Genomic DNA, 70,000 nt, shown 5'->3' on the forward strand with positions numbered 1-70,000 from the left:
CTGCTGGCCCTGGACACCTGTAGGCCAACAGTGATTAGGTTTAAAACAAACTGTGTAACTTTTGTTGTCACCAGTGCCATTAATATTCTGTGTAAATGCTGAATATTTAGCCCAACCTCATACATTTCAACTCTGCTGAAATATCACAATTCCAAAGATGGCATTTAACTCTTTAGAACCAAACCTGTGTTCCTCAGAACAGTGTCTTAGCGAACCTGGATTGTCATTAGACAAATTTGAAACTTTCAGAGGAAACAAAACCTTTAAGGCCAAGAAAAATAAATTCGTTTCTCATCTGGATTTTCAAAAAAAAGAGGAAGGAGCACCTTACTATTTGATATTTTCCAGATTTTTTATTTTCTTTGCAAGATGGCCACCACATGATGAAGTCTACGAAGACCAAAGATGAGCCCTATAACCAACACACATCCCACATACCATTAAAAATGACGTTGGTCATATACCCGATGCATAAAAATATACTGCAGCAGTGGTACTGTCTGCAGTAATCGACACTTGTATGTATTGAACCGGAACTAGATAAATGCGGACTTGCACTACTGACCTGAGCTGTCTGGTAGTTGTCGTCAATGGGCGATCCCTAGTTGAACTCCCTATTTGAAAATTAGTTGAAAATATCCCTGTCTGGGTTTCATCGGACACCAAACGAGCATATCATGGCTTCAAAAACTTTCTGCCAGCCTTCCGGATACATACACAAATGAAAACCTTTTTTTCTTTTTTGTTTTAGATCTGAAGAGAAAATAGTAAATATTGAAAAAAAGGAGGCGGCCATCAAAAAGGAAGCCTGTGGGGATGATAAATGAATAATTTATTACAGCGCGTGCGCTGTATACAATTGCACCGAGTTTGAAATGTCCCCGGCGTCGTTGACCACGTCTCTGGTGGGTCCGGTGTCCCCCCGTCCCCCCCACATGCCTCAAGACAGCCAATGACGGCCGTCCGGTAGATGCAGTGCGTAACCTCGACGGAAATGGCGACAATTGACGGAAATACCCGAGTATTTCAATGGAAATTTGTGAAACTAATGTGTTATATATGTGAAAAACATTTAATGTATTGCTTGACGGAAAAAAAATGAAGAAACGCTCCCCTCATGTACGAACAAACGAACGAAAGACGTCATTTCCGTCCACCATGGCATTTCGCGCCGAACGCAGAAAGCTAAGTTCTTCTTATACCATCATTCTCTTTAATATTAGCCATAAACAAGTGTTTCGTCATGCATTAGTAGTTGAAATTTACTTACAACAAGAATGAAAAAATAATCTCCTCAGATTCAACAAGAACGAAAAAAAACCCGAAAACATCACGTGCAGGACAAGACCATTCGAGCTGAAGGAAACGATACTGTAACTGCACTGCTCCTGATTGGTCAAAGGACACCACGTGTGTTGTGTGGGTGGTGTTATGCATGAGGATTCCAGGCTAAGTTCTCCTTATGCCATCATTCTATTTAATATTAGCCATAAACAAGTGTTTCGTCATGCATTAGTAGTTGAAATTTACTTACAATCATTCTTTTCCGGCCTCCTGCCACGCTGTATTGAACGATTTCATTCCTTCTGTTATATATATATAGAGGTGCTTATCACAATAATAAGATTTTTACATTTCAAATATTAAGTACGCTTTTTTATTATTTTTCAACTGAAAAAGCAAAAATTGCATCTTTTAACATTAGTGTACTCATTTGATTCACCACACGTGCTGTATTGAAGGATTTCACTTGTTTTACTTGGCCTTACCTGTAACTTCACCAGAAACCAATCAGGTATGTAATCAAAGGTAAAAAGGACAAATTAGTGACAGTAAACTTTATGTGAGGTCCGTGGTCTCTGTCTTCTTCCGCCTCCTTTCTAGTCTTGCAGCCTCTGCCCTCTCTCTGTGCTTTGTCCTCCCCCAGATATCTGCAAGATGCACATGGTTGACTTGCATCCCCCTCCTCTTGAAACTCCGAAAATCCAGAACCACTGCTCACATCCACTCATTTATTCCTCTTTTTTCTCACCTGTGGAACAACCTTCCATAATGTCTTCAATCTCATTCTTCCCTCCAGGTCTTCAACATAGCTGTTCACCACCATCTCAAGTCATCCCCCATCCAAAACCATGACCTTTTCAACACCCATTAAATCACCTCCACACTCTCATAATTTTGCTTCTGTATCCATCTTGTCCACCCAATACATTCATTCTCCCCTACCCCATCATCATTGCCCACATCCCTTGTTTGTCAGTCTCCATCTGTTTTCTCCCTCAGCCCTGCTGTTGGCATTTCCCCCTTCTGCTTTTGCTGTTTCTTTTCTTATGTTGCGTCCTGATCTGTTCTGTGTTTTAGCTCTTCGTCATCCCATGCCTTCTTATGATAAACTGTTATCTTGTGATAAACATTGCAGATTTAGCATATGAGAAACCATTTCGGTGCAGCTTCAATGGCAAATCCACAGGGGAGGTTAAAATTGGTTATGTTCTCTACAAAGAGATCAACGGAATTAACAAGTCTAACCACCTACTCCAGCAGGGGTCAGTAAACACACACAACGCCACATGCTACGTGTAAGAGGGAAAGTTGCAAGTCGTCATCAACAAATGAGTTTTAAAATATTGATTGAAATTGAATTTATAACACTTGTCCCTGTGCCTGCCACACTTTTCTAATCCACAGTCCCCCCATCCCCTCCCTCCCCACCAATGAAACCGAGTCGAGAGCGTTATGCATTTATTGAAATGTAATGGTGGTGTAGTACAGGCACAATGTGCCAAATGGCTTCCTTCATCAAATCTCCTTGTTTAGATTTCTTGGCGTCATATCGAAGTGGTCACCAAACTGTCACGACCAACAGATATTATCAGGTTTTCTATCAGAATCGAGTTTTCACTTCATGCAATTTCACGACAGCACCAGTATTTTCCATGAAGTTCACAGGATCGGTCGTTCAAACATCAGAGCTTTGTGATATTTACGACGGATAACTTTAACCATTCGATTCTCATTTTCCTGGGTAGAGTCGAGGTTCATCTATCAGTCATGAAACCTCTTTCAAGACTTTATCAGAGAAGGAAATGAAGGCCTTTTCTTAACTTCTGATACTCAAACCAAGACATTTTCAGTTGAGCTGCTCAAAATGCATCTTGAACATCCACCCGCACTCAACTGCATCAACCACGTAATCATTGGGCTGAATACTGCCCCTCACCTCCATGGGCAGTGATAAATATATGACTCCTGACATTACTGGGTTCGAATTTTGTTGACATTGCCATCTTTTTGATAAAGGTGGGTAGGCCCGTGGACGTAGGAAGGCTCCCTTAGTTTCTCTGAAGAGCATTCAAAAAGTTCCCCAAACGAAATACAATAGTTGAAGACAAGCCAATGTTCTATTTTAAATTTCTAAATATACTTGTTCAAGTATATTTTATTGGCAGGAAAATATTGTTGCGGCCATGGGTACCGAGACACCAGCTTGTCACTCAGGGGGATTAATCTCCGGTTGTCCTCGGTAGATCCAGACCTGGGACCACCGCTCACAATTAACGTTGTGGTACGGTGGGTTATTTTAGAACCACGAACGCCACCCAGTTATCCACGAGTTCCAGTATCCACCTTCTAATTATTCCGTTTAACTAGAGGTCACGTGGTTACCTGAGCGGGGAGCGTGCCCTCGACAAAGCACCAATGTTATCTGATTAGATTTTAATTTGGGCGGCCGAGCGTTTTAACCGCTGGTGCGTGCCGACTATTTTTGGTCAGATCTGTGGTAATTACCCCCCATTCTATCTCGGTTCAGACAATGTTCGACCAATGGAAGGAAAGGACAAACACGGTAAGGTTGGAAATTGACAGATAATTTATTAATAATAAAATAAATAAATAAAAAGAACTTTTATTCTCTGAGGTAAATAAAGAACGAATTTCAAATCAAAATCAATCAAAATGCCAGGAAAGAGAAAGAGCAGATGCTTATCGGGGGGCGGGGGGGTCGACTTACAGCTAAACTCAGACATAGGTACCCAACGGATCATTCAGGGGGAGGGGGGGGAGGAATCGTCTCGCTCACCAGAAAGTCCTCCGTGAAGCGAAAACGTCCTGAAATGCGTGCGTGGATGCGTGTCACGTCCGTCGCCAGCAACCAGCTTTGCCGTGCACCCTCTCGCAGGGCAGCCTTGAATGCCAGTCAAAGTCTGGAGGGCACCGAGATTGTCTGTCGCGGGTTTAGACCCTGGTATTGTTGGTGACCGACCCGTGCCTCACTTGTTGGCGTCACTGCTCACACCCACACGAGCACCACATGCTCGCTTGCCGAAGCACTGGGAAGGACGAATTGTCTCGTCGGTGCTGGTCCGATACTCGCTTCTCTCACCATCTGCTTTTTCCTCTTTCCTTTCACTTTTTCTTTTTCCACTTTCACTTTTTATCCTCACGCTTTTCTCTCCTCACGCTTTTCTCTTCAGAACGTACCTCTCGCTCGTTTTTATAACTCCGGGCCGTCTCCGCGGGGTGCCGTCCGCCCCAAGCTCACCCCGCCCCACTGGCGCACTGTTACCATGACGAGCCGTGCGCTCTCAAAAAAAGGCATGCGTCGGAGCTCATGAAAGATTGCCGCTGAGGAAGAATGGGGGGCAGGCTTCAGAGCTCGTGAAAGAAATGTGTGTAAACGTCTGTCGTAAAGAAAAAAAAGCTTCCCATAAGAGAGGGGATCTATCCTTTACCCTTCTCAATGAATCACATTTAAGATTAGGCATGGGGATGGGGCTAATCTGAACATGCATTTAAGGAAATAATTGTTTGAGTACCAGGATGTGTGGATGCATTCACCAGACCGGATTCTGAAATCCGTAACACTATATACAAGTATTTCTTTTTTTATAAAAAATTGAGACCATTGGAAGTTTTGTTCCTGTCATATCACCCAACTCAGAAATCCATTGCTTGAATATAATTGAGTAGCCAATAGTGCTGTGTTGGGTTTGTAATTGGCTTGCTCTTTAGTCTTGACTTAAACATTTCTTCATTTACAAAATTTATATACTGAAATTTTGACTTGGCATTATGCACAGGCTCTACCCCTCTGCAGTAAAAAACACATTAATTGAGACTTAATAACTTATTCTCCTTCATCTGATGAGAATCCAGGAACTCTGCCTGATATTTATTTGTTCTCGTAAGTGACAAGGAATTGCTTTATCATTTGTGTTTGTAGAACAAGATATTGACAGTCTTTTCCGTATTTTCCAATGGCTAACAATTATCCATAAAACGAGGATTGCAATTGCCCACTTATGTTGCTTTGGCCATGTAATCTAGATGCCTCTTGAATCAGATCACCAAATGTTTACACCACTTTGATAGAGTTTGAATGGTATCGTTATATTTCAAGAAAAGAGTATCATAATATTCACATGGAATGAACCTACATTGCAATCTTTTAAAAAGGTTTTGGAGGGGGAAGTGTGGGTGGAGTGGGCGAATGGGTGGAGGGGGTCCTTCAATAACCATTTCTAGCTGAAGTTATGCAAGGAATGCATTCAAATGTTTGTAATATGGGAATGAATTAATGTTCCACTCTTTTTCAGAAAGGCATTTGGACATGTCAATGTTTTTGTCCTTGTTTCAAAATCTGCTATAACCCTGGTCTTCAGGTAAGTAATGAAAGAAAAATAAATGGTTAATTAAATTCAAGTGAATGCAGACAGTGTCATTGCATAAGATGCTCAGTAATTATATAATCCAGACATTGGTTTATTTGAAGTGGCATTTGGCATGTAAATGGATTGAAAATGTAATACATGGCTGAAGAAATGCTCTTCCCAAGGTCACGAGAACAGCGCAAGGTCTGCAGGTTGTGGTGAGCAGTCTGTAAAGAAAGCAATGTATTAAGGATGCCAAACAAAATATTTTTTAAATCTCCATCGAGGCTAAAAGATGACAAATACAACCACATAATGAAATGAAAATAGCAAACAACCATATAATACAATGAAATTAACAAAATTCACAACCACATAATGTAATGTCAAGAAGAAACGAAATTATATTTAATACAAGTAAAACAAGAAAAAGAGCAATCAGAGATTGCAGACTCTCACCAGGACTTGTTTTGTGTGGTGTTTGTGTACTGGTATGTTACATAATAAATAAGAGACATAACTGGAACTGCCACTTTATAACTGTTGGCAGTGATGACCGGGTACCAAGACGTCCTGCTTTGATGCAACCTCACTTTGATTGGACACCTGACCCTGACCCATGACGTTTATTATTCAATTGAATTTAGAATGGGATAAAAATAAATTCAATTCAAATCAAATGGGAGACTAAACCAGAACAGTCCTGCATTGGAGTCATCAAAAGGAACCCAAACAAGTAAAAAGCAAAGATGAAGTCATCAGGAGGAACCAGGATAGGATTCCAGTTTCATCTGCGACTTCTCTATGCTCAAACCCATCGAGGCACAACCAATGAACTTAATTTTTTTTTAAACTAGAAAGAGCAACCAGAACACCAGACCCTCACCAGAAAAAAGAAAAAAAAGGAATTAAAGTCCAACCAAATAAATGGGGGTATTTAAAAAGATAAAAAAAAATAAATGAGTAAAACCACCACACCTAAAACCCCAAGAAAAAAAGAAACTTCAAAATGATGTTAATGTGGGATTTTGTTCTTCCCACAACCGAAGCCAGCATACTAATGGCATTTCCCTGCTGGATGGCCAAGTTCAGTCACTGCTTGAACCAGACCAGTTTCTTTATATCGCCAGTGGATGCAACGAGCCTTCTTCCGATATTACTAATGATGTTGGACGTAGATCGGCCATACACTCCGGTTGTTTCAATGGTGATTGGTTCAAATAAATAAGTTTGGCTGAGGCCAGTGTATTTATTGCGTTTCAGAACTTCCGCATCGGTGGCAGTCTCTCCAGCAGTTAAGGCTGTATTATAAATGTGTAATTTGGCAAAAGTGTCGACACAAGTGCAATCCCAGGTTAGGCTTTTCTCATTCTTGTATGGGACAATGGTCAAGCCATCCGGGCGGATGTTTTTGCCAAGATCCACACCAAGGGGTTCCAGGACAGATGGTATCCCTGCCCCATAAAAGGACACGTTTCATCACATCGTTGAAGGCCGAATGCCTAAAAGATCGACCAGCACTGAAACGGCATGACAGACAATGGTGTCCAAGTGTATCCATCATACTGCTGCATCGACATTTATGCCGCTCACAGACTGATGCTCCAACTCGTAGTGCAACCGCAAACCATAAAGACTCAGGGTCAAGCTGTGTTCCCAAACAGGGAACAGGGACTGCATGAAGCCATATCCTGCTTTCTTTAGTGGCTGCGGCCAAAAGACGGGCTCTGATGACCTGATCTGCACTATTCAACAGGCTGACAAAAGACACTCTTGCCGCCTCAGCATCCCATGCTTTTTGGCTGAGCCAATCAAGTTGAAATTTAAAAGATTTATTTCCCATCACTACTAGATCATAATTGTGAAGTTTTATGCTGATGGTTAAGCAGTTCCAGAGAAAACATTATTTAATATTTTCTTCAATTCAATATGGCTGTCAAACCATGTGACCTATCAATGATTCCTTCACAAACTTGTACACCCATGGCTTGGGGAACATTTATATGAAGTTTCCGCTCGATCTGTCTAGCCGTTCTGGAGGAGAAGAAGATTTTTTATAGGTTTAAGAGTAAATCCAACATGGCTGCTAAAAAAATGTGACCTATGATGTCATATGTGTGAACCTTTTGTTCCTCATTGATAGGTGGTCATATGTGTAAAGTTTTGCCTTGATCTGTTCAGCCACTTCAGAGAAGATTTTTGAAGGTTTTTTTTTTTTTTAAACAACATGGCTGCCGAATCATGTGACCGACAATATCATCAAATTTTTTTCTGTGGACCATTCTGTGGACCGAGATGACCCTCAAAAATGTTCATGGATGTGGCGTTCTATGTATGCAATTATGATGTCATAACAAAGGCACCTATGACATCATTAAAAATCACTTATTCCCCATGTGGAGTATTATATTGCCGTGTGCCAATTTCAATTTTTTCCTTGGTGGATTTCCAGAGATACAGAGGTCCAAATTTTTTCTGTTTTACCAATATGACTGCCACATCACGTGACCGATAACATCATAATTATCATTACAACACGGTATTTGAGATGAGTCGTTGCTCCAATGGTGAAAATCTTGTCTCAATCCGACAAGCGGTTGCGGAGAAAAACACTGAAGTTATGTGCAGACAAACAGCAGACAGATAAACAGACAAACAAATGGACCCAAATGCAATACCCTCTCCTCTGCCGAGGGTAATAAAAGCAATCACGTGATGTGAAGTAAAACAACAAAACCACAAACACATCCCGATAATAAAAGATAATAATAATAAAAATATATCAATAAATAAAACAGTAAACAATCATACTCAAATATGTAATTTGCTGTCAGTCTGTCTGACGTTTTTTTGACCACGATACATTCGGTCATTACTTGTCCAATCTCAACCAAGTTTGACAGAAGGACAAGGGATCACACGATGGAGGTTGAAGCGACTTAATTTGCTCACCTACCCAAGGGGGGGGGGGGTTGTGCCTTGTATGAACTCCATGTTGAGGTGTATAATGGGGTATCATGGATTTCATCGGGAACACCTTCTGGAAATAAAAAAATATTACAACCACAAACGTTTCAGTCAATCCTGTCCAACGTACAATTACATTTTTAAACAGTCGCTATGAAACTGAAACTGAAATAATTTTGTAGGAAACTCGACGTGATTAAGGCATTTTGTACTTATTGTTATGGGTGTTTGCTTGTTGTACAATACCGCCTCGTGGAGGACTATGACTAAGGTATATGGTGTACATGTACCTCAGCAGTCACCTCGGACCAGAGGATTCTGGGATGTGCAACGTGGCTTATTTGAAATCAACACTGGGTCAGTGTCCTTTAATAAAAGCATCTGAAACATGGTGTCAGAAGTGGCTCAATGCAGGTTACCTACCCCGTTCTTGAACGGATTCCTTCAAACACCACCGCGCATGCAAAATAGTAAATAACTGCAGACGGAGTAACGTGCTGTGCTGAAATGCCACGGGCATAGGCCTTGACCAACATGGCTGCCAACATTAGACCCCTGGACGTGATGAAAATGAGTGGTGATTGGAGCAGTAATTGGGACAATTTTAGAGCTGAATTGGAGGATTATTTACTAGCAACTGGCCTGAATGAGAAGTCATAGGAATTACAAATGGCAACATTGAGAAGGGTCATGGGCAGCGAATGTCGTCATGTTTATAAGCACAACTTCAATCTCACAGCTAAGCAGGAGAATGGCATGACGGTGATACTCGTTGCATTGGAGACATACTTCAAGCCGGCAAGAAATGTGATTTTTGAACGGTACATGTTCACTAGCTGTAATCAAGAAGAGGGCCAATCAATTGACAGTTTTGTTACATGCCTAAGAGAGAAAACTGCACCTTGTGAAAATGGACTATTGAAAGATGAGCTGATTAGAGAGAAAACAGTTATCTGCGTTACTAATCAAATACATGCCGTCACATCCTAAGGGAACGTGATCTCACTCTAAACGCGGCCATTGAGACGTGTCGGGCGGCCAAGCTCATGGACATGTGGATGAAAACAATGGACGTGATAAAACACCAACGTGCGGAATGACGTGTGATTTTGGTTATTGGAACCACATAGTTTAAAAGAGAGATGTGTTGTATCGTTTAATTGTTGTGTAATGATGGTTAGAATAGTTATGAATGGTTTGTCTTCCTGTTCGCACCATCCACTACTGGAATGATTATACCGGCAACTGGATTTGCCTGCCTGGGGAAGCCTTGGGACCTGCAGACACATCTCAAACTCTCATTGACCCACCTTTTCCTCCGAAGGCATCCTTAGGGAATCAGAGGGATTAATTTTGGAATTGGCACAGATTTAGTCAGAGGCAAGAGACAGACAGATAGTTAGAGACATAGGGATGATTTTGAAACTGGGGGGGGGGGGGCAGGAACAGATAGGGACTGGGGGGAGGGCATGGACCATGATGGGTTAGAGGGGTTTTTTAGGTGAAGGATGAGCCCATCCTTAGATTGGCAGGCACCACCACCACCTCTCTTAGGTATGAGTCCAACCATCAGAGGCCAGCCAGCATCACCAGTCATCCTGGTTTGCTACACCTTGTTGCATGATTGCCTTTGCCATGCCTTTTCTGTGCCTGTTTCCCTGCCTGGTGCTTGCTGCCCTGTTATGGCTCCCCAACAACCACTTGTTTTTGTGCCTGCATGCTGCTCGCCCTTTTGTTGTGTCTTTGTGGACTGTCACTGACAGCTACCAGGACCAATTGTTTTGCGGCTGTGCCAATTGCTTCTGGCCGGTATGGACTGTCATTAACAGCCACCATTACCATTTTAATTTTGGCCAGAGCCACACCCCTTGTACGGACTGTTCAAATGGCCCCACTTCCCCTTATGAAATGTTGCAAAGGAAGAACCGTCTCATTTCATATTATTTTCCAATGGCCACAGCCCTAGTATGGACTGTTTAAAAGTACCAGGACCATTTTCTTATGGCCGCTCCACTCCTGAAGCATGCTGTGGGAAGACCGAAGGGGGGAAATTGTCTGAAAATAACGTGAAATGTAAACCCAACTGGTATGTTTTAGAATTTAGTATGGAATTTAGAACTGTTAAGTACGTGCATCATATGAATGTGAAGGTACAGTAAATACACAATACATTAGGTTTTATTATTTTTGGTCTCCAAGTCCGTCTCCGGTTCGTCGCCGTCTCTTGTGTTGTATCGAAAAAAGTAGGATTGTAGAATGGGCGTCTTACATGCCAAGGCATAACTTATTTTTTCATGTTTCTTTATCTGCCTGTATTGTTTGACTATCATTTGACCATTGCTTTTGCACATTATTGCTTGTAAATATGTACTTGCTTTGGTAAACTATGCTTTCAAACCAAGCTGGTTCTTTTCCTTCATTGGTCTGACATAGTGTGTATGTATTAATTAAATGAGATGTTGTACCGCAGTGATTTGCTCCAGTAGGATAGCCAATGTTCACCCATGGTTCGCTCGGTCGTCTTTACCAATAAGTGTGTGTGTGTGTGTGTGTGTGTGTGTGTGTGTGTGTGTGTGTGTGTGTGTGTGTGTGTGTGTGTGTGTGTGTGTGTGTGTGTGTGTGTGTGTGTGTGTGTGTGTGTGTGTGTGTGTGTGTGTGTGTGTGTGTCTGTCCGCTCGCCTCCAGCTCAATCCGCTCAACGGATCGTTCTGAAATTTTCAGAGATTAATGTTACCGACCATGCGACGTTCCCGCGTTGAAGTTTCGTTAAATTCGGTCGACCAAAAAGTTCTACATCAGCCAATAGGCCAATTTGAGCCAAATTTTCTAAAATCCTCAAATTTCATCCGATTGACTTGAAATTTGAGGACAATTTGTGCATCAGGTCAGTGAATTCAAGCACTTATTACTGTTGAGGTTATCATTGGTCACAAGGTCAGCATAGGCATAAGGTCAACCCAAAATAGGCTGAATGTATAGGTTATTTCTGGAATTGTCAATTTTCATCCGATTCACTTGAAATTTGAAGACCATTTGCAAATGAGGTCAATCAACTCAACCACCTATTAATTTTGAGGTAAACATAGGACAAAAGGTTAACATAGGCCAATACACCAATTTGGGCCAAATTTTCTAAAATCCTCAATTTTAATCCAATTCAATGGAAATTTGAAGAGCATTTGCATATCAGGTCAAGTAATTCAACCACGTACTAATTTTGAGGTAAACATAGGCCAAAAGGTCAAAATGCCAATTTGGGCCAAATTTTCTAAATCCTCAATTTTCATCCGATTGAGATGAAATTTGAAAATGATATACATATCAGGTCAGTGAATTCAACCACCTATTAATTTTGAGGTCAACATAGGCCAAAATGTCAAAATAGGCCAAAAGGCCAATTTGGGCCAAATTTTCTGAAATCCTCAATTTTTATCTGATCGACTTGAAATTTGAAGAGCATTTTCATGTCAGGTCACTGAATTCAACTACCAATTAATTTTAAGGTCAAAAGGTCAACATAGGCCTAATTTCTAAAATTGAGATATAGGGCCAAAAACTAAATATATCACTATATCTCAAAAAGTTGGGGATAAGTTATGACAAAACAAGGTGGATGAGTTGGTTATGTGACAAGAACAAGTGGATTGGATTTTGGTTCAGATCCAGCCCATCAGTGGGATACAAAACGTGAACTGTTCCACCTGGTAGAGGTATGCGCTCTAACTTGTGCCATTCTACTTTGTGCTGTTTTGCCAAGTTCTCTCTATGATTGGTTTTTTTCATTTGTTTGTTTGTCTGTCTCTTTCTTTGTTCACACACAACTTTCGCGTTTTTATCCACAACCGCTTGTCGGATTGAGACCAAATTTTCACCATTGGTGCGACTACTCATGTAGAATGTTTTAATGATAATTATGACATCATAGGTCAAGTGGTGTGGCAGCTATATTGGAAAAAAACGGAAAAAACATTGGACATCTGTATCTCTGAAACCACACCAAGGGAAAAAATTGAAACTTGGCACATAGCAAATACTCCTCATGGGGAATAAGTGTGATTTTTTATGACATCATAGGTGCCCTCGTTATGACGTAATAATTGCATATGTAGAACGCCACATCCATCAACATTTTTGAGGGTTATCTCGGAATAAAATAATCCACAGGAAAAAAAAAATCATGACGTCATCGGTCACTTGATTCGGCAGCCATATTGTTTTTTTAAAAAAAACCTTCAAAAATCTTCTTCGCTGAAGTGGCTGAACAGATTGAGGTGAAACTTGACACGTCTAACCGCCTGTCCATGACGAACAAAAGGTTCACACATATGGTGTCATTGGTCACATGGTTTGGCAGCCATAATGGATTCACCCTAAAACCTATAAAAACACACCACTCAAAAGAAGTCCTGGTGAGGGTTTGCAATCTCTGATTGCTCTATTTCTTGTTCCCATTGTCATAATGCTTAAAACTGAGGATGTGTTCCTGGACAGTAATTTCTTTGGCCATCTCTAGCTAAATAAAGACATAGGAATGACATAAATTCATGCAGAACCTAACGATACGCATCAGTCAGTTAATACAAATTCTAGTAACTAATTAAGTAAATGGAGAACATAAATAAATGTTTATTTTAATAAATTACTGCACATAGATGCATTCTGTGCTTAGCAGAAACACTGATGTGCAATGCATGTCAATGCCTGATAAGTTTGGATGATGATTAAAGAGATTACTGAGACAATGAGGCAGAGCTTTCTTCCTCTTTGTCTGATATCTGGCTGGTTTCATACATGGTTGCAAGGTTCCTTTTCTTGTTGAAGGAGTTGATGGGGTTTCCTGATATTTGAAGAAGGGAAGAATAGCGGTCTGGATAGCTTTGTTCTTATTCTTCTGGTAAACTTTAGCTCCTTAAAATAATTGCACTCATTATGAATGGTTTTGGAAAAGTTTGCCTAAATGTATTCTGAATAAAAGTCAATCACTCGATAACAGACCACATGTGACTGAAACTGAACTCAAACCTGGAACCGATAAATTTTGGAGGGACTGAACCCAGTTCTGGATATGCTAAAAAAAAAAAACAACCATAAAACATACGAATTTAATTCCACATCAGCACTGGCAGTGAGACACGGCCATGAGGGCGAGTGTGAGAGACTTGACTTTTATTACAAAAATATAAAAAGGAGTTATTACAGCAAACTCAAATAAAGCAGAACCAGCAGTTACATCCAGTTCACAAAGAAGGAAACATAAACCACAAAAGCATAGTTAAGCTAACAAAGTAAGCACAAGAAGAAAGTAAGTTCTAGAAAGTGAGTACCAAGCAGCCCTCAGATACTTTACAAAAATCATCATACATACACCGTAGCTTCTCAAAATGGTCCAACTGACTAGAATGAGAGCAACAGTAAAAATCAAGTTTTATTCGGCTTTCAGAAAGTACCTTAAAAATTACCACGGTACCCATGCTGTACAAATTATTCTTTAACTTGGATTTTCTGGTCTTATAAATTGCCAGCTTGGCTTGGGAAATGAGAAAATTAGGCAGAACTACCTTTGGAAGGCAAAAAGGACCACTTGGACAAAAAATAAATATTGCAAAGCTAAAACCAAGAGAAAGGCATGCAAATAGCGCTTTCAAAACCATAAATAGAGGTGTTAAGTGGTCGCATCGAATGTATGTATGTGACAATGTTTCAACTTGTCCACAAAAAGGACACTGCTCACATATTGCTTCTGAAAAGTGCTGAATAAGTGAGTTTGTGGGCAGTATCCAGTGTGCAATTCTCCATTGGAAATCACCAGCCTTTTTAGACACAGGTTTCTTCTAATACCATCCCCAAATAGGGCTGAAAGGAGGGGTACGTGGCAGGACTGTGGACCACTTGTAAGGTGCAGGGGTGGACAGGGAAGGAAAATGGGTTGTCAGACATGGTAAGTGCAGGATTTTGCAATTGTTGCTGGAAAAAGAAAGAGAGCAGCTGAAATCAAATGGTTCTAAGCTGGTAGAAACATAACTGTAGATTAGGGAAAGGGGAAATGCTCGGCTCGGAGGAGGTTACAGGACGATTCCACCGAGTTCGGGAAGTACAGTATGCACAAAGCACTGCTTTTAAACATCTGTCTACCTTGTGACAGGACCCAACGCTGGTCACTGAGGTGGGAGCAGCAATACTTAGCCATGCTCCATTCACATTACTTTTAAGGTGGCAAACCTTAGTGATTGAAGCATTGATAAATTTTGGAATGAAGGTCCTATTATTATCAAAACCTTCAAAGAGTATGCTGAGAAACAATGGCTCACTTAACAACATAGACTGCTCGTACGTAGTGAAGTCACGAGACCAGGTAAAGGATTGCCAGACGTTTAGTATACTTTGGTAAAAGGAAGGTAGTGTATATGAATCAACCCTGTCTTGGTCCACTTGGAAAGGTTCCTTAGTGTACCCGAAGTTCTCCACTTGACATAGTTAGCAAGGTCGCTCCAAGGCAACAAAGGCTCATGCAGGAACTGCCAAAATTGTCCGAAGTCGGAAGGCCATGATTTAGCATTTTATGTTGATTAGTCCTTGGCCACCCTCAGATACAGGGTAGGTTCAAACTTACCCTCTTTCTTGTACATAGCCTTGCCTTACCCCTCTTTCAATACAAAATTTCAATCCATCTCTTCTGGATCTGATTTTGACAAATTTCCCTGACAATATCTGCTGCTCTTCCTTCGCTCCAATTGGTTCTTCTGACCACGTCCTTGTTAAAGTGGACATCTCTCTGGCTGTCATCAGAGAACCACCTCACCGCCGTCGAGTCTGGCATTTCAATCAAGCCGACTGGCAGGGTCTCCGAGCAGCCATCAAACTTACAGACTGGTCTCCTATCACTACTTTCTCAAACATCAACTCATCCTGGGAATTCTTTCAAAGAAACTTGCTCTCCCTCATGCACAGATTTATCCCCTCTCGTGTTCAGTTGTCTTACCCTTCCTCCCGCCCTTGGTTTACTGAAGCTTGTGGTGAGGCAGTTGTCCTGAAACAACTTGCCTTTGCCTCATGGAAAGCAAACCCAACTGAGGGCAATCTCAGTTCTTTCCACAAAGCTCGGAACAAGTGTGTATCTACCCTCAGGAGAGCCAGAAAACAACATCTTTCTCATCTCAAGTCTGAACTCTCAAACCTCTCTCCCTCCTCAAAATCCTGGTGGCGTTTAATCAAATCTGTTTCTGGTGTATGTTCCCCCTCCATCCCCTCCCTTACCTCAAATGGCCGCACTGCTGATTCCACACGTGATAAAGCTGAATGTCTAAACTCGGTGTTTGCAGCTAAATCTTGTGTCCCAAACCCATCACTATCTCTACCCACTTTACCCAGTCGCACCCAACTGTCCCTGGACTCTGTATCCTTTTCTCCTGACAAGGTGGAGAGCTTGCTTTCAAACCTCGAGTCAGATTCTGCAACCGGTCCAGACGGCATCAGCCCACGTGTCCTCAAAGCCTGCTCTTCTGCTCTTGCTCACCCTCTCTCTGTTCTATTCACCCTCTCATTTTCCCAAGGTCATCTGCCATCTGCTTGGAAATCTGCTAACATCACTGCCCTGCATAAAAAAGGTGCAAAAACAGATCCCTGTAACTACAGACCAATCAGCCTTCTCCCAATCATCAGCAAGGTTATGGAATCCATCATTGCTTCAGACATGAAATCCTTCCTCTTCTCCAATGGCTTGATTTCCAATCATCAATTTGGTTTCAGACCAGGTCACTCTACCCTGGATATGCTGCTACTGCTCTCCCATCAATGGATGGAGGTCCTCAATGCCAGACAGGAAATCCGAGCCGTATCCCTGGACATATCACGTGCTTTTGACACAGTCTGGCACCCTGCCCTACTCACCAAACTCTCTTCCCATGGTATTCAAGGCCATCTCCACTCATGGCTCGCAGACTTCCTCTCCTGTCGCAGTCAACGTGTGGCCCTAAATGGAGTTCTTTCATCCCCTCTTCCTGTGCAGGCTGGAGTTCCTCAAGGTAGCGTTCTGGGCCCTGTTCTTTTTCTGGTTTTCATCAATGATCTCTCGGACTCTCTGGAAAATCCTCTATTTCTCTTTGCCGACGACTCCACCCTCTGCCGTACCATCTGTCATCCCTCAGACCGGCAAGCAGCAGCTTCTTCGCTCACTGCAGATCTGGATAAAATCACAAACTGGTCCAACACGTGGAACATGTCTTTCAATCCACACAAATCTCACACTCTCACTATGTCTCTTCGAAAGGACCGTTTACAAAACCCCCCATCCACTTTCTCAACAATCCTCTGGAAGAAGTCTTTTCTTTCAAGCTTCTGGGTCTCACTATCTGCCATGACCTTTCCTGGGAAAGTCACATTTCCAACCTCGCCTCAAAAGCCAGTCGCCGACTGGGAATCCTCCGTCGTGCAAAGTCCTTCCTCGGCCCTCTTGAGCTCCTGACTACTTACAAAGCTTTTGTCCGTAGCCTGATGGAGTACTGCTCTCCCCTCTGGGCTGGTGCTCCTGCCTCCCACCTTTCTCGACTTCACGCTGTCGAAACCAGGGCTTTTAAGATCATTGGCATCTCCCGCAATGAAGCTGAGTCTTTGGGCCTCTCACTCAATCACCGCAGGTTGGTCGGTGGTCTTTCTGTCTTCTACCGACTCCTCTCCAGCCTTGCCCCCCTGCTCTCTCTGCGATTTGTCCCAACCACATTTCCACAGGGCGCTCAAGGTCCGCCAACAACCCCATTCTGGTAAAACTACCAAAATCACGAATCACTGCTCATCTTCACTCTTTCATTCCTCTTTTTCCCGCCTTTGGAATAAACTTCCTCACTCTATTCTTTCCCATTCTTCCCTCCAGGCTTTCAAAACAGCTGTTCACCACCACCTCTTATCTTCCCCCATCCAAATCCTCGATCTTTTCTACCCCCGATAATCCACCCAAGCCCACTTCCTTCAATTCTCCTGCTTTCCTTCCTGAAAGTCCCTGTAATGTCCATCTTCTCCTCGCCATGTTCCCCGTCCCATCCCCATCCCTCTCCCTTCCACAGTTCACCTGTGTCTGTTCCTCAATGTTTTGTCCCTTCCACTCCCACCCCTCTTGTCTCATGCCTCCTTGCTGTGAGTTGTGTGTTAGCTCTCATACGAGCCTCGACCAAGGTATACAAAAAAAAAAAAAAAAAAAAAAAAAAAAAAAAAAAGGCGAGCACCAGTTCATTGTTAATGTTAAGGAGGTCAGATATGTTAGCACAGTGGTTCCCAACCTTTTTTCTGTCGTTTCCCCCTGCACCCAATTCAACCATCCAGATTTCCCCCTTCATGTGTATGAGAGAAAGAACAGTTAAAACACACTGAGACTATTTACTAATTTATTTTTCAAATGCACTAACACAGCTAACATTAAATTGTATTGAATAAGAACACAGCATTTTAGTGTGACTTCTGGCATTGTTTGCCGTTCACGAGTCCTTCAATGTCTGGGGGAGTTATGGAGAGCGCACAGCGAAGATCCGCCTCCACCTCCAACTTGTTGCGTGCCTTTGTTTTGAGGTGTACCAGTGCCGAAAATCCTGTCTCACACAGGTAGGTGGAAGAAAACTGGACCAATATCCGCAGAGCATTGATCGCAAGAAGCGGGTAGGTTCCTCGGACTTGGGTCCAAAACTCTTCCAGTTCCATATTCTGGAAGGCATCCTTCGCTGTAGAGTCGTTTTTCAAGTCAGGAACTCTTCCTGCCACGCTTCTGGCACATCATCAACGTTCCTCTGAAATGGGTCTCTGATAAGCTTGTTCTCATTGCTCTCATTTGTGATCCCCGGGAAGTAATACTTGAATTCTTCCTCCAAGCTTTCGAGGTGTTGTTTGATATCCTCGGCTATTGGATCAGGCAGACCTTCCTCCATATCCTCCACACATTCGTTCAGAGCGAGGAATGAGGAAAAACTTCCACTCCCCGCTCTTTTCTTCCACAGTTCCAGTTTAGCCACGAAAGCTCTGATCTTGTCCGACTTAAAAAGAATGTTGGTCCCTTTGCCCTGCAGTTTCCTGTTGAGCTCGTTCAATGCACTGAAAATATCAGACAAGTAGGACAGCCGCACACGGAAAAACTCACCCTTCAACGCCTCCAGAAGCACAACATTCTCTTGGGCCCGAAGGAAGGCTACCACCTCATCAAACAATTCCAGGACTCGCTGCAACATGTTTCCCTTTGAGAGCCACCTCACCTGAGTATGAAACAGCAGCGATTCGTGGTCGGCTTCCATGCCTTCACAGAGCCGACGGAACAGCCGAGTGTTCAGAGCGGAACCCTTGATAAAGTTGACGACTTTGATGACAGTCTCGAGATGCTGTTTGAAGTTCTTGGGGAGAGTTCTCGAAGCAAGCGCCTCTTTGTGGATCAGACAGTGTGATGATTCCACTGCCGGATTATTTTGCTTGACGAGCGTGACGAACCCCGATCGAGAGCCGAGCATAGCTGGGGCACCATCCGTGCACACCCCAACCAGAGACTCCCAGCTGATGTTGCTGTCTTCGAAAAAGTCATTGATAAGGTCCATCACATCCTGAGCTTTGGTCGTGGTCTGGAGAGGTTTGCAGAAGAGGAATTCTTCTGCAATTCCTTTTTCAGTGGTATAACGAACAAAGACCAACAGCTGGGACAGATTCGCAACATCTGTCGATTCATCGAGTTGAATCGAAAAAAAACTGTGACCCTCGAACCTTCTGAACAACTTGGTTCTTGATGCACTCAGCCATATCATTGATCCGTGACCGAATGGTGTTGTTTGAAAGGGAAATCTGGGTCATCTTGTTGTGGGCAGCCTCACCAAGGACCAACTTCACGCACTGCAGCATACAGGGCTTCACCAATGTTTCACCAATTGTGTGTGGTTTCTTCTCCCTCGCAATCTTGTACGAGACTTCGTATGATGCTTTCACAATAGCGTCCGTTTGCTGACGAAACGTTCCAGTTGAGTCCAGTCTCATCTTCAGATAATTTTGTTTCAGCTTGAAGTATTCACGATCCTTGTTCTGTAGTTCGGGATGGCATCCTTGAAGGTGTTGCTTCATCTGGAATGGCTTCATGCTACCATTCCCAAGGTCTTTGTGCAGATGACACATTGTGGCAGATGTTCCCCATTATTCACAACGAACGTAAAACCGAAGTCTAGATATGCTTCTGAATATATCCGTTTTTTCGACATGATCACTTGCGGACCTGAAAAGAACAAGAGAGATCATATTAAGACATGTAATAGAAAATAAAAAACTAAAAAAGAAGAAAGAAAATAAAACATAAGAATGAAAGCGGGTAAAGTTCAGGAAATGGGTACTTCTGAGAAGAGAAGAACAGAAGGCTATTACTGGAAATTATTTTCTAATTATTTTCTGATAATTTCCAGAATTTTAATTCCAGACTAGAACTTCCCCCTGAAACATCCAAATTTCCCCCCTGGGGGAAATTTCCCCCCGGTTGGGAACCCGTGTGCTAGAATAACACAGCTGTATACATGATAAAACAAAGGGTCCAAAACCAAACCATTTCAGTACTTCAAACAAATATCTATGATAAACATAATCAAATGCCTTTTGTTGATCCGAGAAAACAAGACCAACGCATTCATGATAAATTTGGGAAACCTCATTCACATCGCAAATGACAGAAATGTTGTCGTGGATATTACGACCAGGAACACAATAAGTTTGGTCCACGTTTACAATGTCCTTGCGCCTGGTGTTGGTTTAGTGGTTTGGGTGGCTGGCCTGGGTCCGTAGGGTCTTGAGTTTGAGCCCCTGTCGGCTGTTGAATTAACACCGGGTGGGGTTGACTCAGACCGTCATCCTTCTGAGTTTGGCAAAATGCGTACCAGCTTTCTGGGGTAATAACCATTCAGGGTAACCTGCGTTTGAGTGGTGACCTGTCCAGGACTGTATTCCTTGCTGATGAAACTGCCTTGGCAGCCCTATGTGCCTTATTGGTGTGAAAGGAATCGTATTATTGTTATTATTATATTATAATGTCCTTTAGGAGGGGTGAAAGGCTCAAAGCAATGGCTTTGGAAAAAATATTGTAGTCAGTGCCAAGTAACAAACCAGTGTCCAATGAGCTAGGGATCAGCTTTCTTGGGAAGCAAGGTAAGTACTGCTCTTCTGCAGCTCAGTGGGATGTCGGTCATTCGTTTTGAGACTTCTTGTAGGACTGAAAACAGTTCAGACCCAATGAAGTCCCAAAACATTTCAAAAAACTCTGACTGCAGTCTTTCAAGGCTGGTTGATTTCCTTTTTCCAAGGATCTTGAGATCAATAGAGATTTCCTCAAGTGTGATTGGTTTCTCCAGGCTCGATCTTTGTTCTGGGGTGAGGGTGCAAATACCACCAAACAACTAGGAGACACTATTTACGTCAACCTCCATTGCTTTGTAAAGATGGAGAAATAGAGTTTAGCTTCGGTGCTTAGAATTTAACAAATTAAATCATACATTTTTGAAGGCATGCCTAAATAAGGGGCTGTCCAAAATAGTGACATTAGGTTTCCAAAAATGAGTGGTGACTGGGGAACGGATGTGTGTGGTAGCTGACAGTAATCAGGTGGTGATCTGAGAAGCCAGAAAAATAAATTCCTGCAGTTAGGGAGAGGTTTAAGAAGGGTGAATTGACGTAGAACCAGACAAGCCAAGCTAGGACACCCTGTTATTGGCAGCCTTGCAGCAAGTGAATTTATGTATCCTGGGGTTCTGTTTCTGCCAAATATCATGGAGGCCAAAGTTCCTTGCTATCTCAGCTAGTAATTTAACCAGTCCAAGATGGGGTTCTGCACCATTACAGTCAAGATCGGGTTGCAGGGCGCAGTTAAAATCACCTCCCATTATAATGCACCTTTGTAAGTCGATTTGCCTCATGTAAGATCCAAATCTGGCATAAAACACCTGTTGGTCTGTTATTTGAAGGGGCATAAACATTTAGTCGGGTAAAATTGATATTGTTAGCAGAAAATTCCAAGGAAGGAAAATGTCCTGGAATTATATTTAGAAAAGATAGTTGCGATGGATAAAAATGGAGGTTCACAGAAATGCAACTCCTGCAGTAGAGGAATTTGAATTGCTAAAAAAAAAACCCTGTTCTTTTCATCATACAGCTCCATTCCGCATGAGCTGTTGGAGTAGAATGGATTTCTTGCAAAAACACATCTCAATTTTTTTTTTTTTTGTATTTCAAGGTTTACCACCTAAAGTTTGTGTAGCTGGCTGTATTATGAAGGCGTGTAAATCAGAAGAATGGTCTTTAATGTCAATGTGTCCTTTTCTGAAGGTGTGGTTGAGAAATTTAAGAATTTGAATTGGTGATACATCAGATTCAGTGGTTGGGGGAATTCTTCAATGACATAGGATTCCTCCTTCGACATGGCAGAAGCACTGGCTGGGAAACTTCTGATCGCTGGCTCCTGGGACACTGGAGTAATTGGTGGTGTGCAGGTGTCACCTTGCACTGTTTCTGTAGGAGCATGTTAAGAGGGAGGTTTTAACGAAACCTTGGGTAATGTAGGTGGAGGGGAGATTCTGCAACATGTTCGACAATTTGAGTTTCTTCCTCAGGACTATCATTGTGCTCAGGAATGCTTTCTAAGGCGGCCGGCACAGCGACTATTGGGGATGAAAGTTTTTCATTCAGTAAGTTGGGAAACTGAGATCGAATTTTGATTCTTTTCTCCCCCAGTTGAGTCTTGACTCAACTCGTCATCATTCACACAAAGATTTAAGGCAGTTTGGATTTTAATCTGTTCTGGAGATAGCGCTTGCGAATCCTCCATACTAATCTGAGGGTACGTGTCGGCTTCAGGCAGATAATATACATTGTCATTTACCATTAGCTCATATCGATTACTCATCAATATCTAATCAGTTAACGCTTGAACTGTATCCAATGCCTCAGACTCGAAAACCACCTTCTTCTCCTTATGAGATGAGGGCACATTTTTTTATTGTTTACCAAGTCGAGGCTCGTTTAAGTGCTAATACACAGAAACATATGACAAGGCAGGAAACAAGAGGGATGGGAGATGGAAGCACAAAATAGTGGGGAACAGACAATATGAGATCTGTGGAAGGGAGAGGGATGGGGTGGGTGACATGGCGTAAACAATATGGAACTACAGGGACTTTCAGGAAGGAAAACATGGAATTTGAAGGAGGTGGGTATGGGGTGGATTAGTGTGGCTAGTAAAGATCATGATTTTAGATGGGGAAAGATTTAAGATGGTGGTGAACAGCCTGGAGGACCTGGAGGGAGAAGTGGGATTGAAGAGAGTGTTGGAGTTTGTTCCAGAGGTGGGATAAAGAGGAATGAAAGAGTGAAGGTGAGCAGTGATTCTTGATTTTGGCAGTTTCACCAGAAGGGGATATTTGGTGGATCTTGAGTGCCCTGAAGAAATATAGGGGGAAATTGCCAGACAGAGTAGGGGAGGGGGGCAAGGCCGAAGAGGAGGTGGTGGAAGACAGAAGGACCACCGATCTGCCTCCAGTGAGACAGTGAGAGAACCAAAGGCTCAGCTTCATCGTAGGAGATACCAATGATCCAAAAAGCCTTGGTTTCACATTCCGAGGTGTTTTCCTCTTTCTTACAGACAAAACGAGTGTAAAACCATCCCAAACGAAATTATTATCGGAAGCTTTTGGTGTTGATGGTACATATTCTGAGATAGTAACTACAGTAAGTGCTATAACAGTATCAGGATGAGCAGAAGACACAGCATTGACAAAGGAGGCCATCTGCTTTGCTAAAATCGGGGCAGTTTGGGGACAGAAACGTTTTAAATGACAAAAGTTCACACAGTTAAAGCATTTTAATGTTTCCGTCGATGCATATACTTGATACTCGTGATTTTCAGCACAAAATTTAAATTTTGCGTTATAGTAGAGACAAAATATGGAAAAATTGCCACGTACCCCCAAAAAATTGCAAGAAAACGTTTTGTGGTATTTTTCTTTTCTTTAGGTCTACAGAACAACATATCAAAAGTTGCCAAAAATTGGACCGAAAGAAAGGGTCTCGATAAGAGGTGAGAAAAAGATGGCACCCAATGTTAGAACATGTCTGATATCAACTCATCGCTGGTGAATTGAACACTTTCCAACCACTGTAACCCTTTGAGGTTAATTTTTGGGGGATAATATGACTTTCAGTGAAATAAATCTGTTGTGGACAATAGGAGTACTGATGAATGGGAGTGACCTGAAAGATGGCTTGGAGACGGTTTATAGTACGGTGAAAACACTGTGGTGCACATGATGAATGGAAAAGGTGTGCAGCGCGCATTTCAGGGACACCTTGTTTCTCAGTATCTGATGCACCAGATCGCAACAAAAGTCATTGCAGATGAGCCAGATTTGAGATCCTCATGCAAGAACTTGGCAAACAATATACTATGTTAGATATGAGTGAAATAGATTTGGAAACGTTACTCAAAAGTGATTGTATCAAACGGATTTCCCATACACTGGTTTACAAAAAGTCTGAATTATCTAATAGTTCAAAAACGAGCAAAGTATGGCTAAACTATCTACAAATGTTGGGAGTGGCCTGGGTACTTGTTGAAGCCGATCGCACAGGACCGTTGCAAATACACTTCCACACTATATCTGACTGCTTACCAATATTTGCTGCTGCTGGACATCCCAACTATCTAAAGTTTGCTTATCTTTACCTCCAGAAGATGCAGGCATAATAAACTGAAAAATCTATAGTATTTTCGAAATTCAGAAATGGATTCCATGTGATCCAACGTACCAACTAATACTGGGCTGGCCTTGGATCAAACTTAGTGATTGAACAGACTCTGATACAGTCCCTTAAAAGTACAGGGGGACTGACAAGAGGAAATGGAATGACTGAACATCAACGAACTGTTTGGACAATGTCTTCTCCTGTATCCTATGCTACAACTACGCCATGCAGGAATTCTGTCGAACCGTATACACAACGAGCGGACAGCACAAAGAGGCATCTGCATCACGAATAGACAGGGACAAGATGGACTTCGCCAAGATTGCCACAAAGCTTGAACAGCATCCTCCATTCTCAGAAGAGGTGACCCATCGTAACATCATCACAGGGATGAATGCTGACAAGGATGTCAATGTGCAGGACCTTTTCATTGTTGGCAGAAACACAGTAAAGAAAATGGAAGGACAATCTGTCTTCTCATATTCACACAAATGGAACACTACAGTGAGGAGACAAGCATCAACCTGGGCCATCAAGGTCACCAAGGACCGAACCATTGGTCCAGCACTGTTATTTCAGAGGTTCCTTGAGGTACCTCAGTTGGGAAATCTGTGCCTAGATGAGGTAATGAAATATGAACGTCCCTCGTATCCTCCATCCTTGTTTTAGGCAAAAAATTGTATGCGGAAGCCAGAAAAAGCACAACTGCTGGACGCTCTCCAATGCCATGTTATTTCGTCAGAAGATGCTGCTCTTCAGTCAATTCCAAAGACTGAACACTATGTTCTCGATGGTGGTTCATTTCTACATCGACTGAAATGGACCAAAGGCAGCACCTCCAGCTCAATTGCTGACACCTACGCGTTTTTCATGTCAGACCAGTGTGGCAATGCCACCATTGTCTTTGATGGATATGATGGAGGACCAGGTACAAAAGACAATACGCATCTGCGACGAAGTCGAACTCTGGTTTTGAATAAGGTCAACATATCGGATAAAACAACATTCGTTTGAAGAAAGGAAGATTTCCTCTCAAATTATATGAACAAACAGGCCCTCATGCACTTGATCTCTGAATGCTTGTGACAGAAAGGCTGTCATATCATCCAAGCTGAAGGAGATGCAGATTTGGACATAGTGAAAGCATCCGTTGCAATTCCATCCCACAATTCAACAACCCTGATAGGGGAAGACACAGATCTGCTGGCATTGCTGCTGTATCATGCAACGATGAAAGACTGCAAGGACCTGTACTTTCGGTCAGACAAGGGGATACCAAATGTTAATAACACCAAAGTTCTGAAACGGTTGCTTGGTGACGATGTCTGATCTGATCTATTGTTTGCCCTTACCTTCTCCAGATGCGACACTATTTTGACAATCTTTGGTGTGGGGAAGAAATCTGTTTTCCAAAAAGTCATCAAGGGTGAATCTTTCTTATGTGCCTGTTCGCAGGTCTTTTGTGCACCAATGGTAGATCAATTTACTGTCCAAGTCACTGGTTGCAAGGGGATGGTGTCCTTGTTTAATGGGACCCAATCTGACTCTTTGGCATCATGATGCCACAAGTTCCTTTGCAAGAAAGTGTCCGCAGCAAAGACCTTCATGACACCCGAAAGACTGCCTTCAACAACCTTGGCCACAAATCTTCACTCTCGGCAGACGTACCTACAAGTCATGGTTTGGATGGGCAAGAAAGAAGCCATGGACCCTACCAAATGGAGCTGGGACATGCAAGGGTCAAACTTATTTCACTCATGATGTATAATAGCCCTGCGTCAGACATTCTGCTCAAAATGACCAACTGTAACTGCACTGCAGGATTCAGCATACTGAAATGTATCTGCAAAAAAAACCATGGCCTTGAATGCACCAGAGCTTGCGGACCTTGCCAAGAAGGCAACTGTGGTAATGTGGCAACTGAGCCAGTTTCAGTTGATGAAAATGAAGACTAAATATTTGGGGAAGGTACATTGGAACATATGCTCCACAGATCTAAATTATTTCTCTCGGGTAGACTGTGTAACTCTTTCGGTATTTCAGAGTATTTTAGTCAGTTTTTATTTTTCTGTCAATCATACATTTAGGTATTTTTACTAATGCCATATTTAGCCCCTTTCTGGTCGTCAATGTTTTGGAAATTTTTAATATGTTGTGTCCGCAGCAAAGGTTCTCTAGACCTAATAGTTTCTGTCGAACAAATAAAACAAAAAAAAAGCCATCAAACGTTTTCTCACAATTTTTTGGGGTCATGTAGCATATTGATCCTACTATTAAGTGCATTGTCCACGTTGGATGTAGGAAACACAATGTACACCTTCCACTGGAAGAACAGGATATGCTCGCTACGACAGCCCAGAGGTAACATTGTGATCTGTGACACTACTGCACCAAACCAAAAATATGTATTTGCTTTTTTCTCCGAAACTACACACACAATTCCGATGAAACTTGACCCCCACCTTCATCACCGATGATGTACCAAAGATTTTTCACGACATTCAAACAATCTGTGTCTAAGGAGGTCAATGGGGGGGGGTTGCCCCCCAAAACTACACACACAATTTTGATGAAATTTGACCACTACCTTCATCACTTGTGATGTGCCAAAGTTTGTTCACAACATTTACAAAAACACCGGGGTCTCAGGGAAAATATGTATCTGCTTTCTCCTCAGAAACTGCACACAGAATTCTGATGAAACTTGACCATCACCTTCATCACCTGTGATGTACCAAAGTTTGTTCATGCAATTTAAAAATTCTAGGTCGAAGGAGATTTATGGGAGGGAGGGAGTTTTCCACTCAAAATAGGTATTTGTTGTAACATCGGTTCATTGGTACATTTTGCTGATTCTGTCCCACGTTGACTTCCTCCTCAGTATCATTATTCTACCAGGTGAGCGCCCAGGGGTATTGCCCCTATTTTTTCAGTTCACAGGATACAGACAGTGCTGCCTTTTCATACCAAACATTTTAGTCTCCAAGGCTACATTCTCCAGAGGGCATTTCAATTCCAATGATGAACAAAGTGTCAACCACATATACAGCTTATGTTAGAACCACAATTTTATTGTAGAAAGAAAAATTGATTTTTATGCAAGAACTCTTTGGTATTGACTTCATGTAGTCTGCTCACAATGTGTGCTTATATAAGACATAGCTGCATTAACAACACATGCTCGGTTTAATGCAATTTTTTTGTGAAAGTGTAAAAGCTCGTAATGAATCAGATACACACATTGCAAATAAGACAAGTAACCTGAGGGATGTATGTTTACTTTGACATAGATTTCAGGGACCGTGGTAAACAACTGACAAAATAAACACAGTGGATTGGGATCATAACATCATGCAGAATTGAGATGTTCAGATGAGAACAGAAAGGCAAAAATTTGTTTTCATATAACTGTACAAATTATTCAATTGAAACAATGTCACCTAAATTTGCCGTTTCCCCAATTTCAATGTCCAGTACCACTGTTTTACAACATTACAGAAACATCTATCACTACAGACATATTTACTGTGTGATGTCATCATATGATTTGTTTTTCCAATCTCAGCTTATTTTGCCAATGTGCAAACCTCCACAACCAGCAGAAATAATTTAAAAAAATGTTTGTATTTATCAGTTTGCAATATCAAGGAAAATAAATATCCCTTTATCTTTGATAAACTACTCAAAGAAGAATTCAATATGAAATTAATCTTACACCTTATAAAAGTTTAATTCAATCACCTTAATTTTAAAACTGCTGGTCACCTCATTCTACAATGAATGGGTGTACCTCTCCGACTTGTAAATCAATATAAAAGCATTCATTCATTAATCAAAAGTCGATAACATATTAAAAAAAAAACCTCAACATGGTGAATAATTACCTCGAATAATTGTATTTCATCTTGACCTGGAAAAATAAATCTCTTACCAGCTGTTCTCTGGCCATCAGAGTACCTCGAATAAGTCCCTTGAAATTGGGGCGTTCAGAGAGCTCTGCACACCTGCTGTTCCCACAGAGAAAAGTCCTTCAGAGAGCTACGTTCGATTCTAACGACCTTTAGAAGTGTTTTTCCCCCTTTAATACGTACTGTAACCTCTCCTTATGTTGCAGCGAAACCTATTCACCAGACAATTCCAAAAGATTGGCTGGATACCCCACAGAGAGATGTTTCAACTTTGTAGTGACTGTAGGAAGCTACAAACTCACCGTGCATTCATTCTTACACAGTGGGGATTAACTAGAGCTGAACTTGAGCTTGCATTCCTTGGATTGCAATGCAATCAGTCCTACTGTGGATGTAATTCAGCACCCTGGGGCAAATACAGTTGAAAATTGTGTTTTGGTTTTTCTCAAACAGTGGACAAATGAAATACCTCTACAGTGGACAGAAAACTGAAAGTTTCAATTTTCTGTCCTTTTAATAATCGAATTCTCCAAAGGCAAAATTACTGCTTTATCACAGCAGAGCAAGAATTGAGAGACAAAGCATATAGAGGCAGTCGTTCAAGGATGATCTCATTTTTTTTCCCTTTCATGCAACAATAAATGGAGAAGTTTTCATATTTAGTAATTTTCCCTCACCCATACATGGAAGAAGGAAATGGTGTGCATAAGTTTGCAAAAATATTGTGTTAAATGTGAATATAAAAAAAAACATTAATTTTGTATTAAATAGGAAAGTGGAATGGAAGGGGAAACAGTCTTGAGCAAAATATACATTTCCTACAAGTCCATCAATTCATGCTTTACAGTACTTTTCATTTATAAGTAAAATCTCAGTGCTTGACAAAAGAAAGAAAAGAAAACAAACATAAAAGATAAGGATGAAAGAAATTTAAACATGAGAGATTTTAAAAAAAAAGATTTGAAAACTGAAATTACTATGACCATTCAATTTCAAAAAGCAGAGAGTACCATGGTTGAGGACCGCAGCTGTGAAGAAAGCTCAATCACCAAAAAATATCATTCTTGCAGTGTCAGGTTTGATTATGTGAGAAATGTAGGCAGGAACCAAAACTTTGTTTTGCCTTTATTGGTCATCAGTAGTATTTGAAAATCTAGTTGTTGGTGTACTGCGTGACAGCAAAGTGTCACAAGCGTGGGAGTTACGTGAATAAAGTTATGAACTTCAACTATGTAATCTCGGCTGACATATCCTGAATACGTTGTCGGATGTTGAGAGAAAAGGTAGGCAAGCTTGCAAATCATGAGTTTCAGTCATCTACGTGGGATTTTGTGAAAGCCTGAACCAAGGCATTAGTTGTTCTCCAAATTAAGCACGAGTAGATTTCGGAAATATTGTGCAAATTGAAGGAAATACGTATCCAGATTTTCGTCATATGAAGAATTAACAAAGTGTCAAATCTATAATTATTTAGAACACATGAAGGTCAAACGACCTGTATTATCAGTAGCTTCCTGTGCTGAGGTTTACAAAATTCATGGACATTCATATTGGAATATAATATTGAAAGGAATTCTGAGTTGTAAAATAGAGTATGTCAGGTTCCGTGGAAAAGTAGACGAGAATAATCATTGTAGCCATGAAAGCTGAAATTGAAATTCTGTAACAAGCACTCCTTTTTGATGTAGATAATGACAAAGAAAAAAAAAACAAAATGAACCAAGACGATATCCCCAAAGAACATTGATAGATAGATGAAGGAGGTCTAATTATTAATCAGCAACGTTGTTGACAGTAAATGCAAGATAAAATGTAAACCTTTTAAGAAGAAACAACCAAGGAGAAAAAACCAGATCCAGTACTGGTAAAGCTGTTGTTTTCTTTCAATTTTCGAAAATCGACCGGACAGTCAGTGTACAGACAAATTGGAAATAAGTGATTAAAATAGACCATTAATTTGATGCCACAGAAGAGAGACAGCATAGTTTGAAATTGCAAAAGGGGTTAGACAGGGGTACATTCTCTCCCCTTACTTATTCAATCTGTACAGTGAGTACATCATGAGGAAATCAAACTTGGATGACATAGAGGCTGGAGTCAGGATCAGAGGAAGATTTATCAACATTTTAAGGTATGCCAATGATATTACTCCATTAGCAGAAAGTAAAGAAGACTTGGTGAAGCTGCTGCAGACAATGAAGAAGGAAAGTGAAAAAGCTAGTCTTGAGTGAGCGGAGAAAGTAGAGGATAAATTATGAGACAGTAAGTTGTCTGCAAAGGGCAGTCAATTATTGTTGGTAACTTACATTACTTAGAAAAGATATGACAAAATCTTAGTATTGTTTGAATTCATATTCATATAATTTGTATTCAAACAAACCCACAAACTCAAAATGTAATTGGATCTCAGAGTTTCAGTCAATTAAATGGAGGTCATGTAAGATAGAACACAAGTATGCAATGAATATGAAATTATATTTCTAATATGGTGGAAATATCCTTTATCGGAAATAATAATTCTGTTGGAAATATCCACCAGAAGGAACAACATCCAACAAATACCTGGTAACTGTTGTTATGGTAACTAATGTTAGTTTGTCCATACTGAAACCCCAGATTGAACATCAGCCCTTAGTTCTGATTGATTGAATTTTAAAGTTTGATGAAACATATCACAGAAATCACAGAAAACTGGAACATTGTGCAAAATCGGAGAAAATATATCAGTTTGAATTAAAAGTGGAATCCATTCAACTCAGTGGAATGTTAAACAGCATAAATCACTATGTAGTACATGTAGCACCAATGACATGTTGACACTTGACAAATGAAAAAAAAAAAAAGCAACATACTTGAACTTGAACTCACTTATTAACTGGACTTTATAGTCCTAAAATGCAGAGCTCCTGACACAAAAACATGTGTGGAGTGTGTTTTGTTAGCACCCCAAGGATTGGTCGATACATGTTCCACCATTCAAATTTGAAGTAAGCAAAGAACAATTAATATGTGTTCACTAGAATATAATCTGGATGTTGGTACAATTGTAGAGGCGAGTGTTTGATGTGGCAATGATCTGAAGGACAGTTCAAATCATAAACCCCTGGTCATTCAAAATTGAGGATTTTTTAATTCTTTCTTGTATTAACTAAGATCGACACAACCAGCATCTTCAGTATCTTATCTCAAGAGGACAAAATCTAGTACACCAGATTTGTACTAGCTTGTACGAGCTTGCACCATGATTACAGATACTTCATAGTTCTGGCTCTGAACATCTTTTACTTCACCAGGATAATGGTCACCATCATATTCAACAACACACCAGTCATTGACCTTTATGTCCTGCAGGACAGTTTCAATTGGAAGTGATTTTTTTTTCATCCTTCATCAAGGTGAATGGGACAGATTCTCCATTGATGACCAGAAGTTTATCTGAACTGGACAATTCAGCACAAGGTTTGTCAACTCGGCAAGTATGTAGATAATTCTTTCATATTCTTGCATCTTCGTTTGTATACAGCGCAAGGCTACAGGGTAGCATTACTGGCTGAAGGTGCGGCTGTGCTGCTGATGCAATGCCCTCTGCTGGTTAACACAACAATTTGTAATTTGTTCAGGGTGCCACTGATAGCTCGCCTACTCTTCATGAAGGACAACATGGGATCTTTAGCATCCACCACCGAATGCTGGCAGACGGTTTCCCATTTTACGTTCATCCGAGGAATGACACACACATTGATGAATCACCCTGCCCGTGAAACACCAGGATGACAGTTTATAACTGGGTTGGGACTCAAACCCACGCTAGACAGCTTAGAGGCAAGTATGTTCTTGGATGATGTCAGATAAAATTCATATTGATATAGTATCCTCAATCGTTTCTTGCCTGTTGCAACAACAACGACAACATGCTTAAATTGGGATTATAATTGGGATTAAAGGATATATCCCCAAAAGCTATAAGTTGAAGTCAAAATGATAGTCTGTTATTCAGGCAAATGTTTTTGGAGATGGAAATCAGATTATCTAATATATATATATATATATATATATATATATATATATATATATATATATATATATATATATATATATATATATATATATATATATATATATATATATATATATATATGGCTCATTTTAACCACTTACTGACTCACTAACTGATATTAATGTTCGGGACCTTCCGGGTGACATAGAAAGCTGAAATTTTGCGTGCCAATGGACATTGAAGTCAATATACTGGGAAAAATCAAAGAACTATCAGAAAGCATCTGTAAATGAAAATATAAATAAATGAAAATAAATAAATGAAAAAATTCAGGTGAGCGACCCAAGACAATGAAGAAGCATGGGAATTCCGTGTATCGATGGACATCGAAGCCGATACACCAGGAAAAATTACAGAACCGTTGGAAAGCGTCTGTAAATGAAAATATAAATAAATAAAAAATAATAATTGAAAAAAACAAATGCAGGTGAGTGACCCAAGGCAATGGGGAAGCAAGGTTCGTTATTGTTTACAATGTGTAAGGATATCCTGCTAGTAACAATATATACCTACTCAATTAGCAAGGAAAGTTGAGGATAGAAATCAGCATCCACGTAGTTGGCATCACTTCCAGGAAACAGGAAGTGAACAAGCTGCATTGAGGGTCATATTGGTTCCAAAAATGGAACCACCTCTTGACAGTGAATGGTGTCACGAAATGACACCAAACTATAATAAACTATCAAACAGAAGGCCCGTATATTTAAGCTATTTACTTAAGATGTATGGGTAACTAAGGTTACCTCCCCTGTATTTTGGAGCTTTCTTCACTTTCTTCAGCGAGAAGAGCATGGGAAGAGTCTATTTATAATCCTAGCCACTTGGGGTAATTGATTTGGCGATTGCTGATTGGTTATTCCCTCCAATTATGGCTGAGAGACGTGATTGGGTCTTGTTATTTATTTATATGTTGACTGCTATTTACATTGCATGTGGTACATGTTTGGGAGCTTTAGTGTTGCACGTTCCTGTCTACGCTGTTGCTGATGACTCGCCAAAAAGTGATGAAACTGGGCCGGCTGCTTGGAGGGTGTGTAGCATTGATTTTCTCATGTACGTACGAATTGTGAATGTTTTGAATCTGTGGAGGAACTCTGGTAGAGTTTTAAACAACAAAGGGCTTATCTTGTGTTGCTTTTCATGGTTGCTTTTTGCAGCTTTCTATGGCTAGAAGAGCATGTAAGGAGTCAATTTATATGTATTGTGACAATTCTGAGCCTGGTAAGTACGTTGTGAACCTCCCAGGAGGATAAAGCACATACGCATATAATTAAAACTAGTTATGCCATCGGACTCTGTTTCGCAGTTAGGTTATATCATGTGCATGGGGATAGATGTGCCTTGCGAATATGAGATGGACTAAGTTTATGTTCTTTCAGCTTCTATACTTTTCACATCTCATACCATTTCGTGCCAAATGCAATTGACCTCATGATGCACTCCAACTCATGTAGACATCGACATGCGTTTCGCGGAGAAATTTGGGAGAATCTAGAGTGGCTTGAGTAAGGGAGGGGATGCTGAAGCTGTGTGCTAATTCCCCGTGAATGGAAGCCATCCATTATAGTTGACAGGTGCATGCTGGCTAACAAGTCCCCTCCCCCTTCCTGGGAAAGGGACCTGACGGAGCCACTCCACCAATCAGGCACTGTGGTTGGGTTTGGGTACGAGACCCCACTAATCAGCACACAGTGATGTCTGTCCGCCCCCAGAAGTTCAACGCCATTGAGGAGCCATGAGGCCGAGGAAATAGGGGAAAGTGGGGGGTGGAAGAAGAAAGTTGGGGGAATGCACAGAGCCTGAGAAGATGTGAACAAGAGATGTGACTGCAAAGAGATACAAATGGAAAATCAAAGTGAATCGCTTGAGACTTTCATCATTCATTCTCTCTCCACGCCATTCCCACCCAGACATCGACTTTCCTCCGACGCTTCTTCATTTTCTGACTTTCTTTTCTTGATATTCTTCCCATTTTACTGACGCTTTCCATTTCCTTCTTTTTGGACTTTTGTGGCTTTTTCTCATGACACACATCTTGCACTCGGCACACCTTCCACAAACTCCAGTTGTTGCCATGCTGCGATGAAATCACTGCCTTCCCTCGCACTTTGGCATGAGATCCCCACAGCCAAGCAGACCATCACGTTTGGCCAAAGATGATCAAGCGACCCCCACACGACTGCAGCACTTTTGGAGTGGAGGAAACTGACCAAGAGGAAGTGCATGGGAGGCAAGCCCAAATCGCCGAGCCGTGGGCAATTGCAACCTCAACCAGGGCTGACAAATGTGCATTGGGACACGTAGAAAAAACCCTTTTCAGAAAGAACCCCTTTATCTCAACCCCTTTTCCCAGATGCTTTGTTTTCTTCCTTTGGGTGTCTGGATCCATTTAGTGTACAGGAGTTAAGTCATTGTTATAAGGCAGCTGAGGGTGGGAATTATCAAGTAGGAGACGAGGGTAGCGTATGCATCCTTGTAAATAGATTCATATTGTTTGCGTTGCCCCATCCTGATTTTCCTCACCTTTTCCCAATTGAATTTCCTGACTGCCATTTCTCACGCCAATTTCCTCCTTGTGTAAATAAAGTGCATGGAAGTTGTGATATAGTGTCTTGACTTATCCTGCTCAGGTTTGGTATGCGATCATGCTTCTGAGGATAATTAGCTCAAGTAATGAATCGGCCCGTTGGGGAAGAACAGTACGACGATGCATAGCATTGGTTCACTCGGCCGACTAGTAGCCATCACATGATTACAGGCACAGTTCCCCACCTGCTTTATTCATCTCACAGGTACAGTAAATCGATCCTGGGCACAAAGATCCGGCCAGAGTTGAGTGCTGTAGATGGTGTCCATGGTCTTTTTATAGTCTTTGGGTTTCAGCGTTATCTGACACATGGCTCTAGTGAGGTGTGGGATTTGGATCTCTCCCAACGACTGTAACAATATATATATATATATATATATATATATATATATATATATATATATATATATATATATATATATATATATATATATATATATTGTCACGGTTGTCAAGTTCATTCCAGTTTCCCATTCTGAATATGAAGAACCATGTCAAAGCAGTTGTGATGACCAACTGATGATTGTGCTCTGAGCTGGATTATGGGTCTGTTTGCGACGATACCCTACTCAAATTGAGCATCTGAGTCATTCACTGTGACGTGCTGACTGGTGCCGTATGTCCATATACCCAAGGTGGCAACCGGAGCACTGGTTGCTCAGATGCAGGTAGGGTCTTGTACTTGTAAAAGTGTATTGATAAAACTAGAAGCATCTGCTTTTACGGGAAGGTTGGGGGGGGGGGGGTTATGTTATTATCCTTCTTCAAATGTGCAACTCAAAATACCTCCGTTATGCAATTCAAAACACTACATTGCACTGGAAAACGTGGGGCAGGAATGAGGCACTGTACTGTGAAGGGTGGTGACTTGCAATATGTGGTGAATTGTAAATTACTGCTGAGCACTACACGATATACATTCACATAGAGGATTTAAATCCCCCCCACCACCCCATCCCCAAGACCACCGGCACAGATAAAACGTCATGCTGACCAATGCTCTAATTGGAATCATGCTAATCTGATGTCACAAGTCTGGATGTAATAACGCAACAAACAAACATACAGCCAAACACACCGGTCTGGGAATTATTGTAAGGATAATGGAGTATTGGATGGGAATACAAAAAAGAGGCAAAGCAATGATTTAAAAACTCCTACCAAAACATTCCCAAAGCCAATGAACAAATGACAGATTCTTATCAATTTAACCTTAAGGCCCCAGACACACCTCAGTAGATAGACAATAGATCACGGAATACCGTAGACTGTGTCGGGTAAGACGCAGCTTAGTTCAAGTAATAGGAATCTTGACACAGCTTGATCGTCCTGACAGATACGGTTTGAATGTCCATGAGGTGGGAGCTCAGGCCGATATCAGCAGGTTGTAGAGACATCTGTGGGAGGGAAGCACTGAGCAGCAGGGCCGTGTTTGCCAAGCCAACTGTGCACAAACAAAACCTGCACAGCCTTTCACATCGGAGTCAAAGGTCTGCACTGCACCCTGTTTTCCACTCACCCTGCCCCCAGTTGCACCCACCTTTGTCCCCTCTGGCTATGCTCTGCCCCATGACATAGCTCCACGTTGGCATCCTGCTCTGATTGGAATTCCAGTCATCATTCAAGGCATGGCCCACCCTTGAATTTCATGCAATATCTATCAATATGGTGGGGCCGCACCCTTTGTGCCGATCCTGCATATTTGTGCCAAAACTTATGCCCACAGCCCGATGTCCAATTTATAGAACATACATCTGGAGACGGCGATGGTTCACGAGCAATGTACACGGTTCGCCTTTTTTATTTTTTGACCTTCGAGGGGACACCACGAGCAAACTGGCGGGAATCGGGAAAAACGTAAATGATGAAAGTTGTAGTACTCGAAGAGCACTACTTGCATACCAAGTTTCATTCGAAACAGTTGAAAACCCTAGGAGCTCGATGCCCAATTTATTGATTTTTTTGACATTTTCTAAGTTCGTGACCTTGTGACCTTGACCTTGGGATGAAAATGAAAAAAAAAATCGAGCTCCGTGGGGCTATGCAGGTGTCATTGGGCTAACCAAATACTGAAACCCCTGCCAGATTCGACAAACCCCCTCAGAGAAGATGTAACTTGAAATCGACTACCCCCTAAAAACACGTTTTTTGGGCGTGGCTCCGCTCATAATGGGCGCACCACGCCCATTCTCAGGAAAACACAACTACATCATGATATAAACTTCCCACCCAAATTTTATCAGGATCGGATCAAAACCCACGGAGCTATGATCGGGACAGACAGACAGACACACACCCATGACGAATATAGTGGTCACTTACTGACCAGTGAACCAAAAAGACAGATTACTGCATGAAAAAAACTAAAATGGTTATAAAGGGATGGTGTTTGTTGACACACACATGGGGGGGGGGGATGGTAGCTGCATCTTTCCATACATAAAATGACGCATATCCAATATCACAATCAAATGACCTCACACTTACGTCAATACATGCAATGTGGGAAATAACTATTGCTGTACTATGTATTGTTACCCCTGAGATGGCATTCCCACAATGCTATATACGCATCTTCTAATCTTCGAGATAATTTTTCACGTCTAAACTGTAGCACCTCGTGGCCCCAAATTTTGGAGGTAGGTACTCCAGAATCTGGCCAATGTTTTAAACTACTGTATGTTGGCCTTGAAGCCCATTTTGAGGCCAACAAAGGCCACTATTAAGTGTATATTTGGATGAGCAGTCAGGCACTGCTGCCGCGGGCCCACAGGCGAAAGGTCATCATCATGAGGCCAATAACTCCATAGCTTTTCAATGTACAATACGTCCTGAAACCCACCACTGGGGAAAGCTCACCGGACTTGTCAGTGCTGGGCACTGGTTGTGCTGTCAGTGCTGGGCACTCCTTCCCCCAGTAAATAATATATGTATATCTAGCTGAAGATATTTTTGGTTCACGAGTCAGTAAGTGACCACTATATTCGTTATGGGTGTGTGTGTCTGTCTGTCTGTCTGTCTGTCCCGAGCATAGCGCCGTGGGTTTTGATCCGATCCTGATAAAATTTGGGTGGGAAGTTTATATCATAATCTAGTTGTGTTTTCCTGAGAATGGCATGGTGCATCCATTATGGGCGGAGCCACGCCCAAAAAACATGTGTTTTTAGGGGGTAGTCGATTTCAAGTTACATCTTCTCTGAGGGGGTTTGTCGAATCTGGCAGGGTTTCGGTATTTGGTTAGCCCAATGACTCCTGCATAGCCCCACTGAGCTCGATTTTTCATTTTCGTCCCAAGGTCAAGGTCACAAGGTCACGAACTTAGAAAATTGCGAATTTTGACATAAAAATCATACGACTGCCCAAACTTTGAGAGCTCGGATGACAATATTTTGCTGCATAATCTTGAGGTCATTCCCCACCTAAAGTCTTGAAACCATTTTGCTCTATCTCAAATACCTTGCCCATGGCGCCCCCTTCAAGTTTGTTTTTATGCTGATTTCATCAAAGTCGATAATCCGAGGAGTGCGAAATGCCAAATAGCCTATATGACGTTATATTGTTCCTGGAATGTTCCAGAGGAAGCTTTGCACCAAAGGTCATAATCCTTGACCTTTGACCTTTAAGGTTCACAAAGGTCAAATTTTCAAAGTTGTGGGAATCGAACCGGGTTTTCAACCTTCTTCGACGAACTAACTCCAATAAGCTATAGCACGTATCCTGTTTCCTTATTTTAATGTCCACCACATTGTTTTGTGACCTTTAGAGGTTATGCAAAGGTCAAATTTTGAAAGTTGTTGAACAAAACTGGGTTTTCGACATTTTGCAGCTAATAACCTGTCACTCGTTCCACATCATGTTGATCATTTTTATATATTCGTCAAAAATTATCACATTGTCTCATCCTTGACTTCTGAAACAATCTACATCGTCAAATACCGCTCGTGAACCATTGTCGTCTTCAGACTTGCATGATGATATTTTCATATCTAACCACAAAGCACATTTTCACACTTGTCACGTTCAGTTTTGTTGATAATTATCTTGGTGTACACACATTTACCACATCCCTTCCCATTCCCTCATAAAACTTTCCAAAAGAAGCCAAGCTTCACAATGGGACGTCACTTACTGAAAATGGCAGTTTGTAACATTATTTGATGCTGTAAGAAATACAACCTCATATGTTAATGTATTATATAACCTAAGGTCTGAAGTAACCAAGCTTGCTAAAGATATCCAGTGTGGGACAATTACTGCTGAGTTGAAGGTAAAGTCATGTCGACTAGGTTTGACCGAATCCCCAAAGTATATGACTCACAGAAACCCTTCATAAAATAATGAAAGTTCTTGGTAATTACGTCGATGTCTATAATGTATATAGGGTTTCCAGCTTGCCATAAACATGGCTATATTAAGGGGTTTGCTGTACATGTAATGGGGTTTGCAGTAATGGCTCAGCTGGATCACACATTCTGCCTGCAGTGCAGTAAATAAACACTGCTGTCCAGGGCTTGGGCAGCACTGAGCACAGAGTGCACTCATGGCAACGACTCAAAACACGACTCTCATAATGATCCCCGACTACCACCGCATGTTTAGAGTTGTGTGTGTGTGTGTGTGTGTGTGTGTGTGTGTGTGTGTGTGTGTGTGTGTGTGTGTGTGTGTGTGTGTGTGTGTGTGTGTGTGTGCGTGCGTGTGTGTCGTTGGTTGTTATCCTCATATTTGGGTTTCAGAAGGTGGAACAGAGTCTTCTCAGGTCCGAAGTATCCACCTCTGTTTTGGTAAGGGATCGTGATTCATGGACACAAGCTGTAAAATTTTGTTGTTCTCAATGTTTTGTCCTGGAGGTTCTTTTCAGGATCACTTATCCCCAGACAGCTTCCAACTTTAGTTTGTTTGAGGTAGTGGTGTGTTTGTGAATTTCACCATTTCACCTATTTTTAGTTGGTCACTCCACTTGTATTTACTATTATTTATCATAACGAACAGTCGAGGCATTTTAGCCACTCCAGTTCAATAAATGATTTGATGTGTGTGATGATTTGCTATTTTCCTTGGAGAGGCTTTAACCTTGAATTTCTCTGTTTTTAGTGGAAAATCGGTTTGACAAGATGACCTCGACCTCGAGGTATGCACACTCGCCTCGAAGCTGTCGAGCCTGGGTTTGAATCCTGACCCAATTATAAACTGCCATCCTGGTGTTTCACAGGTATGGTGATCAATATGTCTGCCATACCTTGGATGACTGTTGCACTCACGGCATTGTTCTTTACTGATTGTTCTTTCCTTGAAGGAATCATAAACTTCCCGAACACTCAAAAAAATCGAAGATTAATGCTTGTTACCTTTTTACTCGAATCGACTTTTAAAATTAACATCGCAGCTCAACAAACATTTGCATAATCTAATCATATCTATATTACACCCAACCGTTAACCTTGCAGCGAAAAAAAACGCATCATGTAACGGCCACTTGTAAAGGATATGTGACGATGAACAACCCTGGTATGGGTTGAGGTTTGTTCTGGATGAGGTTTGTTCATCAATTGGCCTGATCACCATGGACGCCAATTTCTTGCGGATCAACCGGATCTCCAGCAGAAGGCCATGGGAAGACGAAGGGTGAGATCCCTTGCCGTAAATGTGGTTTCACTCGACACCGCAAGGTCAGTTCTCGGCCATCTGTGCAGCATATGTGTTTTCTCGCAGGGACAGCAGGCGCAGGGCCGTTTGTTTTTCAAAAGCGCCAGAGTATAAATGTCGAAACTGCACCAAGATACATCTAGTCCCATTTGGGTATCGTGGCATAGCAGAGAGGAAAAACAATGCAATATCACAGGGTCGGTGGGAGGAGATCCATCAAGATGGTGAGAGGTGGTACACTCGCCTTTGATTTGTTTTGTCTGCATTTGATTCTTGACCCAACTCTCTCAACTGTCAGATTTGTGCTTCGCAGGCAGGGAGTTGCATCAATGAATTTCTCGGATGGACGCGTCCACTCGCATTATTTGATGGATGTTAAAGACCTCACGATGTCTTTTGCAAAGAGTTTAGGAGATCGTGGCCGACACGCTGAACAAATTACAAATTACTGCCCTCACCAGCTGTGGGGCTCTTGCCGGTCACCATCAATCGATGGCCCTTGAGGCTCAGGCACTCTCCGTGCAGCAAAGGACTGACAACCTACAGCACATACAACATTACACCATCCACGATCATTTCCACTGTCATCCTTCAATGGGTTTAACCAGTCCAACCGGCACGTGCGCGCGCACACACACACACACACACACACACACACACACACACACACACACACACACACACACACACACACACACACACACACACACAAACACAAAAGCAATGACAAACACGCACGCAACACACTGCCCAACACACACACACACACACACACACACACACACACACACACACACACACACACACACACACACACACACACACACACACACACACTGCCAAACACACCCATAATGACATACACAAACACGATGATAAACATACCCATAATGACAAACACATACACAATGACAAACACACTGACAAACACACACATAATAACAAACACAATGATAAACACACACACACACACACACACAATGACAAACACACATATAATGACAAACACACACACAATGATAAACACACACCCAAAAACACACACATATAATGAGAAACACAATGACAAAGACACACACATACCAAGCCACACACACACAATGATAAAAAACATGTAATGAGAAACACATGAATGAAAAACACATAAAAGACACACACACAATCTCACATAATGAGACACACACACACATAATGAGACACACACACACACACACACACACACACACACACACACACACACACACACACACACACACACACTGACACACAGGTAATGAGACACACAAGAACACACACATAATGATAAACACACACAAACACACATAACCGACACACAGACACCTCTGAAGTTGTGGGAGAGGGTTCTTTGGCACGAGACATGGGTTGTATAATCTTGTCGTTATCTCGTGTTGCTCTGTGTTAACTCATTGTGTACACTCGTTAATCACATTACATCTCTGTGCGACTCAGCTTGCTAATCACCTTGGCTAAACATGGAATCTTCCCCTGGGCCAACAAACATTTAATATAGATTCGATTATAAATGATTTAACTTCAATATTTTTCTGTCCTTAGATTTTGCTTTAGCATCAAGTGTGACGTCGTGAGATACAGGTAATTACGTCACATCATTCTACTTCTGCACTGCCTTCACAAGCTCATAGAACATTTGTTTTTTTTACTCTTTAAAATGTTTTTTTTTTAACCATAAGAGTGCCAGAATCATATTTAAACCACAAATGCATGACCAAGTACAACATGCAAACAAGACAAAACATTTAACGAAGCAGAGCCTTGCTGGGTATTGATCCAGGAGAACCCTTTCACACACTGTGGGCAGTATATTAAAGTTGATGTGAATGTGTGCACAGACAAACACACAGACACAAACAGTCAGACACATGATCCTCAAGAACCTTAAACGATGTGGAAAAGTAAATGAATCGCTTAGGCCTAAGTCACATTTGCCATGGCGGCCATGGGGTCTCCAAAATCTACGGCCACTATAGATTATCTACGGCCACTATAGCAATTATACAGCGGCCGCAGAATTTCCACGGTCACACAATGTAGCAGTCACATATGTTTTTATTTTTCGGGGAGCCGCACGGCGTATTTAGAAATTGTGGAGACCAAAAACGTGGGGTTGCCGTACGGTCTTTGATTTGATGTCGCACGGTGACCTTATGGGGGCCCTGCGGCGGCCATATAATTTTCAAGGCAGACGCAAGGTAGCCTCAAGGTGCCCGCAAGGCGACTGCAGGGGGGCACTAAGGCGAACGTGCGGCCAGACGGATGGTAACGAGTGGGTTAATTTATTTATCAGTTGTTTTTTTTTTTCGGCTTGTCGAATTGTTACGGCGAACGTAGAAATGAAAAAAGTTATAACTCGCGTTATAATTCCACGGCGACCCCTACTGCCTATAAAAGATAGCCAAACAGCATAGGGCCACCCTGAGGCCACCGCAGAAACTCTGTGGCCGCCGCACGTTTCTGTCAATTCAGAGGGAGTACGGCCGCCGTATCCTCGCCATAGAGCAAATATGACTTAGGCCTTATTCAGTTATGAGTGTCGATCGGCAAGTATTTGACTCACAAGTTGAAAAACGATGATTACTTGATTGAAAGGTTGAAATAACTTTAAAATAACTATTTATAAAGTTCAGTTAAAACTGCTTTACAAGAATAAGTTTCGTTCTTTTTAAGCTCCCTGGTGGAGACTCCTCATTCATCTGACCTTTGCACTTTGGACCACCACATCATGCTCGTTTGTATAAAATGCGAAAAACATTTTGGCACAAGCTCAATCCAATCAGTTCTGACAAAAAGATTGATGGTTAAAAAAAAATTAAATCCTGAATACGTGTTATCTCTTTATTACATAAATTAGGAGAGAGATAGAGATAGAGATAGAGATGACTTTTGTATCTTTTTATTATGAAAATAGAAAAGAAAGCCCCCAAATGGGAGTTCCATTTTCATTTCAGAGAAAGAAAGAAAGAAAACCAAGAAACAATTTCTGAAGAAAGGAAAGGATGAATCGGGTGAATTATGTACAAAATATTTCACAAAAGGATAAAGATTCCTCTCGGACTTTGCAAATAACTTCTTTTATACACCATTTTGATTCGAACTGTGGTAATCTTCCCATTACTGAAAAGAAAGCAAAATCCAATTTAACAAGACTTATTACAAGGTTTTGGAAAAAAAAAACAAAGCATCTTCATCATTTACTCCAACACCATCAAGTTTTCTTTTCCTTGACTTATATACTGCCATCTTTGCCTGAGCAAGAAGGAAATTGGCTAACATAGCATTGGAATTTTTGTGTGGGATATCCAATCCGTAGATGAACACACAAGTGTTAAAAATCAAACTAAACCTCACAAAACAATTCCGAAGTAAAATAAATAAAGGTGCCAACCATTGGCATTCAACATAGATGTGAAAAAGGTTTTCAGATTTCTTACAAAAAGGACATTCATCGACAAGCAGATTTGAAAAACGGTGTAACAAGTGATTAGAAGGAAGGATCCAGTGTACTCGTCTCAATTGGAGGTCACCATGTCATGGTGGTACAGGAGGGTGATAAAAAACCTTTCCAGTTAGGAAAATAAGGGGGAGAACAAGGTAAGAGGTCTCTCCATCGTACCTTCTGCTGTGTTATTTGCCGTTGCGAAAGAAATTTTACACAACCCACATAAAGGTCTTTTTGTTTGGGAAGGCCATTGAAGCCTACGTTAAAAGGAGGACAAGGAAGAGGGCTGGCAAGAGAAAAAGCACATATGAGTTAAGGAAAGGTAGAGAGAGAGGTATTCGATGTGTATTTTGTTCATTGCTTTGCTGGTCCTGTTCCCAAGCAGGTGCAGGCTGTGTGTATGTCCAAAGCACACTACATAATAACGTGCCACGATTCGAGAGGATCGCACACCGACCAGGCTTGCCAATGCATCAGCTCCGATCCAGCTGCCGTTTGGGCTGAGAAGATCTGTGACAGATTTTACGCCCTTATCGGTAAAGCGTTGAATAAAACACCTATCAGCAGGCATATCATGGAAAAAGGAGTTGTAGAACAAAGGTTCTTCCAGAAACATCTGTTTTGTGTAAGATTGTGTAGCTCTTGTTATTGTCAGAGCTTGCCACACATTTAGCTTGCTCTGATAGAAACCAGAGAGGGGGGGATGTGTCGATTTTGGAAAGGTCCATCAGGAAAAGAGAGTAGTCATAGCCTAGCCTCCCAGCCTGTTGCAAAAGGTGACGAGCGACGTTGACCCATGGTGGAGAGGGTCGCGTGTATAGCATGTGAACAGCAACCGAGAGTCGAAAGGCCATTAGCCGGCTTTTTATGTCGACCAGGCCTTGTCCTCCATCGGTCAGTGGTAAGCTGAGGACCCCAGGTCGCAGCCAGTGTTTTCAGTCCCTGAAAAAGGACACGAAGCACTTCTGGAGCTGTTGAAGCAATACCGCTGGAGGATGCAGCACAAAGAATCTGTGCCATAAGGTAGAGGTCACCAGTGTGTTGATGACCAAGACCCTTCCACGATATGACAGTTGTGATCAGACCTTTCCATTTTTGCAGTTTACCCTCAACAATCTCAAGCAGACCAGCCCAATTGTTTGCTACTGTGGTATTATTACCTAAGAACACTCCAAGGTATTTCACACCATCATTGGCCCATGACAGTAGAGCAGGAAGTCTTGGCACCAAGTAGCACAATGGACCGAGCCAAAGGGCACTCGTTTTGTTCCAATTTACTTTGGCTGAAGAAGCCTTTTCAAATAAGGACAAACAATAACGAACGATGTTAATGTCATTGATATCTTGTACGAATACACACACGTCATTGGCGTATGCCAGTACTTTGATGGGCCGTTCAAGCTGGGACAAACTAACTCCTGTTAGTCTACAGCGCAAAGAAACCAGTAGGGGTTCAATGGAGAGAGCATAAAGCAACCCGGAAAGAGGGCAACCTTGTCTAATTCCCTTGTTAATAGACAAAGGTGCAACAAGTTCATGGTTTATTTTAAGCACACTATAAATATTATTGTATAGTATTTTAATATAAGAGATGAAGGTTGAACCAAGTCCAAACCGCTCAAGTACTTCGAAAAGGTACCGATGGTCGACACGGTCAAAGGCTTTCTCCTGATCAAGGAGAAGTCCTAAATCTTTAGGGCTTTCCTTGCACAGTTCAATGATATCTCTCACAAGGGAGATGTTGTCATCGATGGAATGTTTTGGGACACAGTAACATTGGTCTTCCTTCAACAGCGAGGATAAATAATGAGTAAGTCGTGATGCCAGGGCTTTTGAAAATATCTTATAGTCCGTACATAACAGAGAGATAGGACGCCAATTTTCAATACTCAGCATGTCTCCCTTTTTTGGGATGAGGGTAAGAAGAGCTCGTCGGCAACTCTGAGGTCGCTCTCCAAGCTGGCAGCTTGCATTCAAGGTGTTAATGAGTTCTGGACCCAATAAATGCCAAAACTTCTTGTAAAATTTGGTTGTAAGTCCATCCAATCCAGGTGCTTTCCCAATGGCAAGGCCGTGCAGGGCAGTGCCAAGTTCATCTAAGGTGATGGGTCTTTCCAGTTGGGAACACCCACCTGCACACAACACTGGCAGGCCTACGGAGATCGAGGCGACACTGACAGGATTTATTTGTTCCATTAAATATATTTTCGAAAAGTATTCCTTCACGAAAAGTTTGATTTCTGATTGTGTAAAGGTAATGGATGAATCTGCCAGTCGCAGCTGAGAAAGCTCTGACTGGGAAGACGTTTCTCTAAGGAAAAGAAGTACTTGGTTGGTACGTCTGCCTCATTCAGGTGTCGCACCCTCATCCGAACTAAGGCACCACATGCATTCCTCTCAGTTATTTCCTTTAATAAGGACTTTTTCTCAGTTAAGGTTTTTTGTATGTTACTATTATTTTGTCCGATGACCCGTTGGAGTTGTAAAATCTCTAACTGTAATATTTTCTTAACTTCATGGTCAGCCCTTGTTGAGAAAAACTGATACTGTTGACAGAACCCTTTAATTTGGGTTTTTACTAAATCCCACCATATCAACGGGTTAACGGAACAGCTTAACATCTGTTCTAGGAGAGCCGTCCAGAAGGATTCAAAGGCCTGAGTGAAGTTGAGGTTTTCTAGTAAACTGTTATTGAATTTCCAATGAGAGCTCCCTGGACATGGTTTAGAGAGTTGAATGAAGACTCGAGCTAGGGAATGGTTGGAGAAACCAGAAGGCACGATATCGGATTTATAAACTCCATGTAATAAATGAGAATTTACATAGATGCGATCAAGCCTCGCAAGTGAGGTGTGGTTGTTTAAACAACGACACCATGTATAAGACCGATCAGAAGGGTGCTGTATGCGCCAAACATCATGGAGATTAAATTTCGCAATGATGTTTGCAAAAAGTTTGGCGGTACATGGTTGGGGTTCCGGCCCGTTTTGGTCACATGAAGCATTAACAGTACAGTTAAAATCGCCACCAATAATTAGACAAGTCTGCAAATCCAGTGTTTGCAGGAACTTTCTCAGTTTGGCAAAAAATGAGATCCGCTCGTCATTTTTGCTTGGAGCGTACACATTGAGAATTGTGAACTTGACCTGATTGATAGAGAAGGTCACGGAGGCAAGGTGTCCATCAATAATACTCATAAATTTAAGGCAGTATGGATGTAAATGTTTCCCGAAGACAAACATGATGCCTGCCTTCGACGTGGAGTTGTTACTGAAGAAACATTCCTTGTCCATAAATAGTCGCCACTGAGCCTGAACAGATCGGACAGCATGGGTCTCTTGTAACAAAGCTATGCGAAGACCGTTGACCTCTACCAACTGTTTAATTTGGATCTTGCGGAGCGGATTCCCGCCACCATTAACATTTATTGTTCCAATCTTGAAACTGGCCATGAGGAAAATAATCGCTTCTAAGAATAAGATCAGAAGTGGGATAATTGATTAGGATTCCTTTTCGCCTTGGCAATCAATTTTTTAAGCGGTGACAGTGTGCCTGGTGGAAAACAAATAAGTCAGGCTTACGTACGATAGCCTGAGCACACTCAAGGAAGGATGGTAGATCTGGAAAGTATTCCATCAGGTTTATATTGCGTTTCCTGTATGTATTTTGTAAGAAGAGTCTACTTTGTTCGGGGGGGGGGGGGGATGTAGGACCTTGACTGGTCAGCTTCTCCACCGTTTCCACCTGACTGTTCCTGTTTGCTTCCTCCAGGTCAGATTCGTCAGAGTCGGTTTTAGTTTACGAGTCGCACAAGTTTGTACTGTCCTGCGTATCGATACTGTCGTCAGTATTGACACACGGATCTGTACTGATTACCACGTCTATGTGCTCTTCCATTGTGGGAACATCTGGTGAAGTAACAGAAATAAACGGGGGGTGGGTGGGTTGATGAAACGGAAACACCATCAGCGGATGCAGAGATCTCACTTCCCTCAAACATAACGGTGTTATCGACCTCCAACGGTGTGGAGGTGTACAGTACTTTGGGGGTCTCTCGTAAAACATTCATTTTAGCATTTCCTTCGTTTCCAGCTTCACCACGTGATGAGATGGGAGCAGTAACAGGGTTAACGTTTGTTTCACTATTTCCCGCTGACAAGGATTCAGGGTTAACATTCACCGAAGTGACAGCAGGATCATCACTAGTGGTCTGTGTATCACGGTCAATGGACTTTCCAATGGGAGAGTTTTTAACGAGTGAAACAGTTTCATTTACTGCGATAACAGGTAAAGAGGTCTCTGTAAGGGAGACGTCGATGTCCTCACCGGCAAGTAGGCTGAACTTATTGGTCGTGGGTACCGGGTCCGGGTCCATATCGGGTCCATTCCGTAGGTCCGGGGTCCGGGTCCATACCAGGTCCATTCCGGGTCCATTCCGGGTCCATTCCGGGTAAGCCTCGTAGAGTGATGTCAGTCCAACTGCAGGAACATTACCGACAGATTCCTCGTTTGTAAAAGCTCCTTTCTTCTGGGTTAAACGACCATCAGGTAAAGTCTTTTGCTTCCTTGATGAAACGACGGTGAAACCATCACAAACGTCGTTTTGCTGTTTAGACTATCGGACTGAGAGGACTGGGCCTTATTACCAGACACAGGATTCGCTTCCTTCACAGTCGAAGAGGAAGAAGAAGAAGAAGACGTATAATTGTTGACGAGGTTTGTTTCATCGTTTGACGAAGTCGCCTTTGGGCAAGATCGTTTCAAGTGTCAGAAATTATTACATTTGAAACATTTCAGGGTGTCAGTGGTTACGTAGACTTGGTAATCATGATTATCAATTTTGAGTTTTAAAACAATGTTCAAGGTTCTTTCAGCGTTAGAGGGAGGAAACACCACACAAGTTTGTCTCCGAAAATACATCACAAGCTTCGTCCGATCGTCCAGCAACATTTGCTGCTGTCTATTGTCATTAGAGGAGGACACTGTATTTTGTAAATTAAGAATTTGTGTCTTCACTAATTCTATGTCAATGTCACGATTCAGAGTACTGTGTCATGAGAAGTTTTGACAGAAAACTCTAATTTGAAGTTTAGTGTTGTCCCACCACTGACGTTGACAAGAGAACTTCTGATTGATTGTGATGTAATGTGCCCAGTACGTTTTAAAGGACGTAACAAATAAATCATTTTGAAGAAGTGCTGTGTTGAACTTCTAATAGGGGCTCCCCCTCTTAACCAGTGGCAAATGAAACCGCATAACAACAACATGGTGATCAGAGAACCCAGATGGGAGAATAAAGGTGTTTAAGACAAGGTTCAGAAAATGATTGGAAACGTAGAATTTATCAAGTCGAGCTAAAGACACTAAATTGTTAGAGCAGCTACACCAGGTGAATTGTTGTTGCGTCGGATGTTGCAGTCGCCAAATGTCAGTCAACTTGAATTTTGAAATGGAGCAAGCAAGAGCTCTCGTACTGGCTGCATGCGACTCAGCACCATTTCTATCAAGAGAGGGGTTTAGCGTACAATTAAAATCACCTCCGAGACATAGAAAGTGGTTGGGGGGGATGATTTAAATGATTTAAATATTAAATAAATTAAAATATAAATTTAAATATTAAATATTAAATTTAAATATTAAATTTAAATATTAAATAAATAAATATAAGATTTAAATATTAAATATTAATTAAATATTTAAATATTAAATATTAAAGATTAAATAAGCGAGAAATGATTTAAGGCAATCAAAAAAGGAAGATCTTTCAGGATTTGTACTGGGAGCATATATATTGACAATTGTGAAAAGCTGCTGACAAATGCAAAAGGTCAGGGAAGCTAAATATCCTTTTACAATTTCTTTGAAGGAGACTAAAGTTAAAGGAAGAGTTTGCTGAAAGTAGATGGCTATCCCGGCAATTGGACTTGAAAGACTGCTAAAGAACCAATGCCCTTTAAGAAATAATTCCCATTCAGCTGAAGAAGTCAGTGGAATGAGTTTCTTGTAGTAATAAGATATCAACCTTGTTGCACTCGATTAGTTGTTTAACTTGCACTTTACGGAGAGACTTACGACCACCATTGATATTTAAGCTTGCAATGGATATTTTCATCAAAAGTATGAACAGGGGAAGGGACAGAGGTCATCGGGTAGAACAGCATCAACCATTATTTTTGAGTTTGTTCCGAGCACGACTTAAAAATTTCCTCAAATGATGACGTTGAGGGTCAGTAAGATTATATCGTTCAGGTCTGGAAACCATTATTCACTTGAATAAAGTCTTCTAGAACTGGAAAATTGTCTTTAATTTTGACATTCATTTTTTGAAAACTTTTGTGCAAGAAGGTGTGAATGGTATCTGGAGAAATTGAAGAAGCGTCTTCAAGCTTTAGAGAAGAAGTATCGCTACCAGCATCACTTGAAACAGAGACAGATGAAGATGTCCCGTCAGACTCATATCCCCCCATACTATCTGCGACAATGCCCTGCTGTTCTTCAGTAGTGACTTGATTAGATGTCACGGGTGCGGCTGCCTCCAAATTACAATCAGTCTGTGCATCCGGTGTGTTGATTTTAACTGGGGCAACTGTACATGGTGAGGGAGGTTTCATCAATTTGACCAGGGACCTCAGACTCGTCAGGTACAGTGGGAGTACCAGTTTTGTCAGTTCGAGTATGTGTTTTTGCATTATTGTGACATTCGTAACACTGCTCTATGTCATGGGGAGATGCTCCCTTTTGTGAAACGGTACATTATATGGGGTCAGGAATACAGTCTTTCGATATTACTGATTTGGTATCGACTCCATCATCATTAATATTATTATTGAATAAAACATCCGATATTTCTTCTTCTTCTAACAAGGCAAATTGTTTGGAAAGTGAGATTCCAGTGCCATTTATGCTCGTATTGGTTGGTCGTTTTCCGGAGGGTGATACGTTTCTGACAACAGACTTGCGTTTTTTAACTTTTGAAACAGTAAAGAACCCCTCGTTGGTGGTGTCCATCTGTTCTTTACAAGTGCTTGTGTCAACTCGTTCAATCACTAAAGGCCTATCGTGTTTGTTTGTTGAAAGGGAGGCTGCAACATTCGACTGAGGCTCAACGTCATTTACTGAGTTGGTGATATTGATATTAGGGCAAGGATCGTCATCAACAGAATCAGTAGCGTTGAGGAGTGGATCGTTATGATCACACTCAGTGACATTGGAGGCAAAGTGGTTACCAACAGTGTCAGTGATGCTGGAGAGGGGATCGTTACCAGCAGAGTTAGTTATATTGGGGGGAGGATAATCATTTCGGGTGAAAGTAATAGTATTAGTCTGAAGATCATTTTTAGGAGCATTGAGGGGAGGTTGTTTCTGACTGAGCGGACAGAACTGTTTCATATGTCCAATCACTCCACAACTAAAACACTTTAGGGTGTCGGTAGAGACATATACTTGATAGTTATGACCATTGGAAGTGAACTTCATAATGACGTTGAGTGAAGCATATTCTTTTTTGAGTACCATAAATACTTGTCTGCGGAAGCTCATGACATGGCTTACCCATTTGTCTTTAAAGCCGACAGGGAGCATTATTAATGGAGAGACACAATCACCATAGCGCTGCAAGGCTGAAAGTATTATGTCATTCTTTAAGAACGGTGGGAGATTACTAATTACTACCCTTTGTGCACAAGAGTCAAGGGGGTAAGCCATGACAAATGTTCCAGAGTCAAGGACCAAGCCTTGTTCAACAATTTGAGCAACGAACGTTTCATCAGATACAAAAATTATCACACGCTTATTCATACGTAAAGCAGCACGTACCTTTTCGAAACCGATTATGTTCCCGATTGCCATGACAATCGCTTCCACCGTAACACCTTCTGGTGGAGAACACGCTATACCGTGTTTACGTGATAAATGCTCGAGTGCAGCATATTGCTGTGAACGAGCAGCTGCCATGTTTAAGTACATGGGGCCCATCCTCTTCCCTTCCTCGGGAAATGGAAGTCAGCGATGTACTCCAACTTTCTCTGACTTTGGAAAGGAGGGAGTTAAAAAAAACGAACTTAAGGAAGATAACAAAATAAGATTAAAATGAAACAGGTTTAATGCGGAGAGCAAAACCTCGAAGCAAAATCTATCCTTAACCTAAACGGGTAGGCCGTGCCCAAAGGAAGGGCCAGCTCTCTCTCTCTCTCTCTCTCTCTCTCTCTCTCTCTCTCTCTCTCTCTCTCTCTCTCTCTCTCTCTCTCTCTCTCTCTCTTTTCTCTCTCTCTCTCTCTCTCTCTCTCTCTCTCTCTCTCTCTCTCTCTGAAGAAGAATGTAAAACACAAACAGAAATACTACATGACAGTGAAATGGAAGGGAAGAGTAAAGAGAGAGGGGGGAGAGGGGAGAAGGGAGGGTAAAACATTGAAAATGGGAGAGAGACAGAGACAGAGAGTGGGGGGGGAGAGAGAGAGAGAGAGAGAGAGAGAGAGAGAGAGAGAGAGAGAGAGAGAGAGAGAGAGAGAGAGAGAGAGAGAGAGAGAGAGAGAGAGAGAGAGAGAGAGAGAGAGAGAGAGAGAGAGAGAGAGAGAGAGAGAGAGAGAGAGAGAGAGAGAGAGAGAGAGAGAGAGAGAGAGAGAGAGAGAGAGAGAGAGAGAGAGAGAGAGACAGAGACAGAGAGAAGGGGCAAGAGACAGACAGAGACAGAGAAAGAGAGACAGAGAAAGAGAGACAGAGAGAGAGACAGAGAGAGAGAGAGTTGAGGTTAGGACAGCTAACGTGAGGAAGGGTGGTAAGATAGAGGAATGATGTTCAGAGAGTATAGGGAGAAAACAAAGAAGTGTGGAAGTTTGGGAATACCAGGCCAGTCGCCAGAATTTGCAAAGGCTGTGTGCGAATCGCAACTGTTGAGTACCCGTGGCCCAAGCCTGGTGTTGGCTTAGTGGTTAGGGTGACGGCTTGTGATTCTAGGGTCCTGAGTTCAAGCCCCGTTGGCCGCTGAATTAAAATACACCAGGAGGTTGACTCAGCCTGTCATCCTTCCGAGGTCGGCAAAATGAGTACCAGTGCAGTGTTCTGGTAAGGGGGACACTGCAATAACGGCATAGCCGCGTCCCAACCAATGATGCAACCAGCAGCCACAGGCTGCACTCGACAGAGAGAGTCCCCTGGCCCATGTGTAAAAAGCACGTTATGTTCAGAGGGGTCTTGGGCATCTCCCCCCCCCTCCCCACGGGAAATGTTTCATTCCTGACTAAATTTCTCACACTTTGAAGCGTTTTTGGAAGCTTGTTTGGGTTCACTTAATTCATAAAAGTTTAATTTTTAGTTGAATCTTTTATTTTAGAAAGAGGAATTTTAATTGGAAAAAATCGATTTCATCGACAAAATGGGAGGGGGGTGCGTGTGTGACAGGCATGAGTAAGGAGAGCGATGATTCGAAGCACAGTGGTGGGTATAATTTCGCCATGATTTTGTAAATAATAAGTAGATGGTGCCATCGTTTGTGGGAGAGAAGCCATCGAGTTCAACAGGGATGCTTTGCAGAGATGAGACGTGGTTCTTGCACAGGCAGTTATATATGGAGACAAATGTGTTTTCATTTGTGTAAACAATGAGAACTGTTCATTTTTATAATATACTGACGGTTTAACTTTATTTTAGCGTGATTGTTCATAATGTGATACAAAGCGTTAAGAATGCCTCATCAGCAATATGTTTGCCTGATGAATCTTGCAGTTCACGCAGTGGAGGATTATATTCATGGCTCCATTCCACAAAGCTAATCTCTACAGTTGCATCTGAGATTTCATTTCTGGACAAGGATTATTTTTCAATTTTCGGAAAGGATTCGTTTTTATCTGCTGTCGGTGCGAATAGTCGTCCCGTTGGTGTGCGCATCGTCCGACGACAAGGCTTTGAGCTGTCTTGTTCGACTGATTCCCGACCGGATGGACAAACTGTAAGATTGATGCTTTGCAGGTGGAGGGTTACATCCATCACAAGATGCGCCATCTCTCAGATGGATGGTAAGCTGGGTGTCCTGTCTGCTAGAATTAGCAGATGGATGCAAATATCCCACGGTGTCCTTGGCGAATTGTTGGCGAGTGATCACCAAGACCCCTGGCCAAATTGCAAGTTCCTGCCACCTTCAAGTGAACGTCAGGTCTGAGCAGCCGGTGCGTTAATTAAACCTTTGGACCAAAGAACCTGCAAGGGCCTCTTAACGTTCAAATTTGTGTGTTGATTGTAGGAAAATATTTCCTTGTTAAGTATCTTCACATCTGTTGTTAAAATTACAAAGGGTGGTCGTTTTTTGGACTATTGTATCTCGTTCTGAGAATGTTGAACACCCCTCGTCCAATGAAGTGCGGCCGTGGTATCATGGCAGTGAGGTTGAGTTATATTGCCCACGTGTGTTGTTCAAGACCGGACACGATGGTCACACCCAGAGTAGAAGTGCAGACTCGAAAACCACAGTTTTGCGACGTTTGGTCTTTACCAGCGTCCTTCAGAGTAACCCCTTATGTGGACGCATCTTACGTGCTACCGACAGAAAGAACTGCACAATCAATTCATTTTACTTTAAAGGACAATTTTTTTATTGCAGAAATCTGGATCAGGCTTTCGACTCTGCAAACGTCTGTCATAGTACAATTTGCTCGAGCGGAAACCCTTTAGAACCCACAACTTGTTTATCCGAAACACCTGCACAGTCGCTTTAGGCAGGAAGTTGTATATTTACGACCACATTTTAATTGGCAAAGCCAGAAATTGTGCTTTTTTTTGAAGCAATTGGACAATGGGTCGGAGTTGCGGTAAGTAAAGCATGGTAACCTATCGCACCGAAGAGACCGGGCCAGCCACTGAAGGTATACAGGTTTCCCTTATGAGCGCCCCCAGCGGCGTCTGCTCGTCGCCACGCACCCTCTCGTGCAGAAACATCTCCAAGCTGGCCCGTCAGCCCCCCCACCTGCACATCCATCACCATAATGAATGCTCACCCCCGCTTTCCTGCCGCAGGAAGGAAGATTGCGCCGCCTCTCTCGGCCCCCATATAAATCAGAGCCAGACAAGGCAGCCTACTGCCAAAAGGCGCTCTCGCGTGGCACTTCGAGCGTTTCGACCGCAGACACAAAAGCCATCAAGGGGAAGAGGATATAAAAGTCACTATTGTTTCCCGAACACGGCGAGCTCGCCGTGCTTTGGCCGCCGGTTAACAACATCTGCAGATGAAGCGGATCCAGTCTGTGCGCACACCGTGAACCCCGTCACACGTGACTCCTCATCGTCCATTTGAGTCCACCTTGGCTCTCTGGGCGCGCGCGTTTCACTCGCTCAACCGATCGCGATCAACCATGCTTGAACATTATCCGAGGATGGATAAAGATCATCCAGCATCACTCGCCTTCGGAGTCACCACCAAAAAAAAAATTGCAAAAATCGGCCAAGGAGTTATCCAAACACCTCTTGACGCATGATTACGTCGACGATAAAGTTTGGTCACAAGCAATTTCTTCTTGACGCGTCAGTGGTACTGTATGAACAATGTGAGGGAAGAACAATATGTTCTGTTTCCACTTAGATACTCCGAGCGCGTGATATAAATGGTCCAAAGAGAAGTACGTCAATAGGATTAATGCTTTTGTGGTGCGGAGTGGACTGGCAAAGTGCTTTGGCTCTAGGCCGTGGGTGGAATGCGAAAAAAAAAAAACTTACTCTGATTTAGCCTGACAGAGGAGTCATTTCATGTCAATGCATGATAATACAGGAGAACGTCAACAAGGAGGAACATTCAATCCTCATGTGGAGCATGGAGGACCATTTTCTTATTACGGACGTCTAGATGGCGAAATTAAGACTCCAACACACTACGTACATGGGAGGTGTGCATATTGTAAATGTTGTCTTCTCCATTCAACAGCACGCTGTGAAAGCATCCCTTTGCAATGATGAAAGCTTAGGCCAAGCAGAAAGTAATAACAGCAGAAGTATCCAGTAGGTATAGGTTTGGAAGAGCACATCCCTTGAAGATTAGCATTTTCCTCTGCATCCTCTTTCGTACTAGATCTGTGCGTTACATGTGCTGAATGTGCTAAGCAAGGACGGTTAAAGTTCAGGTTTGCACAAATCTGGAATATATTTTATGTTTCCACTGATATTCGAGTCTTGTCTGAAAGCAGTTGATTGATAGGCTGTTGACCACTTCTGAAAGTTAGAGATTTCCATTCATTCACTATCCTCTTGGAGAAACTGGATTACTGAATTGTTTTCTTAAATCTACATTTATTCAGTTTGTAGTTGTCACCTCTGGTTCTGTTATTTTCTTTCAGGATGAAGTAAATTTCTGGAGATGCATACTCTGGGTCATGGAAGAGTTTGTAGTTTTGATCACGTCAGCACTATCTGCAGTAGGCAAGTGTTTGGAGACCTACATTTCCTGGATACTCTGGATAACTCGGAAGACTCAAGTTTGGTACAATTTTCGGAGCATGTCCTCTGGACTTTCTCCACTTTGACAGCATCCTTCTTCAAAAAGAAGTGCCAAACGCATGCCATATTCCAATGATGGACGATAAATGGATTTGTAGAGTAAGACCAGTCCTTGTTCATGCAGCGACTGCGATGTTAACATGTTGAGATATTTTTAGTTCTGCATCAAATAACACTCCAAGATCTTTTTCACAGCTTACTCTTTCAATGGTCACAACTACCTCATTACTTACCATGGTGTCGTTGTGTTTGTGGCTTATCTTTACCTCCACCACGGAAGGTGAGGGAGGTTATGTTTTCACACGTGTCTGTCTGGTTTTTTTTGTCCGTTTGTTAATTGCCGGAATCCTTCAGATTTCGGCAATTATGTTGGTCGGTTGTGTGTGTCTGTCTGTGTGTCTGTCTGTTTGTTTGTGTGTTTATTAACCCTGTAGCAGCCGCACAATTTCAACGATCATGACCAAACTGGGTACAGACGTCGGCGATGGTCCAACTTAGACACTTCTTGTTTTTGGTGAATCTAGGTCAAAGGTCAAGGTCAAGGTCACCAATAAACCTAAATTCTTATTGTCGCAATAACGTCCGCTAAAATGGTCGTATCGACTTCAAACCAAATCCAATATGTACATCTTCCAATTCTGCATCCAACCATATGTCTCCTTGGGTTGTCACACCAACACCCTTCTTAGCGGTCGGGGGTCGAATGTCAGGGGTGGGGGTCGGGTCAAAAATTTCAAATTGCGATAAAAACGCCATTTCAAATCCGATTGACTTCCAAGTTATGATCATGACCAAACTAAGTGCTATAACCCATTAAACAGTAGCACTATCGACTTATAAGAACCAAATTGATTTCCAGGTTTTGTTTTTTCAGAGATCATGGAGATATGACAAAGTTATTCCGGCAATTCCTTGCTCAATGAGCAATTTCATTTGTTTGTTTGTGTGCAGGATATCTCAAAAGGTTGTAGACGGATCCGGATGAAATTTTGTGGACAGGTCCGATGTGTGACAAGGACGAACTGATTCGATTTTGGTGAAGATCCAGATCCGGATCTGACTACTAGAATTTTTAAAGTGATTCTTCACCATTGAGAGAAAGGGCCAAAAACGATGTATAGCACGTTATCTCAAAAAAAGTTGTAGACCGATTCAGATGAAATTTTGTGGACATGTTGGGTGTGTGGCAAGGAAGAATTGATTCAATTTTGGTGAAGATCTGAATTGGGATCCGGATCTGATAATTACTTGATTTTTAAAGTGATTCTTCACCATTGAGAGACAGGGCCAAAAATGATACAATACTGTATAGCATGATATTTCAAAAATGTATTGGGCCTGATATATTCTCGTAGTTCAGGCATTACGTGGAGGAGGTATGCGCTCTACCGTGTGCCCTTCTCGTTTCAAAATGCATTACTTTACATTCGTTGTCATTGAATGGAGTGTTGCCAGACTTGGCCAACACAGCAATTCAGTTTAAATCATCTTGAAGAGAGATTGAATCTGGGTTCTTCTATCGACTTGTCCATTTACGGTACTCTGGTATCATCGGCGACTAGTTTTGTGCTTGAAGTGATTAAGAGGATGACTTCTTGCAAGTCATTAATGAATACGAGGAAGAGTGCTGGAGCGAGAACAGTGACTTGTGGGATTCCACTTGTGATATCTTTAAGGATTGAGGATACTCCATCGCAATCACTCGTTATTTCTGCCAGGTGAGGAAATATCAAATCCAGTTAAAGACATTGTCTCTAATACCATACTTTTGTAGCTCTCTCAACAGCCTTTTGTGTGGTGTACTAGTGAAGGCTTTCTGATAATCAAGGTGGATGTGGTCAAAAGTGGTATCGTTGTCTGGTCCGCTTGTCTTATCCTCTTATGAGTTCAAGCAGAAGTGATGAATAGGATCAACCTTCTCTAAAATCATGTTGGTGATGGCAAAGTGCATTTTTTGTTTCCGTGTTATGTATCAGCTATGTTTCCTAACCCTAACAGCTCGTTCCTTACCAAGGTTTCCATCACCTTGGTAATCACAATGGTGAGACTCACTAGTCTGTACTTATTAGGGTCATTTTTCTTCCCATTCTTGGAGAGTGTAACTATATTGTCCGTCTTCTAAGAGGTCTTCCAGCATATCCAATTGCAAGGAAATAATTGAATAATACCTCCAATTGTACGGGAATGTGATGCTTAATTCATTTCAGCAGTCTGATGTCGATACCGTCTGGTCCTGGCGACTTAGTCTTGTCTAGCTTATCCAGAATCTTGATGAAACACGACAGTGCTCAATGGGAATTGGAAAGTCCAAACATCAAACTCTGGAATCATTGTTAGATCCTCGATAGGAAATACTGAGCTGAAGACTTCGCTCAGAGTTTTTGCCTTGTTGATGTCATTATTGGCTCGTGTTCTGCAAACTCATTTAATCTACAATTGTAGTTCTGACTTTCGTCTTGCTCTTGATGTACTATCTCTGATGCCAGTTTCTTCTTCAAGTCCACTTTTTCCTGACAGATTATATTGGTTGCTCTGTTCTTGGCCTTGTTGAAAGACTCTTGTTTGTCAAGTTCGTAATTTTTTATGCTTGGTCTATGCTTTTATGTTTATTCTTTCCTGCCCTGAATTCATCCACATTGGATTTTGTTGCTTCCTGCAATATGACTTTGGGACAAGTTTCTCTGTCAGTGACTTAAACATCCTGCTTTCTTCTGCAAATTGTCTCATGCCATTGGAGTCTCCCATGAATTAAGTATGGAGCAATGTCATTTACTTCGTATTAATGGACATCATGACATCAAATTGCAGCATAATATGGTCGCTATTTCCAATTGTACGGCATGTCTAACTCGTTCGTGATCACCAAGTTTTGTACATGGATCCCCAGACTCTCTGTCAATCTTTTTGGCTCGAAAACATGCTCAGACAAAAATACGTCTTTCTTATGTGTGCTCATAGAAAGTAGCAGAGAAAACTGGTGGGTGTTTTACTCCACTCTTTCATGCTTTCAGTTTATACCATCCATCCATTGGGACCATACTCTGTGCAGAGTGTTGGTGCTGCCAAAGCAGTCTCCTTGGCAATTGGGTACAATACTGGACGGATCGCCACTCTGACACAGAATACCAGGAAGCTGGCACTCATTTTGCCAACCTCAGAAGGATGACAGGCAGAGTCAAACCCACCTGGTATTAATTCAACAGCCAAACAGGATTTGAACTCAGGACCCAAGTATCCAAAGCCCACCACCCTAACCATTAAGCCAACACCAGGCATGTTTTACCCATGTGTTGAAATCTCCCAACAGAATCACACGAGTCTGCTTTGAAATTGTTGCCTCGTTTTGCAGCAAAAGAAGAGTTTCATTATTATTGGGGAGACTTTTGGGGCTGTGATAAATACAATACAACCAAATCAGTTTTTTTCCTTCAGACGATGGGATTGAGCACCATATGTTTTCCATAAAACCAACCGAGTTAATCCAAAACTCTGAAGCCAGAATAATGCTGTTAACGTCTATAATCACTCCATGATTACAATTATCTGGAAGTAACATCCTATATCCTGGAATGTATAATTCCATTGTTTGTATCAACATAATACAGTTCTTTGAATACATCTCATTGAATACTATTGTATGTGATGGAGCATTGCTAAAAATTATCATCATCAATGCAGCACGCCTCATAATCAAAGACGACATTACTGTAAATATCAGTATAGATTGAGTCTCTATACAACACGACCTCAAACGACCCTGAGATGGTTCTGGACGACCTCAAACAAGAAATGAGGCCACTTGGCCCATCATTGCCATGGTGCACTGCAGGGATAATTTTCCTGTAGCTTTAAACATCAATCTCCTTAATGACTTACTAAGGTGTCAAAAAAATAGCCCCGTGGGGGACTGATGGTTACTTCCCCAACAGGCGGGGTGAAAAATGAGGGATTATGGGGAAGGGGCCATGGCCCCCCTTCCTGAAGCAGTACGGTCATGGGGAACCCAACTTAAATTAACGGCATGGTCCTCATGTTTCATGAAGAGTTTGGTCTGCATCTGGCTGTCGGTTTCTGAAAAGACTTTTTAATAACTTACCTAAATTTCAGGCGATACCCCCCTTTTCAGCCTCTTACAGGGGCGGATCCGGATGGGGAGCACAATCCCATGAGACCAAATTTGGACCATATCGGTCATGCAGTTTGTAAGGAAAATACAGTAAGTTTTAGTGAATATGAGAGATTATGGGAGGGAGGCTGTAGCTCCCTTTCCAGGGGAGATACGGATGTGGGGAGAACAACTTAAGGTAAGGGCATGGTCCCCATGCCTCGTAGCGAGTTTGGTTTATAGTCAAAAGTTAACGGACATATGAACAGACGCACACTGAGACCCACTCGATGAGCCTGTTCAGAGAAATAAACGAATAACCCGATTTTTGATCGGGTGACCAAACTTGTGCAGTCATAATACTTAGAACAATTTTAAAGTAACTTTGCCTCATGTGACTTTTTAGTTTGCTTCCTTTTCACAACAGTGGCCATGTTGGGTGGAATACTTTTTGCCATTCTTTAGTTGTTTTCGAGTTCAGTGATGAATAGTTACATCAATTTTTTTTTTTTTAAATATCCAAAATATCACCACATGGGCTCGATCAAAACACGTCACAGATCATACCTGGCCCACAGGCTGGAAATTCCCTATTCCCAGTCTAGATGAATAAGTATGACATGATGTTTGGTGCATATCTCCTCATTCCAACCTGGTCATCTTACGACTTTATTAGCCCCCGTGTACTTGGTCCGAAACGGGTTCTTACGGATTTGGTCTCAATTTTCGTGTCCTTGAGTGCGTGTGTGTGTCCTCAACCATATGTCGGACATGGATGCACGATTTTGTTCGTACTTGGCAGAAAGACAACACGTGATGGCATACAGAAGCACATCTTTTTGTTTCACGATGTGGTCAAATATGGCCGACCGGCGGTCATTTTAGTTGTATAAAACCCGATGTTGAGCACGTTCTCAACAATTTCTCAGACACGCATTTACCGATCTTGTTCAAAATTGGAACACAAATAAGGATTGATGGATTGCAAAAAGACGTCATTTTTTTTTTCGAGATCAGATTCAAGATGGCTGATGGACGGTCATTTTGTTACGTAATTGTGTCCCCAACCATTTCTCAGATCTACATGGTCCGATTTTGTTCAAACTTGGAAGAAACACAGGACATGATGGCATACACGTGTACCTCACTTTGTTTTGCGATCTGATTAAAGATGGCAGATTGGTAGATTGGCGGCAATTTTAGTTGTAAAAAAAAACCATTATCAAACACGTCTTCAACCATTTATCGGACATGCATTTACCAATCTTGTTCAAATGTGGCAGACGGATAAAGAATGAATGCTTACATATGAACGTCATTATCTTTTGAGATCAGATCCAAGATGGCCGAGTGGTGGCCATTTTGTAACTTAAATGTGTCCTCCAACTATTTCTCAGACATGCATGGCCCAATTTTGTTCAAACTTGGTACAACAACATTACATGATGGAAACACATGCATCTCACTTTATTTTGCAATATGATTAAAGATGGCCGACTGGGAGACTGAAGGTGACCATTTTAGTTGTGAAAAAACACGGTATATCAAATACGTTCTCAACCATTTCTCGAACATGCATTTATCGATCTTGTTCAAACTTGGCAAACAGATCGAAAATGATGGCTTACATATGCACGGCATTTTTTTTCGAGATCAGATGCAAGATAGCCGACGGGCAGCCATTTTGTTAATCAAATGTGTCCCCAAGCATTTCTTGGAAATGCATGGTCCGATTTTGTTCAAACTTGCCACAAGTTCAGTACATGATGGCGTACACATACACTTCACTTTATTTTGTGATCTGATCAAAGATGGCCGACTGGTATAATGGCAGCCATTTTCAATGTAAAAAACAACCCAGAATTAAACACGTCCTCAACCATTTCTCAGACATGCATTTATCGATCTTGTTCAAACTTGGCACACAGATAACAAATGATGGCTTTCATATGGTCGTTGCATTTTTCGAGATCAGATCCAAGATGGCCGACTGGCAGACATTTTAGGTGTATTTTACCCGATGTTGAACACATCCTCAACCATTTCTCAGACATGCATCTACCGATGTTGTTCAAACTTGACACACAGATAAAGAATGATGACTTACATATGCAGGTCATGTTTTTTCAAGACCAGATCCAAGATGGCCGACTGGCAGACATTTTAGGTGTATTTTACCCGATGTTGAACACATCCTCAACCATTTCTCAGACATGCATCTACCGATGTTGTACAATTTTGAGACACAGATAATGAATGATGGCTTACATATGCAGGTCATATTTTTTTCAATATCAGATCCAAGATGGCCGACTGGCAGCCCGTTTGTTACTTAAATGTTTCCCCAACCATTTCTCAGATATGCATGGTCCGATTCTGTTCAAAGGCACAACTATGGCATACAAGTGTTTCTCAATTTATTTTGCGATCTAATTAAAGATGGCTGACTTGCAGACTTGGGCTATTTTAGTTGTAAAAATCCCAGCATCAAAATATCTTCAACCATTTATCGGATATGCATTTACCGATGTTGTTCAAGCTTGGCACACAGATAAAAAAAAGGATGGATTACATATGTGCATTATTTTTGTTTCAAAATGAGATCCAAGATGGCCGACTGGTGGCAATTTTAGTTGTAAAACACCCAATGTTGAACACGTCTTCAACCATTTTTTGGACTTGCATTTACCAATGTTGTTCAAACTTGGTACACAAATCATGGATAATGGCTTACATATCTGTCTCATTTTTTTTCGAGATGAGATCCAAGATGGCTGACTGGCGGCCACTTTGTTACATAAATGTGTCCCCAACCAATTATCGGACACGTATGGTCCTATTTTGTTCAAACGTAGCACAATCACAGTACACAATGGCTTTCACTTACACCTAACTTTATTTTGCGATCTGATCAAAGATGGCCGACTGGTAGACTGGCGCCCATTTTAGTTGCAAATATATATTGTCAAGCCTTTTCACTCCATAAAAGAAAAATACTAAATTAATGGGGGCTATGACATTTTATGTCTTTTTCCTTGTTTTCTTTACTGCTGCTTTAGCAGCCAGGATTGCCATGCATTCAGAGACTTCACAGAATCAGTGGGCATGTTTTGATTTATATGCAAACACTGCATACATCTCTATCATCAACAATTGGAAATTCAGACAGGACCAACACTCACAAGTTTCACATTCAATCACAGATGTTCTACCTTTGTTTCTTCAGCACATTACTGACAAAAGGCAGTTGTCCTGTTCTTCATCTTATTTTCTGAGTTGAGTTTTATTTCTTGTCTGGTTGAATTTCTTTGTCAGCTTCTTCAAATTTGTCTCAACCAAGACTTTGGTAAAACTTGAATCGTGTTCCATCTCTGAACACTCATGATGAGGCTCATTCACAACCACCATGCTCCCTCTACCAGATCCCGACCTGGATTCTGAGAGATTATGTTGTTATTCTTCCTCGCCTCTGCATCAATTTAAACCTTTTTAAACGGAAATCTTAAAATGTTCATTTTTCCCACATACTTGCTTCCAAACACCTTTCTCCCAGTCTGCTTTACATTCTCTCCATCTCTCTCTCCCTTCTTGATCAACTCCAAAAATCCAGGCTCACTGCTCAACTCCACTCATCTGTTCCTCTTTTCTCTCACCTGTAGAACAAACTTCCACAGTCTGTTTAGTTCTGTCCTTCCCTTGAGGGCTTCTAGACAGCTGTGCACCACCACATCAGGTCATCACCCATCCCTACTCATGATCTTTCTACCCCAAATGCCCCCATTCCCAAGAACTCCGTTTTCCCAAGTTATTAGGACCCTCCATCTCCCTCTTCTCATTTGTTCGCCATCAGTTAATTTGTTACTTTTCTGTTTCATTCCCGCTAGAGTCCCTGTATCGGAGAGTTGCAACAATCCGGATTTTGACGTCATTTTGTTTCTATCGAACATGGCGCTTCATGCTTAAACTTCATGGCATAACTTCATGCTTAAACTTGTGCCCATTGCTTGTGAAGCATAATGTGTCCATTTTCTAATCAAGCTGTCTGTCTGAGTGACAAAAATGAAGATTATATGACTTAATGCTTTATTTTCGTTCTTCCAACACGTCCGAATAAGCAAACAATCAGATAGGATTGATTTAACCTTAAAACATATCGCAGAAACCGTGGCAAAATGAAATCAAATGTGCGAGAAAAGGTTCACACTGATGAGTGTTTAATTTTAGGTGAACAGAGCAAGTATGTAGAAGAAACAGCTAGGTAGAGAAGCTATGGCTGAGTGACGTTGTGTGCTGTATTTTCATTAGAGCTTTTCAAACCCTAACTTGAGACTCAAATTCGTGATATTACATGAATAACGAATATAACATGTTAAATAAGGTGGTGTAAATGACGCTGCACCAATAGCGGTAAACTTCCGTAAAAAAAATTTTCTCCGACCTTTAAGATCTGTATTTTATTTCAAATTGCTTATATACTTCTACGCTGTAGAACATGAATCACATTTTTGGCACTTTCAAAACCCTTCAATTTAGCAGTACTTAAACAAAATATTACGGCATTTGATGTCATCATGACCAATCAAATTTGCCGCTCATAGACTCTGCCAATGTCTTTTTTTCGCAAGACAGCATGGAATAAGGTGTTCTATTAACTCTAGTTGTTGTTGTTATTGTTGTTATCATATCCCAGCCACATTATCAACTGTTTCATGACTACTGGTCAAAATTCAGGAGTGAATGCCAGGGGCCCAACTTTAAGGTTGGGCTTTGCAGAACCACCGTAGCTGGTTTGTGAAGGAATATAGAATGTGGCCAGCATTCCGGCACGCAACTGCCTACTCTATGAGAAAGACACCAAGAGATATATAACGTCCATGAGCAACTAATACCAGCAGACTGATCCCCAGACGATGCAAAAAATGAAGCAACAACCTGCCTGCACTTCAAATGCAAGGTTCATTGTCAGGTCAGGAATAAAATCCTGACTCGACAGCTCAAAGGCGAGTATAATTATTATCAAACCAGTTTAGTCAACCATAATCTCTTCCCTCAAAGCAGAATTTATAATTTTTTTCCAGCATGCAACCGTCATACAAATCCTTCATTGTGGATATGAATGGGAATGTGCTCTCCCATTTGCATCGAGAACAGGCTGATTCATGATCTTGTCTTTACAATCAGCTTCACTCTGCTCCTCTAATCACATGCAATGTGTATCTTCATAATATGAGTGTCAAATGAAACCCCCATTGATTAGCCAGATTATCATGTACCACAATCAGTGTGAACCATACAGGGGAATTGTTGGACATACCATAGGTGAAGGAAGTGATCTGTGTTTCAAGTGAAAGATGTTATACATGGTTTAACGTGCAATTAAAATGAGATGGAAAATGCATACTTTGGTGGAAGGAAGCATGGGTGAGTGAAATCGCAGCTGGAAAGTGTGCGAAAGTTTATATTCTCTCATGATCTTGGGAATGGTACAGTAGCAGAACATCTCACTGTGAACCTCAGATTCCTGTCTGACCTCCCACAATGAAAACAAGCCAGATGTGTACAGGTTATGAGTTGCACAAAAACTGTGCAGATGTTTAATACATGATGTTAAAAAAAAGAGTTCCTCACAAGCAATGGCATAACTTATTTGGACAGTATCAGTTATTTCTACAATATTGAAAGTTAAAAAAAAAAAACCTTGGGCCTGGCCAGCCCAGTCTTGAAAGATTTGGGACAAAAAAACAAAATAATGGCATTCCTCAGTTGACCCCAGAAGATGTTTGGAATAATGGTCGGCGTTAAATACATAGTAGAAGGAGGATGACGAGATGAATTACAAGCATTGCTATCTTTAATGCCTTCATCAAAAGAAAAATGGCAAATCCCAAAAGTCTGAAATGATGAAACTAATGTTTGGGAGTCTTTTCTCAACACAATCTCTTGAAAGGTGTCAAATTAAGGTGCACACTTAACTGCCAAATACAGTTCTCCTCCAATAGAGTTGTACAGTACTGCTGTGTAATATTATATAACTGTCACAATTGTCTCGTCTGTGTCTTGTCTCAATTCCAAACAGAATCTGATCTCAAGAAACCAGTAGGAGCATCCGTTGTTGTGCTCACCTTTCATCTGAGAGTATGTTCAACCGGCTGTGCCTTCTACATGCACCAAGTTATTAAAGTTAAATATCTCAAGGTAGTTTTACAAATACCAAGGCTTCTAGGAAATACTTTTGTGTTGCACAATTACAGATGCACTTTGTTGTAAACATTGCGTCCCACCATTTAACCCCAAACCTAACTTTTTATTGCAGTCGTGTATACATCTTTGAAAACTACTTCCAATCTTACCTGGGGGGGATAACTCCCAACCCCACCCCTGAAAAAAGTAAAATCATGGAAAGCATCATTGTACATTAATCAAAAGTCCTGCCAACAAGTCAGAGCTGTGTACCGAGCGCAATATTTCGAACTTTTACCCCTTGTGCCGCTTGCTGTCGAGAAAACACCAGCTTGTCCACACGCATTCTAGAGAAATGACAAATATTGTGCTTGTGGATGCAGCATGGAGGGGGCTACACCCTCAAAGAGTACTTGAAAGGTCCCAGTCCGCTTTGGCTGCTGCCCTATTTACACAGATGCGCTCTCAAGGGTCCCTCATGCCCCCAGGGGTACAAAGCTGGCCTAGTCTTCCACACAGCCAAGTGCCAATGAAAGAGTTGCGGTTGCAAGATCTGTCATCATTTCAGACGCCTTTGAAGAAGCCACCATGCATGAATAAAGCAAAAGAGACTGAGCCTCGATCTGAAGTTGTCCGAAACAAGATTATAAATGCGTGGGGAGTTTCAACCATCCGTTTATGATCCAAAACGTTCAATTGTTTTGATTATCTCAAGTAAAGCTTCAATTGATAGCTTTGTTTATGTCATAATTGGTTTTAAAGGTGATTAGAAAACATTGCATCTATATTTTCACAACCTTGACTGCAGTAGAACCAAGGAAATACCTTGATTGAAATAGAATAAGTGGAAAGTGAGCAATGTTTATGGCTAACAGAATTGCCTTAAGGTATGCACACTTACCCCTAAGCTGTTCAACCTGGGTTCGAATCTTGGTGCAGCTCCAAGCTTTCACCAAGTGTTTCACAGGTAGAGTGATTCATCAATGTGTGTACTGTCCCATGGATGGACATTAAAGTGGGCAACCTGTCTGTTGGGATTTGTTGGTGGATGTTCAAGATCCCATGGTGTCCTTTGATTTGTTGGTGGACGTTAAAGATCCCATGGTGTCCTTTGATTTGTTGGTGGACGTTAAATATCCCATGGTGTCCTTTGATTTGTTGGTGGACGTTAAGGATCCCATGGTGTCCTTTGTGAAGAGTAGGTGAGCAATCTCTGGTACCCTGAGCAAATTCCAAATTCCTGCTCCAACTTACATGGGGCGCAGCCATGCTTCCAGTCAATGATGTTGTTTGCAGCCTTGATTTACATATGAAATACAAAGAAGAACAAAAGTTTTTCTTTCTTCTGAGCCATGTTATTAATGTTTTTAATATAGTTTCCAAGGATGGTTTGTTGAGTCATCAGTTTGCTTTTTTGGAGTTTCCATCTGAGTGCATATCTCATGATGCTCTGGACCCAATTTAAAATGCAAGATTTTATCCAAAGTTTACTAATGTCCTTGCAACACATTACATCCCAATGCAAATACAATGATATTGTCACCTGTATGGTGTATACCATATTTTGTTTTCCCAATCATATAACTGGGGCATACGGGACATGAAAATTTCCGCTGACCCCCCTTGTACACATAGGGAGCAAGTGGTCCCAAGATAGCTGAATGGTGATTGCCCTGCAGAGCAAAATTAATAAATTCTTCTAAAAACAGCAACTATATTTGACGTTTTGGGCATGAACAAAGCCCTGAAAAGAGGAATATAAAACACATGCTCTTCAGTTAAATATACTGCCACAAGCCTTGCACCACTAAATAATTGATTGACAAGTGGCCTCACGCATTGTTACAAAGCACCACCCCACCAAGGCGAAGCCGACGAGCACACACTCAGCGGCGTTTTCCAGAATACTTATACACAACCGCTCCCCCACCACCACCCCCACATTCTTCCATGAACAGAACAATATTTTCCAAATGGCATTGCATATATAAGTTATAAACACTCGCTTTCGAAAAAAAAAAAGGTTCAGGATTCTGCTATTCCTGTCTCTACAATGCTGCATATAAAAAGTCTTTAATATTTGCAAAGTTAATTGAATTGTATTTTATGACTTTCATGTTTTCATGACACCGATGCATTTTCTGTCGACAGCAGTAAAGAAGAGCAATTTCATGGCAATCTTTAGCATCTTATTAGGAGCGAACATCTGCATGCATGGCTTCACTGCCAGATGCCATTACCCACTGCTATCTGCTGTGCATGGCATTGCTGCCAGACTCAAAGGTTATGAGGGCAGAGCATTTGGTAATTGTGAAACAAATGTCGTTGCCAAATTTATGAACGTTTTTGCGTCACATCAGAAATTGTGCAGTCAGTTTGTCACTTCTGCTCACTCAGGTATGGAAAAGTCAGTTGCTCGTGGGCAATGGATGTTAAACAGCCTCCAAACTGATTCAGCTGCTCAAACTAGCAGTCGAAGGAGATGACTTCTCTTCTTTTCTATTCTATCGAATCAATATTTCAAGAAGATTCAATTAAGGCTTTGCTCTGCTGGTTGCTTATTTGCTGAGGGACGGGTATGCTGCTGATACGGTGGCCCAACAGATTATGAAAGGAGTTTGCGCAATCAATGTGCGCGACGTCCGCTGGATGAACGTGAAGATGGGTGCCCGGTCTGCTCGCATGAGCTGGTGGGTGTTACATCCGACGGGGCTCTGTTAAGTCGATTAAGAATAAGCAAGTTGTCATTTTTCAAGCAATTAAACAAAGTACAAAACTAAGACTCGACGTGATGTCCAAATTCCTGTTTGAACCTGCAGGGGGAACTAAATCAGCGGCATTACTTACCGCAACCCTAGAAAAGATGCTAACCAGCAGCCACATGCTATACACATGAAATTAATGAATAATCAAAATCACTCCCTCGCTCTATATTGTTCGACAAAATGACCAACAATTTACTGAACCCATCTCAGTTATATCAATAGTCTTTGAAGGTTTTGTATAGCAATGAGTTTTTTAAGCCTTATTTTATTTTTATTTCACCTTTTATCCACAAACATTAATCCCTTTTCTTTGATGTTTCCAGTGACGAAGAAATAACTCGATTGAGTCACATTTAAAGATTCGAGTCTTTAGGTTGGAGTCTCAAATCGTGTTCAGTTGAATCGCGACTCAAGTCGCAAACGATGAGACGAGTCTGAGCCACCTTCTCAAGTAGATCT

General features: G+C 41.7%; 2 pseudogenes across 1 annotated transcript; both read right to left on the minus strand.

Annotated features, from left to right (window-relative positions):
• Positions 1 to 17,975: 17,975 nt before the first annotated feature.
• LOC147021857 (protein FAM200C-like) lies at positions 17,976 to 48,698 on the minus strand (annotated as a pseudogene). Its single transcript, XR_015060969.1, has 2 exons — positions 48,344 to 48,698; positions 17,976 to 19,842 (listed from the first exon to the last, which is right to left on the minus strand). The product of XR_015060969.1 is annotated as a protein FAM200C-like (transcript).
• On the minus strand, positions 34,026 to 48,086 carry LOC147021858 (uncharacterized; annotated as a pseudogene).
• Positions 48,699 to 70,000: the final 21,302 nt, after the last annotated feature.

Source organism: Eptatretus burgeri, chromosome 8, assembly GCF_056783735.1.
Source record: "Eptatretus burgeri isolate ZD-2024b chromosome 8, Ebu_testis_v1, whole genome shotgun sequence".
Taxonomy (NCBI): Eukaryota; Metazoa; Chordata; class Myxini; order Myxiniformes; family Myxinidae; genus Eptatretus; species Eptatretus burgeri.